General features: G+C 41.9%; 2 protein-coding genes across 3 annotated transcripts; one reads left to right on the plus strand and one right to left on the minus strand.

Moving 5' to 3' along the window:
- The first annotated feature begins 1,005 nt into the window (after window positions 1-1,005).
- On the plus strand, window positions 1,006-32,451 carry LOC139464489 (ribosome biogenesis protein wdr12-like). Its single transcript, XM_071246015.1, has 12 exons — window positions 1,006-1,083; window positions 2,314-2,399; window positions 3,033-3,133; window positions 3,481-3,587; window positions 5,518-5,633; window positions 6,776-6,930; window positions 10,295-10,340; window positions 10,473-10,564; window positions 10,739-10,879; window positions 12,306-12,411; window positions 31,596-31,728; window positions 32,253-32,451. Exons 1-12 carry the CDS (start codon window positions 1,031-1,033, stop codon window positions 32,404-32,406), a joined length of 1,290 nt encoding a protein of 429 aa, XP_071102116.1. The 5' UTR covers window positions 1,006-1,030; the 3' UTR covers window positions 32,407-32,451.
- A 6,274-nt stretch (window positions 32,452-38,725) lies between these two features.
- On the minus strand, window positions 38,726-52,186 carry LOC139464941 (male-specific lethal 1 homolog). 2 transcript variants are annotated; one of them, XR_011653134.1, is made up of 9 exons: window positions 51,635-52,186; window positions 48,137-48,273; window positions 46,390-46,715; window positions 44,932-44,993; window positions 43,144-43,211; window positions 42,293-42,423; window positions 40,638-40,710; window positions 39,079-39,438; window positions 38,726-39,013 (listed from the first exon to the last, which is right to left on the minus strand). XR_011653134.1 is itself a non-coding variant. In XM_071246558.1 (8 exons), exons 1-8 carry the CDS (start codon window positions 52,046-52,048, stop codon window positions 39,354-39,356), a joined length of 1,296 nt encoding a protein of 431 aa, XP_071102659.1. In that variant the 5' UTR covers window positions 52,049-52,186; the 3' UTR covers window positions 38,726-39,353. The 2 variants fall into 2 exon arrangements, 1 of the variants encoding a protein (XP_071102659.1); XM_071246558.1 differs by having other exon boundaries at window positions 38,726-39,438.
- Between the last annotated feature and the right edge of the window lie 7,292 nt (window positions 52,187-59,478).

Genomic DNA, 59,478 nt, shown 5'->3' on the forward strand with positions numbered 1-59,478 from the left:
ATGCCTCTGCCCGGAGAGCGGAAGGTCGGGGGTTCTATCTGTGGTCGCGTCATAGCAGAAGACGTTAAAAGATGGTAATTATTGTTACCCTGCTTGGTGCTCGGCATGAAGGGGCTAATACAAGGACTGGTTGTCTCGCAGTCAGTATACTGTCTCTGAGCGGGGTGTTCATGTTAAAGTGCAGCATGAGCTAGCACCATAAAATCGGCATTAGTCCGGGCCGGTACTAGCAGCCACACACACGCACGCACGCACGCACGCACGCACGCACACGCGCGCCGTTAAAGTCCATTTCGGTTCAGCTCAGCTTTGCCTAATTGCCTGTGTTGTGTGACATGTGTCCACTTCACAGGACAATGTGCCTCTGTATTATCAAATACAACATGAGAAGCTGACTGAAGCTTCATCTTTATTCAATCTTATAAAAGTAAGAGGGAATGTGTGAATAGTCAGAAAAATGCGAACATTATAGTGACTTGCAGTGTTATAAAGGAGTTGATTTTTTTGTCATTAAACACTTTATCACGTGACTGTAGATCCGAGGGTCCGGGTGGTCCTGTACGGGGGTACCCGGGTCCTACTCAGTACCCATCCTACCCGAGTTACGGCTAGACTGACAGTCAACCAAGTCTCAAAGACAAAGTCTTCGCAATCCATTTCGTAGGCCTCGTTTCGAGGCCTCGTCTGCGAGTTTGTATGTTATTATTAGTGACATGGTCCCGTGTTGATAAACACATGACTGGAAATGATTATTTGAACAACAATCCTAGGCACAAGTGTCTTAAAAGAAAGAGGAAAACAGTGATTTATTTTGTTTTAATTCTGTTCAAGTTGCAAATGTATCTAATTGAATATCGAATATAGAGGAATAATTCAAATTCAATGTAATAAAATTTAAAACGAAACTGCAACCAAGGTATTCGAACTTGTAATCTTTGTGATGATGAATGCAGTCCAACCCAATTGCCATATACGCATTTATCTCCCTTTGAAAACGCTCCGTGAATGAAGTTAGGATTTTCATTTCGCCATGGCAGAAAATTGTCCCCACGTGCAAGTGAAATTTTTCACTAAGCAACCAACGTACGTGTTTTATTCGGTTGTTACTGATTGATAATGGTTCTTTAAAACGTTATTTGTTGTATGATTAATTTCTGTCTTGTTCTTTCAAGTATTGAAGAAACTATCTTGAAAAGGATAGCACAGACTCCAACAAAATGTGATCGAAAGTCTTTGCACAAATGTTTGTCGATAGTTTGTTATGAATATTGCATTGTAGATATAGCAGTGTTTTATGAATATCATGTGATCTCATATGGGGAAAATGTCCGTCCGTTATCCCCTCCTATGATTATAGACAACAAAAAGCGTTCTTGTCCTGGTTGGGTGTAAAGAAAGCAAGCCGAAAACAATGTCTCTGAAAACATGGAAATTGGGCCGATAGGCGGGGTAAAAGTTCCGAATAGCTTGCTTTCATAACTTGAAAAATCTGACAATGATAAATCATAATTGTTGCAATCATTTATGTCTAAAACATGATTCATGTTGATCGATATTCTGACCGGTGCAGAAATAGTAATATTTTGACTAGTTCTCAAACAGATAATCATGCTGATCTGCCAATAGCGGCTTGTCCAGATTGGAAGGCCTCCTGTCCAGAATTGTGTGTGCACAGTAAAATTCAGCTGGCGTACTACAATCTGTGGTCATCTTTGTTGAAATTGGGTTTTGACTGGACATTCAAGTTGCTGTACAGACAAATCAGTCAATTATCATTTGTTTGTTTGTTGTTTAATGCCTCAGTCAGCAATATTCCAGCTGTATGACAGCAGTCTGTACATAATCGAGTCTGGACCAGACAATCCAGTGATTAATATCATGAACATTATTCCATGCAATTGGGATCGATGCTTGAATCAACCAAGTCAGTGAGCCTGACCACCCGATCACGTTAGTTGCCTCTTATGACAAGCATAGTCGCCTAGTTGATTATGAACACATTGCATACCTTGGATTAGTGATCAGTTATCAATAATGCTATCAAAACTATTAATGATGAAGATTTAACACTTGCCATAGACTAGCAAGTTTATTACAATATGAATTTGCACTATAATGAGATCAACAATTGTTTTTTACAAGGTATTCAGTCTAAATTGTGTTGTAGATACATTTTTTTCGGTTCTTGTAGTTTCAACTTATCCTCCGATAAATAAAATGCCTTGTTCCACAGTCCAAACATTTCTGTTTGGGCAAAGTGTAATTCGCCATGGTATTTCATCAATATTTGTTCTGTTCATTTTTATTTTTTAGATATTCAGTTCCAGACAGCCCGTTTTCTGTGCCTGCTAATGTTGGTATCACAGAACTGAGTTCTCTAATCAATGGACTCCTAAATGGTTTGTTTTATGTTCATAAGTTCTTCGAAATCAACTGTCAAAAAGATCACTGACACATGAAGTTCTACTAATATCCAAACTGTGTTATGTTTATCAATTGTTATATAACATTAACATGTTAATCTTACAAATTTGACTTTCGAAATTTAGTGTCAAAGTCAATTTCTTGCTATTTGTAGTGTAAAACCTCTCGTCCTTGAAAACTGTTCTAATTAGTAACTTTAGTGTCAAAGTCAATTTCTTGCTATTTGTAGTGTAAAACCTCTCGTCCTTGAAAACTGTTCTAATTAGTAACTTTAGTGTCAAAGTCAATTTCTTGCTATTTGTAGTGTAAAACCTTTCGTCCTTGAAAACTGTTCTAATTAGTAACTTTCAAACACTGAAAGAGACATGTTAGTTCATGGACACTTTAACATTACTTGGCCATGTGTCTGGTCCCTGAGAGTGTCATTTCCAACCACCTGTGTCAGACTTATATTATTTTCCATATGTTTTAAACCAAGGGCAGGTAGCTCTAACCAATGTGCTTAATCAGTGTTAATAAGCAGTCTGTTATGGTTAGAAGTAACTTAGAACTATCAAATTATAAACAATCTTTGTGTTCTCATTGTGAAATATTGTCTTTATTTTCAGAAGAAGATAGTGAGGGTGGAGTGGATTTTGATTTCCTCATTGATGGAGAGTTCCTCCGTGTGACTCTGGATGTATACTTGGAGCAAAAAGGAGTTTCAACAGTAAATAGAAAAAGAGACTCATTATCATACTAATGCTTATCACTGCTTGCCACATATTGATTGGTTAAATGTTATCATGTATAGATTATTTATTTTAACAATTTTTAGAAATATGTTCCATTCTTTGAGAATAACAATAGCATACTGGTATATATAACAATTTAATGCTACTGGCATGTCAAACCCAAGTTAGGAGCCATTGGCTGACTGGTAGATAACAGTCTTACACAATATTCAATATAGAACTAAGAATAGTTGTGAAAATATATCACCTCGTTTATAATTCTACAGTATGAGAGTAGATGATGCCAACCTTCTAGAAATAACCCCCAGTTTCTCTGTTCCAGGAAGATGTGTTGGACATTGAGTATGTGGAGCGTCAAGCGGCGCCTAAACCAGAGAACTCACTTCTCCATGACGACTGGGTCAGTTGTCTCCAGGCCAACACTTGCTAGTAAGACTAATAATACGGCTGTTTATATTGCGCTATATTTCCATGCCATACAGAGGCATGCACAAAGGGCAGCATTATTATTACCCCGGTCAGTGTATCAGTGTGCACTCGTTTTTCATTCTCAGCTTCCTGAAGAGAATACAACCCAAGACGCCTGTGAGGCGCTAGAAGTTACTATCTCATCCTACTTGGTACCCATTCACTGCTGGTTGAACAGAAGCACATTTTGAACAAGGAGACACCACATGTGCTACATGTAGACACTGTTACCTTGCTTCAGTCTCCCGCTTAGAGGGGCGGTCGGGTAGCCTAGTGGTTAAAGCGTTCGCTTGTCACGCCGAAGACTTGGGTTCGGTTCCCGACATGGGTACAATGTGTGAAGCCCATTTCTGGTGTCCCCCGCCGTGATATTGCTAGAATATTGCTGAAAGGGGCGTAAAACCATACTCACTCACTGACTCACTCCTGTTTAGAACAAGCAAGTAACTAGTCAGGTGCCAGTTATATTGCAGTGTTGACAACAGAACCTGTTTCTAATTGCAAGACTGGTACTCATAGAGATGTACTGTATATATTTATATGATAGTTCATCTCTTGACTGTTTGTGCCTTAACAATGTTAAGGACTTGAATCATGTTCTGAAAATAAGTTTGAAACTTGTTCGTTGGGATGGTATGATTTAACATGGAAGGAATTAGTAATGTGATTAATTTAGTGTCTCGGACAAGATAACACAGGTCTTTGAAAGGCATTTAGAAGTGATGCACGTAAGGAAGAGACTTTATGGATGTCAACTTCTTTATTATTAGGAACTTGACGTCCTTATAGATATTATGAGGAACAAGATCCAGGGCAGAATAGGTCGTCATAAACCCATTCTAGCTGTAAAAGGTGACTATGCTTGTCGTAAGAGGCGATTAACGGGATCGGGTGGTCAGGCTCGCTGGCTTGGTTGATGCATGTCAACGATCCCAATTGCATGGATCGATGTTCATGATATCCATCACTGGATTGTCTGGTCCAGACTAGATTATTGACAGACCGCTGTCATATAGCTGGAATATTGCTGAGCTCGGTGTTAAACAACAAATAAACAAAATATTATGAGGAACACAACATTTCGGACTATATGATTACTCCTTCATCAGGTGAATGGTCATAAGTTTACACGTGTTCTTTCTCAGTGTTCTGTTTTTTTTGTGGGTTTTTTTATTCTTTCTTCTTGTATAACCATTGAGACTTAATATATTATTCCAATAATAATTCAGGTAAGCTTCAGAGTATTGTGGCCAGTGTTTGAAATAAAAGAATTGCCAGGCTGCCATCAGGGCCCACAGAAAGCTGCTGGCGCTGACACTCTTCGGAGCCTCACCGCCTCCGTGGTCTTGTGGTAGAGCGTCCGCCCGGAGAGCGAAAGGTCCAGGGTTCGATCCCGGGCCGCGTCATACGTAAAGACATTAAAAGATTGTACTTGTTGTTACCCTGTCTGGCGCTCGGCATTAAGGGGCTAAAACAAGGACTGGTCGGCTCGGAGTCGGTATACTGTGTCTGAGTGGGGTATTCATGTTAAACTGAGGCATGGTATCTCAGTGAGCTAGCACTATAAATCGGCATCAGTCCGGACTAGTACAAGCAGCCACACACACACATACACGTGCATGCACATCGCTATATAAGTGCAATAATCTTGGACGCGACGTTAAACCCAATTTCACCTCACCTCTTCGGAGCCTCATTAAAAAAATCCCTGCAGCTTATTGTGACAATAAATAAATCGACACGTAAATGTACTGCAGGCCAGAAAGACCCATACAAAATGGAAACTAAGGGCCCAACACGAAATCTACCTGCCACGGGCCTACGGGCAGGCGCTTATTTCGAGCACTGATTGTGGCTCTTCAAAGCTTCAGTACCATTTTTCTATTTGCAGCATATTGTCAGGCTGCTATGACAACACAGCCCGATTGTGGTCCTCCAGTGGAGATTCGCTGATGACCATTCCTGGCCATACGGCGCCAGTCAAATGTGTCGCTTGGATGAAAGAAGGTTGGTGCCTCACATTTTTGACAAGCGTCTTTGTTGTTCCAGGTTAGATTAGACCCCAGCAACGTATGCTGGTCATCAGAAGGTCTGGCTGTTGGAGTTTATTATATAGACAGTCAGTAAGACTGGGAGCGCAACTTTATATGCTTAAGAAATCCCAAGAGAATACTGGGTTAGAATGGGTCCACTGTACTTACTTACTGTACATACAAGGTGACAAAATCGTGATTTGTTGATTACCTGTTATCATACCTGAAAGTGCATATCTTTGCTCATAATATCAATCACTGGATTGTGTGGTTTACACTCAATTATTTACAGGCAGCTGTGAAAAAGCTGGAATGGTTCAGTGTTCGACAACAAACAAATACAAACATGACAATCAGATTAGATGTTCCTGGGAAGCTTTGCCACTAGCAGCTTATAGTTTTGGCTGTGTTATCTCCAGTATGTCTTGTTTTGTTTGTTGTTTAATACAACACTCAGCAATATTCCAGCTATATGGCGGCCCCTTGTAAATGATCAAATCTGCACCATCCAATCCAGTGATTGACATCATGAACATCAATCTACGCAATTGGGATACAATGACATGCCTCAACCAAGACCTTCACAAGACTTGTATAATGGATCTCAAACATGTATCTGGTAGTAGGTTTCTACAACAGGGCATATTAAGAACAATCTTTTTAAATTTTGTTTTATCAAGCATCATCTGAATACTATATAATGATACAGTGATCCCTCGCTACAGCGCTACCTTTAGGGTCCAAATAATTGCTGAGCGTTATAAACAATCCGCAGTTTAACTGAGGTGGAGTCGTAGGGGGAAGATGACGAACACATAACACCATCCTAACACCATCTACGATGCATGTTTCAGAGTTTAATAAAAGATTAGAATAGTAGTGTTAAAAAAAGATTTATCGAGTGTTGTGTGCTTTAAAAAAACACATCATATCCTTTCATCGAATTCAGGTGAACAAACAGTTATAATAAACTTGGTCAATTAAAACCGTGCGCTATAACCAAGTTAGCGCTATTTTGAAGGGCGCTATAGCGAGGGAACACTGTATAGGAATAATAAAAATGCTCAAGAGGAAGGAAATCTGCCAACATTTGCAACATAATTTGATTTATTTCAGACGATGACACAAGCAGTTTTGTGACTGGGTCACATGACCAGACGTTGTTGGTTTGGGTGTGGCAGCGGGAGAGGAATGAGGTGGACTGCGTGTGTACGTGTCGTGGTCACGCGGGGAGTGTGGACTGTGTTGCAGTCAATCAAACACAAGACAAAGTGAGATCATCATATACACAGCGTGTTCTCAGTTCATAGAAAGGCGACTATGCTTGTCGTAAAAGGCGACTATGCTTGTCGTAAAAGGCGACTTTGCTTGTCGTAAAGGGTAACTATGCTTGTCGTAAAGGGCGACTAACAGGATTGGGTGGTCAGGCTCGCTGACTTGGTTGATGCATGTCATCGATCCCAATTGCATGGATCAATGCTCATGATATCAATCACTGGATTGTCTGGTCCAGACTCGATTATTTACAGACTGCCGTCATATAGCTGGAATATTGCTGAGTGCGGCATTAAACAACAAACAATCAATCAACAATTCATAGAATTCATGTTTGCCAAACAATGAATTGCTCAACTTAGATGCCTTCTTATGTATTTATGAAGTACAGCTTTGCATTTTAAGTGCTCTAGGCAGGGGATGCTTATAATATTCAAACCAGCCAGGCACAGCCAATGGATCTACAGTCAGGTCTCCTCCTTGTGATCAACTACTTAAACTGTACATGACTCTCAAGCTCTTCACAGCGATAGCCCATTTGCGGAGCTCTCTATGCTATCGCTGCAACCAGTCAAAGCTCCCCACTGTGATAGGTGGCCACAACAGTGCTTGGAGTTGAACTCTGACTGACCGTCATGTTTACACACAAGTAATAACTGCTGTGACACTAGATATTCTTACCCCAGCTTAATTATTTTCTTTGTTTGTCAATTTGAGATTTATTTCATTTCAACTATCATGTAATTGGTATAGTAAAAACACAGGGGGATTTTTCGTTAGTCTGCAATCTCAAACTAATCGGCTTAAACAAACAAAAAGGAAAATTCATTTGGGAAATCTGGACAGTTGTAGACCTTTTAAAAAGTCAAATTTGATGGCATTCCCAAAGACATAAACAAAAATATAAATGTGACTACATTTGGAGTTGAAGGGCAAATTTCAAGAATCTTGTAATGGCCGCCTCCACACTGATAGCAGTGATGTTACCGAGAGTGTAACGGAGGTGTCACGCGCTGGGAAGGAGCTTGCATGACTCTGTGACTCCCAGTAACCATACAGGGATTTATCTAGACCAATCTCATTAAAATCAGATCTTAGTTCTCACTACCGCTAAACAAAGACCTTTTATCCGACCTTTTATCCGACCAATCAGAGTGTCGCTTTCTAGATTATGAAAGTGACAGTCGGAATTTGATTTCTAATCATGCAACCTCGAAAACTTTAACACTGGGTATTCTGCACGATAGTTACGGGCTTAACGACTGAATCCATACAATCGAGACCATCTATTAGCCATTACAGAATGTTCTTTTTTTCAGGTTTCAAATTCTTAATCGAAAATTTGTCAAAATATGTTTCAAAGCGAAATCGGCAATTTGAAATTAGTGCTGTAAAGCACAAGAAAGCTGCCATCTGATTGGCTAATGTCGACTTCCATTGGTCGGTCAAAGTTCGTGCAAGGTCGTTCTGATGTGACCCCTAATGGGATGTCCTCAGATCTTTGTTTAGCGGTAGCGAGAACTAAGATCTGATTTTAATGAGATTGTATCTAGACTTGCTCAGAGGCAGCAATTTGGCCCCAGGTCTGCAGCAAATGTCAATTACAAATCCCAAATTGGAATTTGAAGTTTTCTAATTCCTGTTAATAAAACCACATGTGATGATTGTTATGACGATGTAGAGGTGACTTGTAACTTAATGGTAACTGGAGTCAGAAACGATAAAAAGAAGAGGCACTTTGTCTGATATCCGAGTTAAATCCCGGCCATATGTGTTAGTCAGGTCAGTGTTTCTGTAAATAACAGTGAATGTGTGATCAGTTGATTGGTTCCCACACAATCTGGCTGAAATAATATGTGGAATGATATGACTGCGCTAGTGAAATGGATGTTATAAACGAAATCATAGATTTAATCAAAACATTTATCAAAAAATATTGGACAAAATGGTGTACCTAAAAACAGATTTGTTGACATCTCTGGTACCTGCAGCACTGTTTTCACTTTGGAAAGAAGAGTGAAAACACAGTGAATGCATGTAGTCAGGGGTCCGGAAAATTTAAAATCCAAATCGGACATTTGCATTAAGGCCACGCCCTCTTCAAATAAAGTATTTTTGTACGACTTTTCACACACATTACAAGTTGTTGCGTACAGTGAGTGTTCCCTCGTTATTGCGCGCTTCGGTTAAAGCGCGTGGTAAAGCATAGCTCCAAAAATACATGATGTACTATAGGTATACTTTTGAGCTTAGTCAGGGCACTAATAAGATGAAGATTGTTTGAAGATCGGTCCAGAAGTTGGTCAGTGGGAACGTAATGGAGCTGTGTGATTATTATGGTGAAAACGGTATTCGGGACAATCCCTGTGGAGATTCCAGGGCCCACTTGCACAAAGTGATCTTAGTGTTAAGGTGATCATAACTCCCATACTTTAACATAGGGTGACAATATTCTTAGTGCTAAGATGATCATAACTCCCATACTTTAACATAGGGTTACAATAATCTTAGCGCTAAGATGATCATAACTCCAATACTTTAACATAGGGTGACAATAATCTTAGCGCTAAGATGATCATAACTCCCATACTTTAACATAGGGTTACAATAATCTTAGCGCTAAGATGATCATAACTCCCATACTTTAACATAGGGTGACAATATTCTTAGTGCTAAGATGATCATAACTCCCATACTTTAACATAGGGTTACAATAATCTTAGCGCTAAGATGATCATAACTCCCATACTTTAACATAGGGTGACAATAATCTTAGTGCTAAGATGATCATAACTCCCATACTTTAACATAGGGTGACAATAATCTTAGCGCTAAGATGATCATAACTCCCATACTTTAACATAGGGTTACAATAATCTAAGCGCTAAGATGATCATAACTCCCATACTTTAACATAGGGTTACAATAATCTTAGCGCTAAGATGATCATAACTCCCATACTTTAACATAGGGTGACAATAATCTTAGTGCTAAGATGATCATAACTCCCATACTTTAACATAGGGTTACAATAATCTTAGCGCTAAGATGGCTTGTGCAAGTGGGCCCTGGGAAGTATAGGTCCCCAGTGTCCTATGGTTGTGGGAAGAATCGACTAAAAAGATTCTGGTGGTAAGGCTCTGTTACTTGGCTGGTGGTGTGTCTTTGTCGTCCCGAGAGTGTGGGTCGATGTTCATGCTTTCAAGTCACAGGTTTGTCTGGTCACAGTCATCATGGTGACGGGCGACAACTTAAATACTGCTGACCGCGTCAATTAACACTTACTCAGTCATGGTTAAACCAACACAGCTGACACAAGGTCACGTAGAAGCTGATGAGTCTTTGTCTTCTTTTCTTCAGTTCTGTACCGGATCCTGGGATAAGATGTTGAAACTCTGGTCTGCAGGTCAGTTTGTTTATCACTTTTTTTTAAATGACTTTTAAAAAAAAATAGTTTGTTTCAGAAAATACTTCCCAAAAATATTTTTTTGACTCAGCTTTTTTCTGAAAATAATATTCAGACATTGTTTGTCCCCAGGGTTAGACAGAGACACAGACGTTTCAGACGATGATGGCACAGAGTCCGCCTCAAAGAGGAAGAAAACGGCTGAAACAAAAGTTCATTCACGAGTAAGTTCATGGTGCTAGGTTTCTCTGTGAATGTCTGGCGTAGTTTTCAACAATAATACTCTTTGCATTCATTGGGTTTGACACCCGTGAAGATTTGGGATAGAATAGGTCTTCAGCAACAAGATTTGTTGGACACAACATGTTTTGTACAGCTACAAGTCTCTGTTTTGGCAGGTCCCGATGTTGACATTGTCAGGGCACAGTGAGGGCGTGTCGGCCATCGTGTGGCTCAACTCACAGGAAGTGTGCACTGCATCATGGGACCACACCATCAGGATCTGGGATCTGCAGGAAGCCAAGCAGTCGGCAACATTGGTACGTGTTTGTTGATGTGTTGCGTTAGTGAGTGGTATTTAGTGTTGTAGTCAGCATCATTAGTATGCGTTATTTGATATGTTGAGTGGGTGTTATTTAGTGCTGTTTTCGGCAACAACATTGGAACGCTTTTGTTGACGTGTTGAGTGAGTGAGTGAGTGAGTGAGTGAGTAAGTGAGTGTTTAGTGCTGGATTCAGCAATACTCCAGCTCTTTGGGATCACCGCTTTTGCTCGCACAATCAGCGCTCTGCTTTGCCCAGCAGGTCTCAAAGCTCTCATTCACCCGATTGTCATTCCGGATAGGCTGATGGCTCTCATGTGGAACATGCCCATGTTTCTAGTGATTGTTCAGATTCAGCTGACCGCTCCTCGGGTCGGTCCCACACTGATGATGAGACCGCCTCCATGGTCTAATGGTAGAGCGTCTGTCCGGAGAGCGGAAGGTCCGGGGTTCGATCCCCAGCCGCGTCATACCAAAAGACGTTAAAAGATGGTACTTGTTGTTAACCTGTCTGGCACTCGGCATTATGGGGCTAAAACAAGGACTGGTCGGCTCGGAGTCAGTGCACTGTGTCTGAGTGGGGTATTCATGTTATACTGTGCCATGGTATCTCAGTGAGATAGCACTATAAATCGGCATCAGTTCGGCCTAGTACAAGCAGCCACACACATACATACACGTGCATGCACGTTGCTATATAAGTGCAATAATCTTGGACGTGACGTTAAACCCCATTTCACCTCACCTCACCTCACCTCACCTCACCTCACCTCACCTCACCTCACCTCACCTCACCTCACCTCACCTCACCCACACTGATGACCAGATTACTGTGAATGGGACTCCACTTGTTTTGGTTCTTATGGGGGCGGTCGGGTAGCCTGGTGGTTAAAGAGTTCGCTCGTCACGCCGAAGACCCGGGTTCGATTCCCGACATGGGTACAATGTGTGAAGCCCATTTCTGGTGTCCCCTGCCGTGATATTGCTGGAATATTGCTAAAAGCGGCGTAAAACCATACTCACTCAATATTCATGATAAACTGCAATTTTTTCATTTAGTTCATGTTAAATCAAGTAAATAGACTGGTGAACAATGGCATAAATTCCACGTAAAAGATCAACATTGTTAAATAACATTCAATTGAAAAGAAAGTTAAAGCAAGCATGTTTTTTTATGATTTAAGAATGGGTTTGGTATAAAAGTACACGGATTCAAACTACCTGGGATTAAAAAATATGTCCAGAGATGACCTCTGCCCAAAGAGTGGAAGGTCAGTCCTTGTTAAACTGCATTACTCTGGTCTTGAACAAATACAGACAGACAGACAGACAGACAGACTGCTGTGAGATTGCCAGTTTCTGTTCACAGCATCCAAACAAAGTCATTCATTTTACACTCTAAGTCAACCTCATGTTTGTTTCAGCAAGGATCCAAGGTGTTCTTTGATGTCTCCTACTCCCCACTTAGTCAGACACTGGTAGCAGCATCAGCAGACAGACACGTCAGATTGTATGATCCACGGTCCAAAGGTGGGTAGCATCAGCAGATAGACATGTTTGATTGTATGATCCATGGTCCAAACATAGGTAGCAGCATTAGCTGACAGACATATTTGATTGTATGATCCATGGTCCAAAGGTGGGTAGCAGCATTAGCAGACAGACATGTTTGATTGTATGATCCATGGTCCAAAGGTGGGTAGCAGCATTAGCAGACAGACATGTTTGATTGTATGATCCATGGTCCAAAGGTGGGTAGCAGCATTAGCAGACAGACATGTTTGATTGTATGATCCATGGTCCAAAGGTGGGTAGCAGCATTAGCAGACAGACATGTTTGATTGTATGATCCATGGTCCAAAGGTGGGTAGCAGCATTAGCAGACAGACATGTTTGATTGTATGATCCATGATCCAAAGGTGGGTAGCAGCATTAGCAGACAGACATGTTTGATTGTATGATCCATGATCCAAAGGTGGGTAGCAGCATCAGCAGACAGACATGTTTGATTGTATGATCCATGATCCAAAGGTGGGTAGCAGCATCAGCAGACAGACATGTTTGATTGTATGATCCATGGTCCAAAGGTGCGTAGCAGCATTAGCAGACAGACATGTTTGATTGTATGATCCATGATCCAAAGGTGGGTAGCAGCATCAGCAGACAGACATGTTTGATTGTATGATCCATGGTCCAAAGGTGCGTAGCAGCATTAGCAGACAGACATGTTTGATTGTATGATCTACAGTCCAAAGGTGGGTAGCAGCATCAGCAGACAGACATGTTCGATTGTACGATCCACAGTCCAAAGGTGGGTAGCAGCATCAGCAGACAGACATGTTTGATTGTATGATCTACAGTCCAAAGGTGGGTAGCAGCATTAGCAGACAGACATGTTTGATTGTATGATCCACAGTCCAAAGGTGGGTAGCAGCATTAGCAGACAGACATGTTTGATTGTATGATCCACAGTCCAAAGGTGGGTAGCAGCATCAGCAGACAGACATGTTTGATTGTATGATCCATGGTCCAAAGGTGTGTAGCAGCATTAGCAGACAGACATGTTTGATTGTATGATCCATGGTCCAAAGGTGCGTAGCAGCATCAGCAGACAGACATGTTTGATTGTATGATCTACAGTCCAAAGGTGGGTAGCAGCATTAGCAGACAGACATGTTTGATTGTATGATCCACAGTCCAAAGGTGGGTAGCAGCATCAGCAGACAGACATGTTTGATTGTATGATCTACAGTCCAAAGGTGGGTAGCAGCATTAGCAGACAGACATGTTTGATTGTATGATCTACAGTCCAAAGGTGGGTAGCAGCATTAGCAGACAGACATGTTTGATTGTATGATCTACAGTCCAAAGGTGCGTAGCAGCATCAGCAGACAGACATGTTTGATTGTATGATCCATGGTCCAAAGGTGCGTAGCAGCATCAGCAGACAGACATGTTTGATTGTATGATCTACAGTCCAAAGGTGGGTAGCAGCATCAGCAGACAGACATGTTTGATTGTACGATCCATGGTCCAAAGGTGGGTAGCAGCATTAGCAGACAGACATGTTTGATTGTATGATCTACAGTCCAAAGGTGGGTAGCAGCATCAGCAGACAGACATGTTTGATTGTATAATCCATGGTCCAAAGGTGGGTAGCAGCATTAGCAGACAGACATGTTTGATTGTATGATCCATGATCCAAAGGTGGGTAGCAGCATCAGCAGACAGACATGTTTGATTGTATGATCTACAGTCCAAAGGTGGGTAGCAGCATTAGCAGACAGACATGTTTGATTGTATGATCCATGATCCAAAGGTGGGTAGCAGCATTAGCAGACAGACATGTTTGATTGTACGATCCACGGTCCAAAGGTGGGTAGCAGCATTAGCAGACAGACATGTTTGATTGTATGATCCATGATCCAAAGGTGGGTAGCAGCATTAGCAGACAGACATGTTTGATTGTATGATCTATGATCCAAAGGTGCGTAGCAGCATCAGCAGACAGACATGTTTGATTGTATGATCCATGATCCAAAGGTGGGTAGCAGCATCAGCAGACAGACATGTTTGATTGTATGATCCATGGTCCAAAGGTGCGTAGCAGCATTAGCAGACAGACATGTTTGATTGTATGATCTACAGTCCAAAGGTGGGTAGCAGCATCAGCAGACAGACATGTTCGATTGTACGATCCACAGTCCAAAGGTGGGTAGCAGCATCAGCAGACAGACATGTTTGATTGTATGATCTACAGTCCAAAGGTTGGTAGCAGCATTAGCAGACAGACATGTTTGATTGTATGATCCATGATCCAAAGGTGGGTAGCAGCATTAGCAGACAGACATGTTCGATTGTACGATCTACAGTCCAAAGGTGGGTAGCAGCATTAGCAGACAGACATGTTTGATTGTATGATCCACAGTCCAAAGGTGGGTAGCAGCATCAGCAGACAGACATGTTTGATTGTACGATCCACAGTCCAAAGGTTGGTAGCAGCATCAGCAGACAGACATGTTTGATTGTATGATCCACAGTCCAAAGGTGGGTAGCAGCATCAGCAGACAGACATGTTTGATTGTATGATCCATGATCCAAAGGTGGGTAGCAGCATTAGCAGACAGACATGTTTGATTGTATGATCTATGATCCAAAGGTGCGTAGCAGCATCAGCAGACAGACATGTTTGATTGTATGATCCATGATCCAAAGGTGGGTAGCAGCATCAGCAGACAGACATGTTTGATTGTATGATCCATGGTCCAAAGGTGCGTAGCAGCATTAGCAGACAGACATGTTTGATTGTATGATCTACAGTCCAAAGGTGGGTAGCAGCATCAGCAGACAGACATGTTCGATTGTACGATCCACAGTCCAAAGGTGGGTAGCAGCATCAGCAGACAGACATGTTTGATTGTATGATCTACAGTCCAAAGGTGGGTAGCAGCATTAGCAGACAGACATGTTTGATTGTATGATCCACAGTCCAAAGGTGGGTAGCAGCATTAGCAGACAGACATGTTTGATTGTATGATCCACAGTCCAAAGGTGGGTAGCAGCATCAGCAGACAGACATGTTTGATTGTATGATCCATGGTCCAAAGGTGTGTAGCAGCATTAGCAGACAGACATGTTTGATTGTATGATCCATGGTCCAAAGGTGCATGGCAGCATCAGCAGACAGACATGTTTGATTGTATGATCCATGGTCCAAAGGTGCGTAGCAGCATCAGCAGACAGACATGTTTGATTGTATGATCTACAGTCCAAAGGTGGGTAGCAGCATTAGCAGACAGACATGTTTGATTGTATGATCTACAGTCCAAAGGTGGGTAGCAGCATTAGCAGACAGACATGTTTGATTGTATGATCTACAGTCCAAAGGTGGGTAGCAGCATTAGCAGACAGACATGTTTGATTGTATGATCCACAGTCCAAAGGTTGGTAGCAGCATCAGCAGACAGACATGTTTGATTGTATGATCTACAGTCCAAAGGTGGGTAGCAGCATTAGCAGACAGACAAGTTTGATTGTATGATCCACAGTCCAAAGGTGGGTAGCAGCATTAGCAGACAGACATGTTTGATTGTATGATCCACAGTCCAAAGGTGGGTAGCAGCATTAGCAGACAGACATGTTTGATTGTATGATCCACAGTCCAAAGGTGGGTAGCAGCATTAGCAGACAGACATGTTTGATTGTATGATCTACAGTCCAAAGGTGGGTAGCAGCATCAGCAGACAGACATGTTTGATTGTATGATCCACAGTCCAAAGGTGGGTAGCAGCATCAGCAGACAGACATGTTTGATTGTATGATCCATGGTCCAAAGGTGTGTAGCAGCATTAGCAGACAGACATGTTTGATTGTATGATCTACAGTCCAAAGGTGGGTAGCAGCATCAGCAGACAGACATGTTTGATTGTATAATCCATGGTCCAAAGGTGCGTAGCAGCATCAGCAGACAGACATGTTTGATTGTATGATCTACAGTCCAAAGGTGGGTAGCAGCATTAGCAGACAGACATGTTTGATTGTATGATCTACAGTCCAAAGGTGGGTAGCAGCATTAGCAGACAGACATGTTTGATTGTATGATCTACAGTCCAAAGGTGGGTAGCAGCATTAGCAGACAGACATGTTTGATTGTATGATCCACAGTCCAAAGGTTGGTAGCAGCATCAGCAGACAGACATGTTTGATTGTATGATCTACAGTCCAAAGGTGGGTAGCAGCATTAGCAGACAGACAAGTTTGATTGTATGATCCACAGTCCAAAGGTGGGTAGCAGCATTAGCAGACAGACATGTTTGATTGTATGATCCACAGTCCAAAGGTGGGTAGCAGCATTAGCAGACAGACATGTTTGATTGTATGATCCACAGTCCAAAGGTGGGTAGCAGCATTAGCAGACAGACATGTTTGATTGTATGATCTACAGTCCAAAGGTGGGTAGCAGCATCAGCAGACAGACATGTTTGATTGTATGATCTACAGTCCAAAGGTGGGTAGCAGCATCAGCAGACAGACATGTTTGATTGTACGATCCATGGTCCAAAGGTGGGTAGCAGCATTAGCAGACAGACATGTTTGATTGTATGATCTACAGTCCAAAGGTGGGTAGCAGCATCAGCAGACAGACATGTTTGATTGTATAATCCATGGTCCAAAGGTGGGTAGCAGCATTAGCAGACAGACATGTTTGATTGTATGATCCACAGTCCAAAGGTGGGTAGCAGCATTAGCAGACAGACATGTTCGATTGTAAGATCTACAGTCCAAAGGTGGGTAGCAGCATTAGCAGACAGACATGTTTGATTGTATGATCCACAGTCCAAAGGTTGGTAGCAGCATTAGCAGACAGACATGTTTGATTGTATGATCCATGATCCAAAGGTGGGTAGCAGCATTAGCAGACAGACATGTTCGATTGTACGATCTACAGTCCAAAGGTGGGTAGCAGCATTAGCAGACAGACATGTTTGATTGTATGATCCACAGTCCAAAGGTGGGTAGCAGCATCAGCAGACAGACATGTTTGATTGTACGATCCACAGTCCAAAGGTTGGTAGCAGCATCAGCAGACAGACATGTTTGATTGTATGATCCACAGTCCAAAGGTGGGTAGCAGCATCAGCAGACAGACATGTTTGATTGTATGATCTACAGTCCAAAGGTGGGTAGCAGCATCAGCAGACAGACATGTTTGATTGTATGATCTACAGTCCAAAGGTGGGTAGCAGCATCAGCAGACAGACATGTTTGATTGTATGATCCATGATCCAAAGGTGGGTAGCAGCATTAGCAGACAGACATGTTCGATTGTACGATCTACAGTCCAAAGGTGGGTAGCAGCATTAGCAGACAGACATGTTTGATTGTATGATCCACAGTCCAAAGGTTGGTAGCAGCATCAGCAGACAGACATGTTTGATTGTACGATCCACAGTCCAAAGGTTGGTAGCAGCATCAGCAGACAGACATGTTTGAATGTATGATCCACAGTCCAAAGGTGGGTAGCAGCATCAGCAGACAGACATGTTTGATTGTATGATCTACAGTCCAAAGGTGGGTAGCAGCATCAGCAGACAGACATGTTTGATTGTATGATCTACAGTCCAAAGGTGGGTAGCAGCATTAGCAGACAGACATGTTCGATTGTACGATCCACAGTCCAAAGGTGGGTAGCAGCATTAGCAGACAGACATGTTTGATTGTATGATCCACGGTCCAAAGGTGGGTAGCAGCATCAGCAGACAGACATGTTTGATTGTATGATCCATGGTCCAAAGGTGGGTAGCAGCATTAGCAGACAGACATGTTTGATTGTATGATCTACAGTCCAAAGGTGGGTAGCAGCATCAGCAGACAGACATGTTTGATTGTACGATCCATGGTCCAAAGGTGGGTAGCAGCATTAGCAGACAGACATGTTTGATTGTATGATCTACAGTCCAAAGGTGGGTAGCAGCATTAGCAGACAGACATGTTTGATTGTATGATCCATGATCCAAAGGTGGGTAGCAGCATTAGCAGACAGACATGTTTGATTGTATGATCTACAGTCCAAAGGTAGGTAGCAGCATCAGCAGACAGACATGTTTGATTGTATGATCTACAGTCCAAAGGTGGGTAGCAGCATCAGCAGACAGACATGTTTGATTGTACGATCCATGGTCCAAAGGTGGGTAGCAGCATTAGCAGACAGACATGTTTGATTGTATGATCTACAGTCCAAAGGTGGGTAGCAGCATTAGCAGACAGACATGTTTGATTGTATGATCCATGATCCAAAGGTGGGTAGCAGCATTAGCAGACAGACATGTTTGATTGTATGATCTACAGTCCAAAGGTGCATGGCAGCATCAGCAGACAGACATGTTTGATTGTATGATCCATGGTCCAAAGGTGCGTAGCAGCATCAGCAGACAGACATGTTTGATTGTATGATCTACAGTCCAAAGGTGGGTAGCAGCATTAGCAGACAGACATGTTTGATTGTATGATCTACAGTCCAAAGGTGGGTAGCAGCATTAGCAGACAGACATGTTTGATTGTATGATCTACAGTCCAAAGGTGGGTAGCAGCATTAGCAGACAGACATGTTTGATTGTATGATCCACAGTCCAAAGGTTGGTAGCAGCATCAGCAGACAGACATGTTTGATTGTATGATCTACAGTCCAAAGGTGGGTAGCAGCATTAGCAGACAGACAAGTTTGATTGTATGATCCACAGTCCAAAGGTGGGTAGCAGCATTAGCAGACAGACATGTTTGATTGTATGATCCACAGTCCAAAGGTGGGTAGCAGCATTAGCAGACAGACATGTTTGATTGTATGATCCACAGTCCAAAGGTGGGTAGCAGCATTAGCAGACAGACATGTTTGATTGTATGATCTACAGTCCAAAGGTGGGTAGCAGCATCAGCAGACAGACATGTTTGATTGTATGATCTACAGTCCAAAGGTGGGTAGCAGCATCAGCAGACAGACATGTTTGATTGTACGATCCATGGTCCAAAGGTGGGTAGCAGCATTAGCAGACAGACATGTTTGATTGTATGATCTACAGTCCAAAGGTGGGTAGCAGCATCAGCAGACAGACATGTTTGATTGTATAATCCATGGTCCAAAGGTGGGTAGCAGCATTAGCAGACAGACATGTTTGATTGTATGATCCACAGTCCAAAGGTGGGTAGCAGCATTAGCAGACAGACATGTTCGATTGTAAGATCTACAGTCCAAAGGTGGGTAGCAGCATTAGCAGACAGACATGTTTGATTGTATGATCCACAGTCCAAAGGTTGGTAGCAGCATTAGCAGACAGACATGTTTGATTGTATGATCCATGATCCAAAGGTGGGTAGCAGCATTAGCAGACAGACATGTTCGATTGTACGATCTACAGTCCAAAGGTGGGTAGCAGCATTAGCAGACAGACATGTTTGATTGTATGATCCACAGTCCAAAGGTGGGTAGCAGCATCAGCAGACAGACATGTTTGATTGTACGATCCACAGTCCAAAGGTTGGTAGCAGCATCAGCAGACAGACATGTTTGATTGTATGATCCACAGTCCAAAGGTGGGTAGCAGCATCAGCAGACAGACATGTTTGATTGTATGATCTACAGTCCAAAGGTGGGTAGCAGCATCAGCAGACAGACATGTTTGATTGTATGATCTACAGTCCAAAGGTGGGTAGCAGCATCAGCAGACAGACATGTTTGATTGTATGATCTACAGTCCAAAGGTGGGTAGCAGCATTAGCAGACAGACAAGTTTGATTGTATGATCCACAGTCCAAAGGTGGGTAGCAGCATTAGCAGACAGACATGTTTGATTGTATGATCCACAGTCCAAAGGTGGGTAGCAGCATTAGCAGACAGACATGTTTGATTGTATGATCCACAGTCCAAAGGTGGGTAGCAGCATTAGCAGACAGACATGTTTGATTGTATGATCTACAGTCCAAAGGTGGGTAGCAGCATCAGCAGACAGACATGTTTGATTGTATGATCTACAGTCCAAAGGTGGGTAGCAGCATCAGCAGACAGACATGTTTGATTGTACGATCCATGGTCCAAAGGTGGGTAGCAGCATTAGCAGACAGACATGTTTGATTGTATGATCTACAGTCCAAAGGTGGGTAGCAGCATCAGCAGACAGACATGTTTGATTGTATAATCCATGGTCCAAAGGTGGGTAGCAGCATTAGCAGACAGACATGTTTGATTGTATGATCCACAGTCCAAAGGTGGGTAGCAGCATTAGCAGACAGACATGTTCGATTGTAAGATCTACAGTCCAAAGGTGGGTAGCAGCATTAGCAGACAGACATGTTTGATTGTATGATCCACAGTCCAAAGGTTGGTAGCAGCATTAGCAGACAGACATGTTTGATTGTATGATCCATGATCCAAAGGTGGGTAGCAGCATTAGCAGACAGACATGTTCGATTGTACGATCTACAGTCCAAAGGTGGGTAGCAGCATTAGCAGACAGACATGTTTGATTGTATGATCCACAGTCCAAAGGTGGGTAGCAGCATCAGCAGACAGACATGTTTGATTGTACGATCCACAGTCCAAAGGTTGGTAGCAGCATCAGCAGACAGACATGTTTGATTGTATGATCCACAGTCCAAAGGTGGGTAGCAGCATCAGCAGACAGACATGTTTGATTGTATGATCTACAGTCCAAAGGTGGGTAGCAGCATCAGCAGACAGACATGTTTGATTGTATGATCTACAGTCCAAAGGTGGGTAGCAGCATCAGCAGACAGACATGTTTGATTGTATGATCCATGATCCAAAGGTGGGTAGCAGCATTAGCAGACAGACATGTTCGATTGTACGATCTACAGTCCAAAGGTGGGTAGCAGCATTAGCAGACAGACATGTTTGATTGTATGATCCACAGTCCAAAGGTTGGTAGCAGCATCAGCAGACAGACATGTTTGATTGTACGATCCACAGTCCAAAGGTTGGTAGCAGCATCAGCAGACAGACATGTTTGAATGTATGATCCACAGTCCAAAGGTGGGTAGCAGCATCAGCAGACAGACATGTTTGATTGTATGATCTACAGTCCAAAGGTGGGTAGCAGCATCAGCAGACAGACATGTTTGATTGTATGATCTACAGTCCAAAGGTGGGTAGCAGCATTAGCAGACAGACATGTTCGATTGTACGATCCACAGTCCAAAGGTGGGTAGCAGCATTAGCAGACAGACATGTTTGATTGTATGATCCACGGTCCAAAGGTGGGTAGCAGCATCAGCAGACAGACATGTTTGATTGTATGATCCATGGTCCAAAGGTGGGTAGCAGCATTAGCAGACAGACATGTTTGATTGTATGATCTACAGTCCAAAGGTGGGTAGCAGCATCAGCAGACAGACATGTTTGATTGTACGATCCATGGTCCAAAGGTGGGTAGCAGCATTAGCAGACAGACATGTTTGATTGTATGATCTACAGTCCAAAGGTGGGTAGCAGCATTAGCAGACAGACATGTTTGATTGTATGATCCATGATCCAAAGGTGGGTAGCAGCATTAGCAGACAGACATGTTTGATTGTATGATCTACAGTCCAAAGGTAGGTAGCAGCATCAGCAGACAGACATGTTTGATTGTATGATCTACAGTCCAAAGGTGGGTAGCAGCATCAGCAGACAGACATGTTTGATTGTACGATCCATGGTCCAAAGGTGGGTAGCAGCATTAGCAGACAGACATGTTTGATTGTATGATCTACAGTCCAAAGGTGGGTAGCAGCATTAGCAGACAGACATGTTTGATTGTATGATCCATGATCCAAAGGTGGGTAGCAGCATTAGCAGACAGACATGTTTGATTGTATGATCTACAGTCCAAAGGTGGGTAGCAGCATCAGCAGACAGACATGTTTGATTGTACGATCCATGGTCCAAAGGTGGGTAGCAGCATTGGCAGACAGACATGTTTGATTGTATGATCTACAGACCAAAGGTGGGTAGCAGCATCAGCAGACAGACATGTTTGATTGTATGATCCATGGTCCAAAGGTGGGTAGCAGCATTAGCAGACAGACATGTTTGATTGTATGATCCATGATCCAAAGGTGGGTAGCAGCATTAGCAGACAGACATGTTTAATTGTATGATCCATGATCCAAAGGTGGGTAGCAGCATTAGCAGACAGACATGTTTGATTGTACGATCCACGGTCCAAAGGTGGGTAGCAGCATCAGCAGACAGACATGTTTGATTGTATGATCTACAGTCCAAAGGTGGGTAGCAGCATTAGCAGACAGACATGTTTGATTGTATGATCCATGGTCCAAAGGTGGGTAGCAGCATTAGCAGACAGACATGTTTGATTGTATGATCCATGATCCAAAGGTGGGTAGCAGCATTAGCAGACAGACATGTTTGATTGTATGATCCATGATCCAAAGGTGGGTAGCAGCATTAGCAGACAGACATGTTTGATTGTATGATCCATGATCCAAAGGTGGGTAGCAGCATTAGCAGACAGACATGTTTGATTGTACGATCCACGGTCCAAAGGTGGGTAGCAGCATTAGCAGACAGACATGTTTGATTGTATGATCCACAGTCCAAAGGTGGGTAGCAGCATTAGCAGATAGACATGTTAGATTGTACGATCTACAGTCCAAAGGTGGGTAGCAGCATTAGCAGACAGATATGTTTGATTGTATGATCTACAGTCCAAAGGTAGGTAGCAGCATTAGCAGACAGACATGTTTGATTGTATGATCCATGGTCCAAAGGTGGGTACCAGCATTAGCAGACAGACATGTTTGATTGTATGATCCATGGTCCAAACGTAGGTAGCAGCATTAGCAGACAGACATGTTTGATTGTACGATCCATGGTCCAAAGGTAGGTAGCAGCATTAGCAGACAGACATGTTTGATTGTACGATCCATGGTCCAAACGTAGGTAGCAGCATTAGCAGACAGACATGTTTGATTGTATGATCCATGGTCCAAAGGTAGGTAGCAGCATTAGCAGACAGACATGTTTGATTGTACGATCCATGATCCAAACGTAGATAGCAGCATCAGCAGACAGACATGTTTGATTGTACGATCCATGGTCCAAAGGTGGGTAGCAGCATCAGCAGACAGACATGTTTGATTGTATGATCCATGGTCCAAACGTAGGTAGCAGCATTAGCAGACAGACATGTTTGATTGTATGATCCATGGTCCAAACGTAGGTAGCAGCATTAGCAGACAGACATGTTTGATTGTACGATCCATGGTCCAAAGGTGGGTAGCAGCATCAGCAGACAGACATGTTTGATTGTATGATCTACAGTCCAAAGGTGGGTAGCAGCATTAGCAGACAGACATGTCTGATTGTATGATCCATGGTCCAAAGGTGGGTAGCAGCATTGGCAGACAGACATGTTTGATTGTACGATCCATGGTCCAAAGGTGGGTAGCAGCATTGGCAGACAGACATGTTTGATTGTATGATCCACAGTCCAAAGGTGGGTAGCAGCATCAGCAGACAGACATGTTTGATTGTACGATCCATGGTCCAAAGGTGGGTAGCCGCATTAGCAGACAGACATGTTTGATTGTACGATCTACAGTCCAAAGGTGGGTAGCAGCATTGGCAGACAGACATGTTTGATTGTATGATCCACAGTCCAAAGGTGGGTAGCAGCATCAGCAGACAGACATGTTTGATTGTACGATCCATGGTCCAAAGGTGGGTAGCCGCAATAGCAGACAGACATGTTTGATTGTACGATCTACAGTCCAAAGGTGGGTAGCAGCATTAGCAGACAGACATGTTTGATTGTATGATCCATGGTCCAAAGGTGGGTAGCAGCATTAGCAGACAGACATGTTTGATTGTATGATCCATGATCCAAAGGTGGGTAGCAGCATTAGCAGACAGACATGTTTGATTGTATGATCCATGATCCAAAGGTGGGTAGCAGCATTAGCAGACAGACATGTTTGATTGTATGATCCATGATCCAAAGGTGGGTAGCAGCATTAGCAGACAGACATGTTTGATTGTACGATCCACGGTCCAAAGGTGGGTAGCAGCATTAGCAGACAGACATGTTTGATTGTATGATCCACAGTCCAAAGGTGGGTAGCAGCATTAGCAGATAGACATGTTAGATTGTACGATCTACAGTCCAAAGGTGGGTAGCAGCATCAGCAGACAGACATGTTTGATTGTACGATCCATGGTCCAAACGTAGGTAGCAGCATTAGCAGACAGACATGTTTGATTGTATGATCCATGGTCCAAAGGTAGGTAGCAGCATTAGCAGACAGACATGTTTGATTGTATGATCCATGGTCCAAAGGTGGGTACCAGCATTAGCAGACAGACATGTTTGATTGTATGATCCATGGTCCAAACGTAGGTAGCAGCATTAGCAGACAGACATGTTTGATTGTACGATCCATGGTCCAAAGGTAGGTAGCAGCATTAGCAGACAGACATGTTTGATTGTACGATCCATGGTCCAAACGTAGGTAGCAGCATTAGCAGACAGACATGTTTGATTGTACGATCCATGGTCCAAAGGTAGGTAGCAGCATTAGCAGACAGACATGTTTGATTGTACGATCCATGGTCCAAACGTAGGTAGCAGCATTAGCAGACAGACATGTTTGATTGTATGATCCATGGTCCAAACGTAGGTAGCAGCATTAGCAGACAGACATGTTTGATTGTACGATCCATGATCCAAACGTAGATAGCAGCATCAGCAGACAGACATGTTTGATTGTACGATCCATGGTCCAAAGGTGGGTAGCAGCATCAGCAGACAGACATGTTTGATTGTATGATCCATGGTCCAAACGTAGGTAGCAGCATTAGCAGACAGACATGTTTGATTGTATGATCCATGGTCCAAACGTAGGTAGCAGCATTAGCAGACAGACATGTTTGATTGTACGATCCATGGTCCAAAGGTGGGTAGCAGCATCAGCAGACAGACATGTTTGATTGTATGATCTACAGTCCAAAGGTGGGTAGCAGCATTAGCAGACAGACATGTCTGATTGTATGATCCATGGTCCAAAGGTGGGTAGCAGCATTGGCAGACAGACATGTTTGATTGTACGATCCATGGTCCAAAGGTGGGTAGCAGCATTGGCAGACAGACATGTTTGATTGTATGATCCACAGTCCAAAGGTGGGTAGCAGCATCAGCAGACAGACATGTTTGATTGTACGATCCATGGTCCAAAGGTGGGTAGCCGCATTAGCAGACAGACATGTTTGATTGTACGATCTACAGTCCAAAGGTGGGTAGCAGCATTAGCAGACAGACATGTTTGATTGTATGATCTACAGTCCAAAGGTGGGTAGCAGCATTAGCAGACAGACATGTTTGATTGTATGATCTACAGTCCAAAGGTAGGTAGCAGCATTAGCAGACAGACATGTTTGATTGTACGATCCATGGTCCAAAGGTGGGTAGCAGCATCAGCAGACAGACAAGTTTGATTGTATGATCTACAGTCCAAAGGTGGGTAGCAGCATTAGCAGACAGACATGTTTGATTGTATGATCTACAGTCCAAAGGTGGGTAGCAGCATTAGCAGACAGACATGTTTGATTGTATGATCTACAGTCCAAAGGTGGGTAGCAGCATTAGCAGACAGACATGTTTGATTGTATGATCTACAGTCCAAAGGTAGGTAGCAGCATTAGCAGACAGACATGTTTGATTGTATGATCTACAGTCCAAAGGTGGGTAGCAGCATTAGCAGACAGACATGTTTGATTGTATGATCTACAGTCCAAAGGTAGGTAGCAGCATTAGCAGACAGACATGTTTGATTGTACGATCCACAGTCCAAAGGTGGGTAGCAGCATCAGCAGACAGACATGTTTGATTGTATGATCTACAGTCCAAAGGTAGGTAGCAGCATCAGCAGACAGACATGTTTGATTGTACGATCCATGATCCAAACGTAGATAGCAGCATCAGCAGACAGACATGTTTGATTGTACGATCCATGGTCCAAAGGTGGGTAGCAGCATCAGCAGACAGACATGTTTGATTGTATGATCCATGGTCCAAACGTAGGTAGCAGCATTAGCAGACAGACATGTTTGATTGTATGATCCATGGTCCAAACGTAGGTAGCAGCATTAGCAGACAGACATGTTTGATTGTACGATCCATGGTCCAAAGGTGGGTAGCAGCATCAGCAGACAGACATGTTTGATTGTATGATCTACAGTCCAAAGGTGGGTAGCAGCATTAGCAGACAGACATGTCTGATTGTATGATCCATGGTCCAAAGGTGGGTAGCAGCATTGGCAGACAGACATGTTTGATTGTACGATCCATGGTCCAAAGGTGGGTAGCAGCATTGGCAGACAGACATGTTTGATTGTATGATCCACAGTCCAAAGGTGGGTAGCAGCATCAGCAGACAGACATGTTTGATTGTACGATCCATGGTCCAAAGGTGGGTAGCCGCATTAGCAGACAGACATGTTTGATTGTACGATCTACAGTCCAAAGGTGGGTAGCAGCATTGGCAGACAGACATGTTTGATTGTATGATCCACAGTCCAAAGGTGGGTAGCAGCATCAGCAGACAGACATGTTTGATTGTACGATCCATGGTCCAAAGGTGGGTAGCCGCAATAGCAGACAGACATGTTTGATTGTACGATCTACAGTCCAAAGGTGGGTAGCAGCATTAGCAGACAGACATGTTTGATTGTATGATCCATGGTCCAAAGGTGGGTAGCAGCATTAGCAGACAGACATGTTTGATTGTATGATCCATGATCCAAAGGTGGGTAGCAGCATTAGCAGACAGACATGTTTGATTGTATGATCCATGATCCAAAGGTGGGTAGCAGCATTAGCAGACAGACATGTTTGATTGTATGATCCATGATCCAAAGGTGGGTAGCAGCATTAGCAGACAGACATGTTTGATTGTACGATCCACGGTCCAAAGGTGGGTAGCAGCATTAGCAGACAGACATGTTTGATTGTATGATCCACAGTCCAAAGGTGGGTAGCAGCATTAGCAGATAGACATGTTAGATTGTACGATCTACAGTCCAAAGGTGGGTAGCAGCATCAGCAGACAGACATGTTTGATTGTACGATCCATGGTCCAAACGTAGGTAGCAGCATTAGCAGACAGACATGTTTGATTGTATGATCCATGGTCCAAAGGTAGGTAGCAGCATTAGCAGACAGACATGTTTGATTGTATGATCCATGGTCCAAAGGTGGGTACCAGCATTAGCAGACAGACATGTTTGATTGTATGATCCATGGTCCAAACGTAGGTAGCAGCATTAGCAGACAGACATGTTTGATTGTACGATCCATGGTCCAAAGGTAGGTAGCAGCATTAGCAGACAGACATGTTTGATTGTACGATCCATGGTCCAAACGTAGGTAGCAGCATTAGCAGACAGACATGTTTGATTGTACGATCCATGGTCCAAAGGTAGGTAGCAGCATTAGCAGACAGACATGTTTGATTGTACGATCCATGGTCCAAACGTAGGTAGCAGCATTAGCAGACAGACATGTTTGATTGTATGATCCATGGTCCAAACGTAGGTAGCAGCATTAGCAGACAGACATGTTTGATTGTACGATCCATGATCCAAACGTAGATAGCAGCATCAGCAGACAGACATGTTTGATTGTACGATCCATGGTCCAAAGGTGGGTAGCAGCATCAGCAGACAGACATGTTTGATTGTATGATCCATGGTCCAAACGTAGGTAGCAGCATTAGCAGACAGACATGTTTGATTGTATGATCCATGGTCCAAACGTAGGTAGCAGCATTAGCAGACAGACATGTTTGATTGTACGATCCATGGTCCAAAGGTGGGTAGCAGCATCAGCAGACAGACATGTTTGATTGTATGATCTACAGTCCAAAGGTGGGTAGCAGCATTAGCAGACAGACATGTCTGATTGTATGATCCATGGTCCAAAGGTGGGTAGCAGCATTGGCAGACAGACATGTTTGATTGTACGATCCATGGTCCAAAGGTGGGTAGCAGCATTGGCAGACAGACATGTTTGATTGTATGATCCACAGTCCAAAGGTGGGTAGCAGCATCAGCAGACAGACATGTTTGATTGTACGATCCATGGTCCAAAGGTGGGTAGCCGCATTAGCAGACAGACATGTTTGATTGTACGATCTACAGTCCAAAGGTGGGTAGCAGCATTAGCAGACAGACATGTTTGATTGTATGATCTACAGTCCAAAGGTGGGTAGCAGCATTAGCAGACAGACATGTTTGATTGTATGATCTACAGTCCAAAGGTAGGTAGCAGCATTAGCAGACAGACATGTTTGATTGTACGATCCATGGTCCAAAGGTGGGTAGCAGCATCAGCAGACAGACAAGTTTGATTGTATGATCTACAGTCCAAAGGTGGGTAGCAGCATTAGCAGACAGACATGTTTGATTGTATGATCTACAGTCCAAAGGTGGGTAGCAGCATTAGCAGACAGACATGTTTGATTGTATGATCTACAGTCCAAAGGTGGGTAGCAGCATTAGCAGACAGACATGTTTGATTGTATGATCTACAGTCCAAAGGTAGGTAGCAGCATTAGCAGACAGACATGTTTGATTGTATGATCTACAGTCCAAAGGTGGGTAGCAGCATCAGCAGACAGACATGTTTGATTGTATGATCTACAGTCCAAAGGTGGGTAGCAGCATTAGCAGACAGACATGTTTGATTGTATGATCTACAGTCCAAAGGTAGGTAGCAGCATTAGCAGACAGACATGTTTGATTGTACGATCCACAGTCCAAAGGTGGGTAGCAGCATCAGCAGACAGACATGTTTGATTGTATGATCTACAGTCCAAAGGTAGGTAGCAGCATCAGCAGACAGACATGTTTGATTGTATGATCCACAGTCCAAAGGTGGGTAGCAGCATCAGCAGACAGACATGTTTGATTGTATGATCCATGGTCCAAAGGTGGGTAGCAGCATCAGCAGACAGACAAGTTTGATTGTATGATCTACAGTCCAAAGGTAGGTAGCAGCATCAGCAGACAGACAAGTTTGATTGTATGATCTACAGTCCAAAGGTAGGTAGCAGCATCAGCAGACAGACATGTTTGATTGTATGATCCACAGTCCAAAGGTGGGTAGCAGCATTAGCAGACAGACATGTTTGATTGTATGATCTACAGTCCAAAGGTGGGTAGCAGCATTAGCAGACAGACATGTTTGATTGTATGATCTACAGTCCAAAGGTAGGTAGCAGCATTAGCAGACAGACATGTTTGATTGTACGATCCATGGTCCAAAGGTGGGTAGCAGCATCAGCAGACAGACATGTTTGATTGTATGATCTACAGTCCAAAGGTGGGTAGCAGCATTAGCAGACAGACATGTTTGATTGTATGATCTACAGTCCAAAGGTGGGTAGCAGCATTAGCAGACAGACATGTTTGATTGTATGATCTACAGTCCAAAGGTGGGTAGCAGCATTAGCAGACAGACATGTTTGATTGTATGATCTACAGTCCAAAGGTGGGTAGCAGCATTAGCAGACAGACATGTTTGATTGTATGATCTACAGTCCAAAGGTGGGTAGCAGCATTAGCAGACAGACATGTTTGATTGTATGATCCATGATCCAAAGGTGGGTAGCAGCATCAGCAGACAGACATGTTTGATTGTATGATCTACAGTCCAAAGGTGGGTAGCAGCATTAGCAGACAGACATGTTTGATTGTATGATCCACAGTCCAAAGGTGGGTAGCAGCATCAGCAGACAGACATGTTTGATTGTATGATCTACAGTCCAAAGGTGGGTAGCAGCATCAGCAGACAGACATGTTTGATTGTACGATCCATGGTCCAAAGGTGGGTAGCAGCATTAGCAGACAGACATGTTTGATTGTATGATCCATGGTCCAAAGGTGGGTAGCAGCATTAGCAGACAGACATGTTCGATTGTATGATCCATGGTCCAAAGGTGGGTAGCAGCATCAGCAGACAGACATGTTAGATTGTATGATCTACAGTCCAAAGGTGCGTAGCAGCATTAGCAGACAGACAAGTTTGATTGTATGATCCATGGTCCAAAGGTGGGTAGCAGCATCAGCAGACAGACATGTTTGATTGTATGATCTACAGTCCAAAGGTGCGTAGCAGCATTAGCAGACAGACAAGTTTGATTGTATGATCCATGGTCCAAAGGTGGGTAGCAGCATCAGCAGACAGACATGTTTGATTGTATGATCCATGGTCCAAAGGTGGGTAGCAGCATTAGCAGACAGACAAGTTTGATTGTATGATCTACAGTCCAAAGGTGGGTAGCAGCATTGGCAGACAGACATGTTTGATTGTACGATCCATGGTCCAAAGGTGGGTAGCAGCATTAGCAGACAGACATGTTTGATTGTATGATCCATGGTCCAAAGGTGGGTAGCAGCATTAGCAGACAGACATGTTTGATTGTACGATCCATGGTCCAAAGGTGGGTAGCAGCATCAGCAGACAGACATGTTTGATTGTATGATCTACAGTCCAATGGTGGGTAGCAGCATTAGCAGACAGACATGTTTGAATGTATGATCCACCGTCCAAAGGTGGGTAGCAGCATCAGCAGACAGACATGTTTGATTGTATGATCTACAGTCCAAAGGTAGGTAGCAGCATTAGCAGACAGACATGTTTGATTGTATGACCCATGGTCCAAAGGTAGGTAGCAACATCAGCAGACAGACATGTTTGATTGTATGATCCACGGTCCAAAGGTGGGTAGCAGCATTAGCAGACAAACACAGCAACTGAGTTTCGTCAATTGTTTTTAAAAATAACTTTGTATTCATGAATAAATTGTGTATATATCAACTTGGTCTTGTCGCTATATGGTTGAAATAATGCCGATGCTACGTTAAATTTTAACTCACACACTCACTCGTGTTAACATTGCCTGGTGATCTGCTTCCATGTTTATACTTAAGTGTGTGTGGTTCATCGATAGAACCTCCTGGTTCACCAATCAATGAGCTCCCTCTACCAAACAGGCATTATCGTTGTAGCATGATTATTTGTTTAGCCACTCTGGCCTAGATTTATTAATGCAGGCTGCAACTTTCAAGACATGACAGTTACATCTATGAGTCAACCCCCGTCTGGCTTGTGGGGAGTATAACTTATTCCAGTCACTGTTTGTTGCAGATGGAGCTGTGGTGAAGAGCTCCTTCACGTCTCACAATGGCTGGGTGATAGGCGTGGCCTGGTCGCCAACCAACCAATACGAGTTCATCTCCGGATCACATGACTCGATCATGAAATTATGGGATACACGCAGGTATGATCTTTTTTTACTTTTCATTCAGAAATATTTGTTGTCCAATGATTTGGAGGCGGTGGGGTAGCCTAGTGGTTAAGCATTCACTTGTCACGCTGAAGACCTGGGTTCAATTCCCAACATGGGTACAATGTGTGAAGCCCATTTTCTGGTGTCCCCACGAGATGTTGCTGGAATATTGCTAAAAGCACCGTTAAACCCTACTCACGGACCCACTCCAATGATTGGGTGAGATTGGTGAGTGGTACTTTGCTAAAACAAACGCTCTTACATTTTCTGAACAATTGCATTTGAATACAAAACCTGAGAGAACTTTGACCATACCTGTGCTCGTGAGTTTCACCGACGTGGTAAACGTCTGAAACCTTCATCACTTCAGGCTTTCCTCCCACAATAAGCTGACATGCCATGATATGACTGGAATACTGTTAAAAGTGGCGTTAAACACAACTCATTCACTATTGCTTATAATTATTTGAAAATATTGACTTGAGTTTTATGACAAAGCCCTTGTTGACTTCCAGCCCGAAAGCCCCACTGTACAACATGGAAGGTCATGAGGACAAAATACTGGCTGTTGATTGGTCGCTTCCTGAGTTGATGATGTCAGGAGGGGCAGATAACCACTTGAAGATATTCAAGTATGATTCCAAGTCAGAGTCCATGGACGTCAGCTGATTGAACTCTTTGTACATTATTGTGTCAATAAATATCATGTCTTTACTACCATCTTCTACTCATTTAATTATGTCTCCCCCCTCAAAGGATTTGGGAGACCTACCGGTATTGTTTTTGGCTTGGTTCCCTTTGGAGTGGAGGTCGGATGTACAAAGCCAGTCATGCATTGCAGCCATTGTCACAACAGTTGCATTGTCAGGCTTTTCAGCAACCCCATGTACATAATCCCTGAATACACAAGGACAAATACAGCATTATTAAAACCGGAGGGGTCCAAAATATCAAAATCCTCTCTCAGATAATTTTACTGCCTCCAACAAACATTTGGTTTTCAAAGGGGGGGGGATGTTGTCTCCCCTAACCAAAACAAGGGTTCAAATCCACTTGTCTACACCTACTGGATAAAACACTCTTCCCAGGGCTTTTACGTGTTGGGATTCCTGATCAGAAAAGGTTCCAACCTGTTCCAACTGAATGTAGGTTAATTATGTTGATTATGTCGTGGAACAGTGCGTCTGTCCGTCCCACAGAGGGTCCTACAGTTTCCAGAGAATATCCCTGAAACTCTACACACAAGATGTCGACATGTTGATGATACGCATATCGCAGCCCCGTTTCATTTTGACAGAGTTACTGCCCCCGTTTTACGGAGCTTCATGAAATCTACTCCTCCTCCAGTTTCCAGAGTATATCACAATATCTAACTATAACTATAACTAAAGTTAGTTTCCTTGTATGAGGCTTTTGTGGGTGAGCTACATCCTTATGGCATCAGCATACAGACTGGATTACTCCCAACAAAATGTTCTGCAAAATTTGTTTCAAATGCAGTGCCATCTACTGTTATTTCATAAAATACCAAGAAATATAAACTTGTTAAAAAAATTCATGCGGGGGGATGTTGTGCTCTGAGAGCACTCTTGTTACTCATGTTTTCAGTCACTGGTATACTTGCTCATGAAGGTCTTCAGCAACCTATTCTTGCCTTAAAAGCGATTATAAGAGGCAACTATCAGATGTTCAAGGCTTGCTGACTTGGTTGATGCATGTCATCGTATTCCAATTGCATAATCAGTGCTCATGATGTCAATCACTGGATTGTCTGATCGATAACTTTCAGACCGCTGTCATATAGCTGGGATATTGCCGAGTGCGACGTTCAACAACACTCACTCAGTGTATCATCAGTACTCCAGATGATATCCACAAATGAAAACTATCGACAACTAACAAAACATTAAACTACTTTATTTCACAGCAGCGTAAACATGATTAATGTATGTACAATTAACAGTGGGTTGTGATGTGTACAGAATGAAGTGAGCACAGAATGGGTTGCTGACAAATGTGACACCAAAGACGACTGACTCATGCTAGTGATCAGGCAATAGAAACCAATTGTGTTTCAGGCAACCTGACCGACCCATTGTCCCACTTGCGGCCCAAATGTTTTAATCACAGCTTGAAACAGCCGTCAAACAACATGTTACTTTTGAATGAAATCAGTTCTAAATCTAAAAAACCTGACCTATGTTTGTTGGGTCCACAGTTTCCCTGAAACACAAGTTGTGGGTTTAATTTTTTGCCTACACGGGTTTAGCACAGACTGAATGACTTTAAAAAATGATCCTAAGTAATAAGAAGAGTTGGTAAAATGTATAATATTTACACCAAAAAGTAGTAGCAAATGTGTTGTGTCACCTGCCCTTTTGGGGTGAGAATTCAATGCAAATTTGATTCTTTTGTACCGGTTTCATCAACATGGAAAATCATGTACGTATTCAGAGATGATGCACACTTAAAAAGAAACCATGCAAACATCAACAATTTCAAAAATTCATATCCGTATAGTAAGTTCAACTTAAAAAGGAAAAGAAAAAGATATGATGGAGTAGTCTCCCCTGCTGCTTGGGGAAGGCGGTCAGACACAAACACTTAACGATGTCGGAAAGCGAGCTTAACACAATGAACACCTGTCCCCAGCTCACCATGTAGCTTTCTTACATCCGTCAGGCTCGCACAAGGCACGGACGGTCTTTACTCGACGTTTTTAAAGCAACTTCTAAGCTTCACTAACCAGTGTTTGAGCATCAGTCTAGTCAACTACATGGATCTTAGTGCTAAGACTGTCGTTAGGGTATGTTAAAGGAGAGAAATCACAACAGCTGCAAGATCTGTTTGGGACACAGGCCCTGGAAGGAGCAAGCCTGTTTTTGATGCAAATATCTATGTACAGCTTTATTAGACAGTTCAAATTTCAGATTTAACCTTACCAGTAAGTTTCCGTCATTCAGCAGACATTCTGGGTTAGTAATCCCCATCTTTGTAAATACATATATAATTACGTTGACCTAATAGTGTGAACTCTCTCTCAAGTAACCAAGGTAACTGAATTACTGCTAAATCAAAATATGGCTTCTGAAACTTGAGTTTAGAGAAGAGTAATTGTTGTTGAATTATCATATTTTGGTTCTTAAGAGTTTTTCTCATCGCCTAACTTTCCCTGGTGGAGTCTCTTGTACATGACATGATTCTTCATAATCCATTAAATTATTTAATTCATTGTCATTATTGGACCGAAAGTTGCCAAGAAAATCGTAAGACCAAACCACATGCTGACATCATGACAGCAGTTTCAGTTCTTTGAAGGGAGACAACTCTGGGATTGAGTTATGTCCCTTAGACCCACATTACAAACCTGTACATGGACGTGTTGTACATTTATACAAGATTATTTTATACCACAGATAATAACACCGACAAACACTTTTTGTCTCTAAATTCTTGCCAAACAGCATAAGAAATAATAGTACAAGACCGAGCTAGAACATCTAATAAAACACTATGCTATATGAAACAGGAATATTGAATGTTAGATGGAAATAAAAGCAGAGGGACAAACAGGAATGATGACTATGACGTGACATGATATACGGTGTCGGCGGCTGAGATGATACCCTACACTACATGTAGCAGTACACACAATAGTCAGTGGAGTGGAGTGGAAGGACGCCACTATGTAGAACAAAATACAACCAGGATTATCTTCTTTTGAAGAGATGAAGCATCCTATTATCCCCCTTCTCCCCAGTTAGTACAATCATCACATGGAAGTTAACAGTAGGTCAGGACTATTTCTGTTATTTGAAACAAAAGATTTCTAAATGCTTGGCTCAAAAATCTTGGTTCTCGGTCTCACTGTATGGTGTGGGCTGAACGCTGCTTTAGAATGGTATCTTGTAGAACCACAGCATGTCAACATTTGTGTGGGAAAGTCCAAAGAGACGGAATCCCTCCCCCCTCCGATACCCAAATATAGTATGTTGTAGGCAGTAAATGTATCTGAGAAAGGATTTTGAAATTTCAGACCCTTCCCTTTTAAAAATTGCTCAATCCGCCCTTGAGTGTCTTTTAAAACATGTATATGAACAAAAGTCAATAAGAGTTTTATACAGAGGCTTGCCAAGGAGTCTTATACTAGTTTCAATGGTGAGATTCTATTTATCATCTGAAATCATTCTTCCAACTTTCTCAGTTTTTTTAACAGTAATAACCAGTGTCTTGAGTTTAAAAGGTACACCAGTTTCAGTGACAGAGAGATTAGTGATGGTCTACAAAGCACTGTCATGTAACTTCATTCATCTCACACGAGCAATGTCTCTTTAATGAAACCCACACGGTGCTGACAGACTATGACCCACAACGGCGGCGGATCTTAAGATTCCGACCAACAGTCAGCAGCTCTGGCCAAATCTTCAGATTGTTGAGCCCAAGACAACTAGGCCACTCTTTCTCCCATACACGTAAGTGAACCATGCACTACCCTGACCAGGCGGAATATACACGCTCCGACTGTCATAACTCACACAAACCTACAAGATCGTGCTGAGATTGCTGTGGAACAGACCCCTGATCAAGGTTTTCATCCAAAGAAACATACAGCTCTGTGTACAAGCTTCAGTCAACTGTGCAACGAAGATCACTTTGTGAAATAGGCTGCCGGAGTCCTTCATTCCCCAGTCCTGGATCAGCCCTGAATTGACATTCAGTCAAGTGTCCCTGTGTGGTGTGTACAACACCTCATCCCCACCACAGTACTGTAATCACACTTCCAGTTAGGCAAAGGCAAATCAAAGTGTCATTTCCAAACAAAAACAGTGCAATTAACCGTAACATTTTTATACCCAACTTGAAAAGCAGATCGGAAATATGTCCATCACCTTCATCCAGATTTCAAGATGTTGTCATAGTAACTGATGACAAAATCTGCAGCAGTGGAAACTAACATTTTTAGCCGACTAGTCCTTGAAATGATAACATGTAGCAAGACCCTTAAAAATGGCAAATTTCTACTGGTCCTTATGATACCTTAACTATTGGGCAGTTTGGCAAGGACTATAGGACTAGTGCCAATTTCTAACGCTGAATCTGTTTCTAATAATTGCTCCACACAGCAAGACAAGTGACATTTCGGAATCTGTTGACGTAACTTTGCGTTTCCACTTCAAATACCAGTCATATTGTACTGCTGAGCTGTGTCTTCTACATCTTCCCAAGGCAAGGGAGTTAACTGACCATAGAAGTCCAGTTTCCACCCTTGCCGAACTAGGCTGGTATTATGGAGTTACATTTTGGCTGGACTAATGAGTCTATGCACAGTCTAATCAAAATCGTGCATCGAAATCGAAATCGAAATCTGATTCGTGAACTGTCCTGCAGATTTCGGTCAATTGCAGGATTTGCAAAGCATGTGCACCGCCAACTCGTTGTCAACAGATATTTTCCAAATCTTTTCATGTTTTTAATCAAGGTGCTCACGCATTGCGCAATGTAAGACCCGTTTTATCACAACATAGACTTTGATTATCGATCAGATCGTCTTGACTGGGCGCCACTGTTTTGTTTCAAGCAAATGCAAGTGATACGAGAGGTAGAATCTGATTGGTCTAAAGGAGAGGCTCAGAAGGGACATAACTCGTAATAGCCACTGGTGGCACTGCGATAAGCCCAGGAATTCCAGCCTATTGCGGCTAGGGTGGAAACTGGACTTTTAACTCAGTTAACTCTCTTGCCTCGGGAAGATGTGTCTTCTAATGCTCATGATCTAACCACATGATACAGTAATAACAATGAGAACGCTGGCGATGGTCTGCTCAACTTCCTTCATAAAGGTGCCTGTTCAAGGAATACACGCAACAGACTGTCGTAAATACAAATCTTCTTGGGTAATGTAATCTTGAAACTATGAAAGCTCCATTACAATTTAAAATCAAATGCTGATTTTGCTACTGTTTTAAATGGGAAATGACATTTGGACAAGCCACCATTACATTTCTACAAATCGTAGCTGCCAGAGGTGAAACAATACAGCAAGGATGCGATACGATACATATCACTATATGATAATTATCGTGATATGCGTATTTACCTCAAATCTCATGGAAATGTTTTGACCATAAATATTTCAGAGCAGGTTCAAAACAAAAAGCTAGCAGCAGACTTGTTCACTGCAGCTATTTTTAATTACAACATATTTTGCAATTTTTTACTGACAAAAACCCTGGAGGGTCATTAAACTAGCAATAATTTATTTCAGCACGTGTATCGTTTTGTATCAACACAGACAGAAAAAAATGTGTTAGGTATTGTTTTGGCACATGAAAACTCACGATGCACCGGTGCACCGATGTATCGTTTCACCTCTAGTGGCTGCAAGACACAGGTGACCCCTGGACGCCCGGTCAGTGGACAGTTGGACCGACAGTCCACCTTTATCAAGTGGACACATTAACACAGTACAAAAACAAACCAATAATGTTGCACAGAGAGAGTGACTGTGACATGTGATAAGGTTGTGTGTGACTCAGCTGGATATTTCGTTCATCCTTCTCGTCCCAGGCATTCATCTGTGGCTACGCTAGAGACCACACTCATTCTTCATCCGACGTCAGATACACTAACTGGTACGCCCAGAATAGGTGTGGTAGAAGAGGTGGAACACTTTTATTTGATGGTAAAGATTTACTGACTACTTTGACAAGGAATGAGATGGCAACAAGTGCCCCCTCCTTCTATCTGAACCTGCACAGACAACACCCTCAACACAACCATGGCCCATGGTGACCCTGCCTTGCTTGCAGATGTATTGGTCAGAAAAAGCAAGTTGAGCTTCACAGTCAAGAATCAAGATTCTGAAGATATTGAGATGGACTTATCTGCTGGAGGCTGTCATCCCCATGGTCAGAGCAGGCTTGTCACACAAAACCAGGCTAGTCACACAGAACCAGACTAGTCTGTCACACGAGACCAGGCTAGTCACACTAGACCAGCTCAGCCAGTCACACGAGACCAGGCTAGTCACACAGAACCAGGCTTGTCAGTCACACGAGACCAGCTCAGCCAGTCACACGAGACCAGGCTAGTCACTCAGAACCAGGCTTGTCAGTCACACTAGACCAGCTCAGCCAGTCACACGAGACCAGGCTTGCCACACAGAACCAGGCTTGTCAGTCACACGAGACCAGCTCAGCCAGTCACATGAGACCAGGCTAGTCACACAGAACCAGGCTTGTCAGTCACACAACCAGCTCAGCCAGTCACACGAGACCTGGCTAGTCACACAGAACCAGGCTTGTCAGTCACACGAGACCAGCTCAGCCAGTCCCATGAGACCAGGCTAGTCACACAGAACCAGGCTTGTCAGTCATACGAGACCAGGCTAGTTACACAGAACCAGGCTTGTCAGTCACACGAGACCAGCTGAGCCAGTCACATGATACCAGGCTGGTCACATGAGAACACTTACACAACTAACAAGTCGCACAAGAACAGGCTAGTCCCACAAGACCAGGCCAGTCACATTAGACTGGGTTAGTCCCAAAGACCAGGCTAGTCACATTAGACCGGGCTAGTTACTGAGGTTAGTACAATATAAGGTCCAGCACCTATCATCTCCTCCTGGGACGATACACAGTAGATTTCCTAGATGCCAACGTACACTGCCGGTTGGTCTCCCAGGGAAGTTCAAATTCTCTGAAAAAAAAAGCATTTTGAATTAACTTTTATCCAAATACAAATACCACTTATTACAATTCTCATTCTTCGACCTACTGATGTACACAAATAACATCAGTATCAACATCTTGGCTTGTGAAGTGTTTTGTTTGTTTGTTTGTTTGTTACACCGCACTCAGCAATATTCCAGCTATATGATGGCGGTCTGTAAATAATCAAGTCTGGGCTAGACAATCCAGTGATTGACATCATGAGCATCTATCCACGCAATTGGATACAATGACAAGCATCAACCAAGTCAGTGAGCCTGACAACCTGATTCCGTTAGTCGCCTCTTACGACAAGCATAGTCGCATTTTACAGCAAGCATGGGTTGTTGAAGACCTATTCTACCCCGGATCTTCACGGGTCGGCATGTGAAGTGAAGCATATGCTGTAAGCACCCGACATTACTTGCGACAGTAGTAAACAGGGTGAACACATGCCATGCTCAGAGACGTATATCATTGCTATGAATTATTCATTCTGAACTCAACAGTAAACATGATTCTACAATACTTCCATGTCCCCTTTTTTTTTTCCTTCAGTATAACTCTAGAGTGAGAGTATGGTTTTACGCTGCTTTTGGCAATATTTCAGCAATATTGCAGCAGGAGACACCAGAAATTGTGACCCAGGTCTTCAGTGTGACGAGAACGCTTAACCACTAGGCTACCCCACCCCCCCTATAACACAAGAGGGAGTAGATGTGAGCTAGCAAATGTGGTTGTACACCATACTTAGCTATATGCCAGCTTTATCATGGTGGCCTGTAAATATATAGTGGAGTCCAGACCGGCTATATGATCCATGCCGCCAAGGAATGGTGACTTGTAATCACAAGTCGGGTCCCTTTTGGTCGACTCTTACAACAAGCATAGATAATCACTTCAGCTCCCGAACCCATACAGACAAGGTCCCCCTCAAAGCAGGGTTAGAAATTGGCATTAGTCCTATAGTCCTTGCCAAACTGGCCAATAGTTAAGGTATCATAAGGAATAGTAGAAATTTGCCATTTTTAAGGGTTTTGCTACATGTTATTATAAGGACTAGTTGTTTAAAACTGTTAGTTTCTAACGCTGAAAAGCGATCTTAGCGCTACAACTGTCATAAGTCTATGTTAAAGTATGGGAGTAACACTCATCTTTGTGCTAAGAACGCAGAGAGAATATACTCACAATGGCTTCATATGGGGGATAGGTTGTCCGAACGCTGTTACTGTGAGCTTCTCTCCCACCTCAATATGAGTGACTGGAACAAAATCACATCAATTAACATGGATCAAATTCACTCACTGTGGATAAAATACACCATGTCATTTATTCACAATCTCATTAAAATCAGATCTTAGTTCTCGCTACCGCTAAACAAAGATCTGAGGACATCCCATTACGGGTCACGCCAGAACGACCTTGCACGAACTTTGACCGACCAATGGAATGACCAATCAGAAGTCAGCTTTCTCGTGCTTTATGGCAGTAATTTCAAATTGGCGACTACGCTTCGAAACATATTTTGACAAATTCTCGATTACAAATTTGAAACCTGAACAAAAGAACATTCTGGAATGGCTACATTTGTAGATGGCTAGATGGTCTCGATTGTATGGATTCAGTCGTTAAACCCGTAACTATCGTTCGGAGTAAAAGTTTTCGAGGCTGCATGATCAGTAATTACATTTGGACGGTCACTTTCTTAATCTGGTAAGAGATGCACTGATTGGTCAGATGAAAGGTAGTTCTGACGTGACCCATAATGGGATGTCCTCAGATCTTTGTTTAGCAGTAGCGAGAACTGAGGTCTGATTTTAATGAGATTGATTTACTCACAAAGCCCTTACAGAGTAGCAAGAGTTGGTGAATATGGTTTTACACAGCTTTGAACAATATTCCAGCAATATCACAGCAAGGGACACCAGAAATTGGCTTCAGACATTATACCATGTGTGGGTCTTCAGCATGACGAGTGAATGCTTTAACCACTAGGCTACCTGACCGCCGCTAAAGAAGTAAGAACAATCAGTTTGACAGTAACTGTACCAATCCTGATAGTGTTTGACAATGACAAGGTATGACAATCTGTTACACCCCGTACAAACAAGTAGCAGCAGTTAACTCTAGGACTCATTACACCCTGACCGACACTACAGTAATAGTTACAGGTTTTACAAGTCCACACTCAGGCACAGTGATGACTTAGCATTACATCACTACCAGAAACTAATTCGCTAAATTGGTGTAATGCCAAGTCACCACTGCACCAGACTGTGATCTCCTACTCAGGGTGGCAGCCAGCCAGCATAGTACCTCTGCCACAGGCCAGCGCCATGTGACGATTCGTCACATCTTTCACTGTCCATTCAAGATACTGCATATGCTTTTCATCCGTTTCATGTTTGACAAGTCTACACATTTTCATAAACAAACGTCAAAGAATGGTTACGGTTCATTAAGAAAGTATCCTAATAAGTCAAAATCTGCTTGTTTTTGCGCAGTAATCCTTTGTTTACATTGGATGTGCGGCTCCACTTGCTATCATCGAAGCCCAACAGAGCGTTTTGATGAATAAATGCAACTCGCTGTCGCAGTTGTAGTAGCATATCTATATAATTATGCAAAACAATATGTAAAGCGCCCCCAAATACTTGCATTGGTCCGTTCTATACTGATTTCTGAAAAAGCGTGTTTGTTTACAAACAAGAGAAATGTCCGGTCATGTGATATGCAAATTAGCCTGTGGCAGTGGTGTTATGCTGAGTCACCACTGCGCCGGAGTGTGGACTGTGATATGTTGCATAAAACTTTTGAAAGTAGTTCTGGCAAGCAGGACTTACTATCATCCAGACAAGGGATGAATGACTCCACATGACTCTCGTCATCTTCTTTGGTATTGTGGACAATTCGCTGTTCCTTTTCTTTCAGACGCAGCAGATTCCGCTGTTCACGTAGCTGCTGCAAGTCCCATCTAAAACACAAACGTTGAGAAAGTCAGACAAAAACGTTTGACCGGTGATTGCTGTCAGAGTGACATCCAGACAGAATAACACCTGGGTTCAGACTGTTAAATTGGCCTACCTTTAGAATACATTACCGCAAACTTTTCAAACCCTCACCGGACAGTGGCTTTCAACAGTATTCCACTTACATCACAAAAAGTCAGCAATGTGGGAGGAAAGCACAAACTGAAGCAAGGCTGGTGAAGGTTCTACTACACCAAATCAGAATCAGTTGTTTGACAAGCAGTTTTGCAGACTGAATAATCTGGCAGCTGTGATTGGATGATTTTGTGTTTTTGAAATGTACATCCATCCAGTATTTAAAACTGACCATGTTTTTTCAATATCAATGCTGTCTTTTTCAACATCATGACTTATGCTGCATGTGACCACGGATATTTTCAAGCAACTGACATTTAGTGCGGAACTGGGGATAGTGTGTAAGCTTTCTGTACTCAGAAAAGGAGCTGGCTCAGGTAGTCACTGTTATTGTTCTTATTGCTGCTCTAAGGACAAACTTTACACACACGTACAGATATGTCATAGCTGGTAAACGCTTAGTTATTAATAAAAAAACCACAACATTACTATAGAAGTCAATAGGAAAACATCTGGTTGTGTGTAACTTGAAGCACATGTATCGAGGGACACGACTCTGCACAAACAATCACAACTCCTTGGAAACTCACCTTTTTCTTCTCCGTTCTTCAAGCTCAGGCTTTTGATGTCGTTTTATAAATACCTCGTCTTCTAGGTTCTGAAATCAGATAAATCAACATCATCCCGTGAATTATTACACCACCCATCTCTTATTCCCTGGACTGATTTTTAACAGAGTGAGTGAGTGAGTGAGTTTGGTTTTACGCCACTTTAGCAATATTCCAGCAATATCACGGCGGGGGACACCAGAAATGGGCTTCACACATTGTCCCCAGATTTTTAACAGAAGATTGAACAACTATACTTTGTTGTTTAACACCACACTCAACAATATTCCAGTTATATGACAGTGGTCTGTAAATAATCAAGTCTGGACCTGACAATCCGGTGATTGATATCATGAGAATTGATACCCGCAATGGGGATATGCATCAACCAAGTCAGCGAGCCTGACCACCCGAACTTAATAGCCGCCTCTTACAACAAGCACTGTCGCCTTTTATGGCAAGCATGAAAACTTTCACGGGTTTAACAAGCTATACTTGCTCCGCTTGTAACTTTACTTTCCAAGTGAAACAGCCAGACAGATACCGTATTTTCTTGAGTATAGTGCGCACTTTTTTTCGAAAAAACACAGCTGTGTAGAAGGGGGTGCGCATTATACACGAATTATGAGTTTGGATGTTTTTCTCCCCCATGGAAAGACATTACCGTGAGCACGAAACGCCGGAAATACCATGTCAACAAATCCATACTGAAGTACGCAAAATAATTATATAATTACACTGTCTGTCTATAAAAAGTGTTCTTTGTATTTCTGGACTTATGTTTGTAACTTACTTTATTAATTTTATTCAAAATTCCTTATAATATTGTTTTTATTAAGTTTGGCGAAATCGTGTTTGAAGCGATCGGAAGATCGCAAAACTCACCGTTATTAACAGCAACCACAGTCAGAATACCGCTATTGACGCCTTGAAACGAACTTTAGTTGACAGAGAATGGATACATATATCATAAATGACATACTTTGACTCGTTAAAAGTCATATTTGTTTTTGTTTGACGATTCTATGTCAACATGAAATTCTCGCGCTCACGTGATCCCGTGCGCGTGAGCCTTGACGGTGAGTGGTCAGACATGTTCCATGTAAAAAATAATACCCGGGAATAGCGATCAGCTGCTTCGCTTAGGGTTATTATTATTTTAAATATGTTTAGTAAAGGCTGCATATAATTAAGAAAATAATGGAATATATTATTCCTGATAAATAAAATAGTTTCAGATACAATTGTTGCCGATCCTTGCATTAAAAATCCTATAAAGTTATTTCATTGGGTGTGTCTTGACCGAATCACCGGTCGATTCCAAGAAAACGTGTGTACAGCTGATTGCTGTTTTCGGCTTAGTTTACGAGAAAATACACAAGGTAATCTTAATCCCTAGATATAAAACAATGCCTAGCAGAACAATCAATACTATTTAAACGGTAAATAAACATGTCTGGTGATTTTTTATCTCAAATTTCGAATTTGTACTGACGAAGTTTCTCAGCACCCGTTCGTTTGCCGGACTTCGCTGAAAGGGTACGGTGTAAATTTTTTCTGCGCATAATATTCAAATTTCTTTTTTTCCAAAATATTGAACCCGCTAGAGGGGGGTGCGCATTATACATGGGTGCGCACTATACTCAAGAAAATACGGTATTTCTAACCATCAGATTGTAAAGTAAATATACCAACATCTGTCATGGACCTTGAGTCAGGCAAGAGGATGTCATCCCCATACTCTACAGAAACACAGCTCTTGTCACTTACCTCTGTCCCTTCAAGTTGGTACAAGTTTGTTATTTTGTTGAACCTCCAAGTGGGTGTTTCAACTGAAACAAAACAGAACACCATTATACAATACAACAACATAGCATGAAACGATTTGAGTAAGTCAGTTGGGTTTAACAATGCTTGGAACTTTTTCAATAATATCAGTGTCTGCTTGATGTCGGAGAGAGGCCCAAAGTGCACGTGTGAGGTGTCTACCACTTTGGTCACCATGTAAAACAAGCACAGGATACTGGGATCTCATTGAGAATAGCACTCCAAACAACGCTCTCATTTGATTTCTGTATGTAATAATGTAATGGAGTGAGTGAGTGAGTTGGGTTTAAAGCCGCTTTTGACAGTATTCCAGTATTATAACGGCGTGTCAGCTTAATGTGGGAGGACAGCCCGAAGTGATGCAGGTCTCAGACGTTTACCACTTTGGTGAAACCCACAAGCATGGGTATGGTGCTGACAAACCTAGAAACATAATCGGGGATTCGAACCCACAATCATAGGTTTCTGGCATGCCTAAGGGACGCAACTCTGCACAGCGAATTGCTGCGCCTTAGACGACTGGGCCACCCGTGCCCCCAATATTGTAATGGAGAAATACTGAGAACCTGGAAGTAGCATCACCAAGCCCCGAAATGATTCCTCCGCCTTTAACCATGTTACGGTTGACATATAATTCCTCTTATTTTGCATAATGATCTCTAGTTGTGTCAGTTGCATGTTCAAAATAGCCAGTGAATTCCTGGCTCAAATCAACTGCAACAGCAGTACTGTCTCATCACAATGGTCTAAAACATTCGATTGGGTCAATAAGCCTTACGCAAAGTATTTGGGTTTTACAACCTTATCTGGTTTCTGCCATATCAGCTGTCATTTTGAACAACTATCCAAGCCAAGCATATTACCTCAGGACAGTTTAGCAAATGATGTGGGTTTGATTTTTTTAAAATCCATTTTGTGGACTAAAAGACTTCAATGCCTTCAACATTCAGAATAATGGGACATGCATCCCACTTGGATTTGTGCGAAAAGTCACAAGTTCAGAATGGAAAGACTATAACGACGCCCTCAGCAATATTCCAGCTATATGATGGCGTTTTGTAAATAATTGAATCTGGACCAGACAATACACTGATTGACACCATAAGCATCGATCTAGACAATTGGGATGCTATGACATGCATCAACAAAGTTAGCAAGTCTGACTGCCCGATCCCGTTTCTTCGCCTCTTACGACAAGCATGGATTGCTGACAACCAGTTCTAACCTGGATCTTCACAGACTGAAAGATCATCCATACTCGTATTAGACATGATCACCACTGCAATATGGCCTCTTCACCCACACAAACACAAACCAGATCAAACAACTATGAACTCATCCAATCCATCAACTTGACAACCTTGCCACCTGAAACTAACATAGAATACTTTCTTGTATTACCTAAGGTCTGTGATCGTGCACTCCGACACAAATTTGGATACGAAATATTGTCAATAGTCCGTGACCTCGCTTCACAACATGTCACGTGATATGTGCAGTCTGTCTTTAACAGAGTCTCCTCCCCTTCCATAACAACCTCCTTGTCCGAATCATCATCATCATCATCATCAATGTCAGACTCGGCCACCTCCAGCTGGGACTTGGTCACAGTCTTTGTTACAGTTCTGTGCACAGATCGGTTTCCAAGGTTACGCGGAGATTCCTTATCTAGTGCAGCCCGCTTGCTAGGAAGACCATCTTTCTCTGTTGCTGATTGATGTGCTTTCCTGAAAATATATATTTCCATGATTGTCCAATGTTGTGATTTTTTATATTACCAGTGTCTCTGGCACTAACTCACTATTCATCACGTTTTTGCCAATGAACACATTGTTTATGATTGGTCGGTTTGTTGTTTTACACCGCACTCAGCAATATCCCAGCTATATGACGGTGGTCTGTAAGTAATCAAATCTGGACCAGACATTCTAGTGATTGATATCATGAGAATCAATCCACACAATTGGGATCAATGACATGCTTTAACCAAGTCAGCGAGTCTGACCACCCAATCCTGTTAGTCGCTGCTTACTACAAGCATGGCTGCCTTTTACGGCAAGCATGGGTTGCTGAAGACCTATTCTACCCCGGATCTTTTCGGGTCACATTGTTTATGGAAGTGAGTGAGTGAGTTGGGTTTAACGCCACTTTTAACAGTATTCCAGTTATATCTCGGCGTGTCAGCTTAATGTGGGAGGAAAGCTCAAAGTGATGCAGATCTCGGACATTTATGGAAGTGAGACTGGACACATGGCAATGATAATCAAAAAATAAAGAAGAGTTTTTCTTCCTCTATGATGGAAAATTACCCACTTTGGAATCATAATAAATGTTAAATCTGAGAATTGAACCATTATTCAGCTAATTCCGCGAGTAAAGAGTAAAGAAATATCAGACAGTTAGGGTGAAAGAATACAGACAGGCCACGATACGATACATATCATGATACCTAGGTTATTATATGATATGTATCGCGATACACATATTAAAAACCAAATCACATGGGAACTTCATGACTATAAATATTTCAAAACAGGTTCCAAAGGAGAAGCTAGCTGTAGACACATGTTCGTAGTGGCTATATTTAGTAGTGAACTTGAAAATATTCTGCAAAATTTGACTGACAAAAGCGCTGGGATGGGCGTCATTAAATGAGCATAGGGAATTTATATTAGCAATGTACATCTTGTTTCGATAGGAAGAAAAAATGTACCGTGTATCGAATTGTCACATGCAACCTTGAGATATACTGGTGCACTGAAGTATCGTTTCACCCTTATTGCACATGTGGGGTCCAACACCATGAGGCAACCTGGTCAGTATATATATTAGCCATTGACAAGAAAGCCTTGTATTCAGTGCAGAATGACTAAGTTGTAAATAGACATGGTGAATGAGTGAGTGAATATGGTTTTACGGTACTTATAGCAATATTTCAGGAATATCTTGACGGAGGACTAAAGTTATGACAACCCAGTTATGATGCAATCATGCTTATATTAACTAATGCCAGTCCCACTGATTGACAGCACATGAGCTTCCCAATCCTAGTCATATTTCACATGCAAACAGAATCGCAACACCGGTTCCCACGACAACCACCGTGACACTGTCAACCCCTGTCAGTTTCCTGCAACTGATGACACACCTTTTGACCCCCTTGTCTGGGGGGATCGCCAACGCCGCCTCAATAGCCGCTTCCCGCGCCACGTGAGTATCATGGGATTCCTCCTTCTGTTTGAGTATTGACATCCGACGCTCCATTCGCTCCAAGCGACATTGTAACTGAAAGAAGAATTTTTAAAAAGGTATATAAAACGAGTTGACACCATTTGCAAAAATTAAGTCAGAGAGAAATGTGGTCCTTGTTCTAACCCTTGCATTACAAAAATTAGGTGATCCCTAGATCAGCCAACACCAAGAAACCCTCTTGAATTCAAACACTGATTTGATGCACATGCTAGCTAACACCTAGCTGTAAAACCGATCACTGAACAACAGAACAAAAGTATTTGTCACAAGATAATCCTTACTTCCCAAAAGGTGTGGTGACCTGGAACTTCATACAACATCAGTGTTACCATGGTTACTGTACATAACTTTAAAAATAAAAAATTCAATGCCTCTTCATAATAGCTGTATTTAGTTGCAAACATTGTCCAAAGTTGTCTCAATCAGAATTTCTAGAAAAACACTGATTCTCTAGAATTCCAAACCTGTGATAATTGTGAGGATGGGTGAAACTAGTGCTCTTTTCAAGGCAAAGATCAAACTTTTCAAGGCAATGATCAAACTTTTCAAGGCAATGATCAAACTTTTCAAGGCCAAAGGAAAGACCTAAGTGAGCATTACTTGTTTTCAAACAGATTCATTAGCATCAGGGTTTTACATGACGCACAAATGTATAAAATGGATGCCAAAAAAAATATCTATTGTGTCAAGATATATATACAATAATATACAATAGTATTCTTTGTACCAAATTCTCAACAAAAAATTTACAGTTCATGTAAATTAAGTAATTATGAAATCTTACTGTACAGTACGCTACACCATTTCATTACTTTACAGGACCATTATATTTACTGAAAGGACCCTTGAAATTTAGTAGGTCAAGGTTAAACCCTGATTAGCATGATTGGAATATTTCACCGCCACAATAGCTCTATTTGTATACAGTGGTATACCTAAGTACAGAAGTGAAATATTCCAGGTCTTGCACCAGTGATTCATTATCAGTTATCTATCCAGTTACTGGTTACCCCTCCTGATATTATCACATAACAACATCGAAACATTGACATATATCATTACTTAACAGCAGAGGCCTTTTCACTATGTCCTTTAATTTTAACCCATTTCGAGGTAGATTCAATGTATCAGGCTTTCTGAGCATGTATAAACTTGGTACATTTTCCTTGTCGGACATTGTCTGTACAGACAGAATAATTCCTGCATCCTGCACAAGTACACAATATAATGCATTAGTGAGTGAGTATGGTTTTACGCCACTTTTAGCAATGTTCCAGCAATATCACGACAGGGGACACCAGAAATGGGCTTCACACATTGTACCCGTGGAATCGAACCCGGGTCTTCGGCGTGACAAGCGAACGCTTTAACCACTAGGCTACCCGACCGCCCCTATAATGCATTAACAGTGGTCCCCAGGAACACATGGAATTGTATTTGATTAAATCAAGAAAAGACTTCCATCTGTATTCCCCTCCCAAAAGTTGTACATGGATGCAATGCGACTTAATCCTATTAGTTACATATATTTTTGAGAGGGGGTGCTGGCGGAAGTCTTACTCAGATAAACATAAGGAAACTGTCCCTTGATTATGAACAGAACTTGCCTGTCTCACATTATTATAAAGATGAATTTCATAAAATCAATCCAACAACAAACATGGTGGTGTATGGAAAGTTTCCTTTCAATATCATTCATTGCTGAACGGAAATGTATGCAAAAATCTTTTCAGCCTAGCACAAGTAAATCTCGGCTTTATATAATTTTTACACATACTACATGATCAATCTCTTGAATAGTCCTTCCATCCTTCAAGCAGGCAGTAGCATGTCTGTGCTCACAAAATAAAACTGGCATGTAGGTCATCAGATATGTTGAGGTTACAGATCAGTCTTCACTGTACTCTTGGCCATGGGACACACAATATATTCCACTATTCACACAGAAATCTGGAGGATTACTACATTTTCAAAATTACCATGTACAACCCCGAAAAAAACACCATACTGCTTTCAAGGATAGAACAAAATCTACAGATGGGGGAAATATTGATTTGTTTTGGATAACATTTTTAGGACAACAAAATATTACAAAATGTAGGAATGTGGATTTTAATGATGAATGAAGACCTTATTTGACCAGTATGTGACTGAATAAACACTAGAGACACTCGGGAATGTTTCAACAATTCCGGACGTGCCTCGTCACTCACAACGTTCCGGAGGATTAGTGAAATAGCCATGTTGATTGCTACTCTCGCTTGGATTTTCAATCGCTTACCTTCCTTCCAAGTAAATTTCGCAGTCTTTTTCTCAGCCCTCTCGGCACAATACTGCCAGTAATAAACTGAATCATCTTCAGATCTTTGAGAAATAATTTAACTAATTATTTACAATCTACGAATTACTTGGCTACCCAAGCAAGCTGATATGTACACAAAGAAATGCGGTTGGAGTTGGCTTGGGTCACATGATCAGTCATGTGACTAGAGCACATAGGTCATAGGTCAGTTCGCGCCGTTGTATTTGTTTTGGGCATGTTACAAACGAAAGAAACAACATTCCACCACACATATCTTCTATTTCGCGATTCGACATTCATGTACATACTTCGAACGGAAAAGCTCTCATTTGAATGGCTCTTCTCCTGCACATGAATAGATGGCAGCGAGGTCAAAATTGGCAACAAGTTGTTTTCCCAGGTCACTCGGTCGTATAGGTTAGAGGTTGAAGGTTGAACAGCATGATTGGCTGTTGACCGCGTGGACGAATTCTCCTTCTACCAATACATTTGTCAATGTACTATCACCATAATGTATCACTTTGTGTCTTGACAATAGGAAATCATGATCAGTTTCAATATGTGGCTATTCGCGATGCGAAGAATCAAGCGTTAGCTGCCCTATTTTTCTAACTGGTCTCAAGCGTAGTGATATTCATTGAAATCACAACTTCCGTTTGCGCACTCACATGTCTGTCCGTTGGTGTCGAACTGTCAACAGTCACGACGGGGATACCGACTATATTTTGCAAAATGCAATTAAAAGATGGCCTTATAATACGTCTAAAAGACACCTCCCTTCGTAATAAAGTGGCAAATTAATTGACATCATGCAGTATTAAGAATAGGTTATTTACAGTGTCCAATATATGCGGGACACCCCGATATTACACGCGATCGTGTGCTTGTCAATACATCTAATCAAAACATTCAGGGAAACAAGTCTTGATTCAAAGATTTAAGTCACTTGGTTATTTACCAGACTGATATGTTTACACAAGTTAATAAACGAAGCACTCTGACACATAACGGATAAAATGTAACTTGGAAAAACAAGTCGGCCATTTTGCCTCGCCATTGAGTTCACCACACCTGAGATAAAAGTATCCTTACCGCGTTTTTCTCCGACTTTAGCGTTTTGATCTCTTTGTCTCTTTTTGATATCATATCCTGTTGGTGCTGAATTAATTCAATGTGAAGAAGTAACAGGTCCTTCAACTGTTTATTTTCATTCGGATGCGAGCCGTCCGCATTCAACAATTTCCCGGTCATTCTCGTCAGGGCGTTGTGATCTTCGGTTGACAGCGGCGGGCGACCACAGAGTGTATTTTGGTTGTTGTCTGAATCTTTCTTCACATCGGGATCTTTCTGTCCTTTAGCATACTTTAAACTTTCCTGGATGGCAAGGTTTAGATCGGCTTCATCGAAACCCCCATTCATAGCTTTCGATGATAACCGCCGCTTTTGTAAATAATGCCTGCCTTCTGAACGAAACTTTGAATCCATCGTGTTGACATCCGATTTCATACTATCGTCTGGCAGTTCAAGCGATGCATTGACATTTAGCGATGATGTTTTCAGAAATCACAACTAATGTCGTCCTTTGATGTATCTGAACGATTACTTCAAAGACAGAATTATCAAACCCGTTGGAGTAAATCCTCACCGGTGTCTTGGCGCAAAAGTTCCCGTTGAAAATCATGCCTTGTAAACAAAGTCGCAGTTGGTGTTTACATTCAGTCTACGAGAGGGAGCCCAGGAAAATCTGACACTTGGTCAAAGTATGCGCCGCGTTCAGAATGATAATTATTTACAAGGATCATTACCATTTAGTGCAGTTGTGATTTGTAGTCAACGATCATGTGCATTTTATTTGTTCCAAACCTAGAAGTTATAAACAAATAACATATCATTGTGACGAAAGGGAAATCCCGATTCTTTCACCGTCCACATTTTGTCCAATAGCCATAATTAATTTATCCAACAAGTTCTGCACATAGAGAATTTATATAGCTTCGCTTCCCATGTAAAAGTACATTAAATATTGTCATGTTTATCTTAAATGTTTGTGATGCAACTCAACACCGCGATAAAACAATAGCATGCAGGCTGAACCTACACATATCCACCTCGTAGATGATAGAGTTTGACCTAAATGAACTGTAGGCCAACAACTCGTCTCCCAGCACCTGAAAAATAACTGCTGTTGTTTTTGTTTTTTGTTTTTTTAAGATATAGGTTGCCTAGTGGTTCAAACGTTTGCGCGTCACGCCGAAGGCTGGGTTCGATTCTCCACGATGTGTGAAGCCCATTTCTGTGGTGTTCACCGCCGTGATATTACAGGAATAGTGCTAAAAGCGGCGTAAAACCATATTATAGTCACTCAGTCACTCACTTACTCTGAGTGATTTCCTCCTCCTCTTCATGACCCTTGACCGGAACAATATTATAAACAGAAACACCTTTCACATGTTTTAGTCTTTACTAAATTACCTCCCTTCTTTCATAACGTCCTTTATCTAATGACGTCATACGAAAACACATGACGTAAAGAATAAGCTCTTGTGACGTCATTCACGCACTACAGTAGGGGGCGATGCACTCCGAAACTTTCATGAAACTAAAATAAAATCATTGTCCATAAATGACAGTTAAACATGTGTAGAGAATAACCAGTGCTGTGCATTATTATTGGTGTCCCAGAGAATATACATGTCTGATTAATCCGTGACAATTTGAGACAAAACTATAAATATCGATGACTGATCTGAATATTACTTCTAGATCTTATATATTATTTATTTTACTACATATTTTATTTTATTTGAATGACTTTGTGAACACGTTACATTCAAGCAGTACTTCCAAGGTTTACTACTTGCATGTTTAGCAATAATTGTTTTGCTTGATGGCATTGTTGATCAGCCCCTGGCCAATACCATATGTAGATTATTCCACGTACTGCAAGGCAGATTTGTTTATCAGGTCATAACACCGTACGCCCGCGTTTCTTTTGAGTTTGTGGGCGGAGTCAGACAGGGAAGCGAAACGTAAGAAGGAAGCAGATATTATGCGAACATGCAGACATGTTGGTTGTAGATGGCTGTAAGTAAACAACGCCCCGAGTGCATGACAGTGTCAGTTTATACTGTTATACGCCGGATTTGTGGTAGAGGCACCTGACATTTTTTATTTGTTTTCACTCCAATTTTTTTGTAAGAACATCAAGCATTCCCAGTGAACAAGTTTTTTTATTTATTTTTGTATGGTATTTTCTGGAACAATCAATTTTTACAATTTTTTATTCAACATTTGGTGCAGTTATTTCAAACTTGATCAGTTTAGTCACACATCCTCAGATCCGTTAACAGATGTTGGCTTGGCATACTTGTTGAGAGAATATTTATAGATTTGTTCTGCCAATAACTGAGAAATGAGGTATATGCTCAACAATATACATTTAATATATATATAATTTCATAGCGTTACATCATGACAGTCTGGAGTAAGGACACTCTTCCAGCGGTGAGTGGTGACATCCTGGTCGACGATCTATACCATTGGTGTATGGTGACACATAGCAGAATGGGGATATACAACTGATAAATCATAATACAATGAAGATATAACACGTACACTGGTAAATCATAGTAGAATGGATATATAACACACAGTAAATCATAGTAGAATCAGGATATACCACTGGTAAATCATATTAGAATAAGGATATAACGCTGATAAATCATAGTAGAAGCGGTATATAACACACTGGTAAATCATAGTAGAATCAGGATATAACGCTGATAAATCATAATAATATAAAGATATAACACTGGTAAACCAGTAGAATCGGGATATAGCACACTGGTAAATCAAAGTACATGTAGAATGGAGATATACAACTGATAAATCATAATAGAATGGAGTTATAACACAATAGTAAATCATAATACAATAGAGATATAACAAACACACTTGTAAATCAAAGTACAATCGGGATATAACACTGGTAAATTATTGTAGAATCGGGATATAACATGTAAATCATAGTACAATCGGGACATAACACAGGTAAATCATAGTAGAATCAGGATATATCACAGTCGAAATCATAATAGAATGGATAAATAAAAGTGATAAATCATGAAAGATTGGTGATATAAGACACTGGTAAATCAAAGTAGAATCGGGATATAACACCATGGTAAATCAGTAGAATGGAGATATAAAACTGATAAATCATAGTAGAATCGGGATATAACACAGGTAAATGATAATAGAAAAAAACGTATAACATACATGTAAATCATAAAAGAATGGAGATAAAACACACAGATAAAGCAGAACAGAGAGCACTGATAAATCGAGGATGATGAATACACTGTTTGTTATAGATGATTCCGAGCCGAAACATATTACATTTTCGTTCGATGTTAATGTCTGTTCTGTAACCATATAGTGTGTTCATGTGACGAATATTACTACTGAAATAGATCTGTTTGGACCTCATTATATCCTTGTCACTTGATGTAACAGCTGTATCCGTCACACATTAATTTGTCGCGGGACTCCATTACACAACCCTGATTTTGTTCCTGTGTTTGGCACCGCCCTGAAGACAATGAGTTATTGTTCAAAATCAACATGCTCCGCGACCTCCAAACAACTAACTCTATGTGTATGTGTCTGTGTGTCTGTGCGTAATTTCAAACTCCAGACTCCAGACCAGGAGTTGCATCATGCGACAGAAGTCCTGTCACTCCAAGACGAGTCTCTCTAGGTCCTGCGTATGGGGGGCGGTCGGGTAGCCCAGTGGTTAAAGCGTTCGCTTGTCACGCCGAAGACCCGGGTTCGACTCCCGACGTGGGTACATTGTGTGAAGCCCATTTCTGGTGCCCCCCGCCGTGATATTGCTGGAATATTGCTGGAATATTGCTAAAAGCGGCGTAAAACCATTCTCACTCACTCACTCCTGCGCATGTTGAGCGTCATTCCGCTATATCCAAAACGCCTTGCCACGTGGTCATGTATTGTTCCTTGATGTATGACACCAACAGCTTGCTTCCGGGTTGTGGCGTTAATCTTGGCATGCTATTGTCTAAACGTTTAAGTGTGAATAAACAGTACACCGTTCATTTTATACCCAGAAATTTGTAGGCTGGCATGATTTCACTTTAAACTCAAGTTCCATTGACCTGGGTACTGTGGCACGTTCATTACTCAGAGACCCGTGAAGATCCGGGGTAGAATAGGTCTTCAGCAACCCATCCTTGCCGTAAAAGGTGACTATGCTTGTCGTAAGAGGCGACTAACGGGATTGGGTGGTCAGGCTCGCTGACTTGGTTGATGCATGTCATTGTGTCCCTATTGCGTAGATCGATGCTCATGATGTCAATCACTGGATTGTCTGGTCCAGATTCGATTATTTACTCATGATTATTAAACATGACTCAGCAAATTGTTTTTGTTGTGTTTGGGCGAATATTATCAGCTATCTTATAACACTATTCGGAGTTTGGACCCAGCGTGTCCAAAGTTCTGCTTGATTACATTTCTTCGTCAGTTTACGTCAAACGTTATCCTATTTATGTCCATCATCCACAGTCTTAGTCCATTCCAGTTGTGAGAACAAGTGAGTGAGTGAGTGAGTTGGGTTTAACGCCGCTTTTAACAGTATTCCAGTTATATCGCGGCGTGTCAGCTTAATGTGGGAGGAAAGCCCGAAGTGATGCAGGTCTCAGACGTTTACCACTTCGGTGAAACCCACGAGCACGGGTATGGTGCTGACAAACCTAGAAACATATTCGGGGCGAACCGGGATTCGAACCCACAATCACAGGTTTCTGGCGTGCCTAAGGGACGCAACTCTGCACAGCGAATCGCGGCGCCCTATACGACAGGACCACCCGTGCCCCCTGTGAGAACATGTCAAGTTGACCAGTTGTCAATCTGAAGAAAACTGCACGTTGGACTTTTGCTACACGTGTTGTAAAAAACGTTGTTTTTTATAATTTATTTATGGTTTACTAGTATTATAGTGCTATATTTATTTGTTCTGTTTTAAGATCACCTATAGCAGTGAACAGTGAGATAATTTTAAGATTCTTTAAATTCCGTATGTTGAATTTGAAATGTGACCTTAAAAAAATCAGCTCTCTTTCATGAAAAAAATATATCTCAGCCTCTAATAAATGAAGAAAAAAGAAACATGACTCTGACACACAAACACACCCTCTCCTCCTGAATATCAAATGGTTCGCCCCTTAGGGTAAAGACCATTTTGTATTTGGGGGCGGTAGATATTGGATATTGGGACAGTGATAATCATCTCTACGCATGCTCGGCGGGAATGTTGGGTAAAGCCAGTGCGTCTGTAGCAACTGTTTAGTTCTAAGCTGCTTCCCGCCACGATAAGCCGGGCCGGGTCACCGTGATGTGGTCACTTCTATATAAGACCATACAACGCAGGTAGCTAAAAACAAACACGCAGGGTTTGAATTTCGCCAGTAAATATACGGGGCTTCTCGGGATCAGTTATAAGCGACTAAATCATTTCCATAATCCTAAGACATCTGCTAAACGTTTGTTTGTTGTTTAACGCCGCAAACAGCAATATTCCAGCTATATGTCGGCTCTGCTTTAGTTTAGTACGATGCCGACTAAATTCTGAGCATGTTTTTGTGAATCACTATCAAACAGTGATAACACCAGGTGCTCGCGAAAGGATGGGCGTGTCCTGCCCACCGGTGGCACCCGTCACAAACACATGCAAAGGGAAGTCAATTGTCCATCTGAAAAATAACAACCCAGGAACATATAGCACAAGTCAAAATATTGAATTGCACCGGACATCATTTTGGTCACTGGCAAAAGTGTCTTCCACATCCCTACCATAAAACATTTTAGAAGCCTTGGTGAGCTTTGCACGTTGTAACTCTGATAATACATTTTTTAGCACGGGCCGTGAGCTTTGCCGTGAGCTGTTTGAGCTAAACACGTTTTAGAACAACTTGATCAATGTTTTCTACCCTCTGATAGACGAGGGGGCACGGGTGGCCCAGTCGTCTTAGTCGATTGTGGGTTCGAATCCCGGTTCACCCCGATTATGTTTCTAGGTTTGTCAGCACCATACCCGTGCTCGTGGGTTTCACCGAAGTGGTCGGAAACCTGCATCACTTCGGGCTTTTCTCCCACATCAAGCTGACACGCCGCGATATAACTGGAATACTGTTAAAAGCGGCGGTAAACCCAACTCACTCACTCACTCTGATAGACGACATTATGCAAGACCCGTGAAGATCCGGGGTAGAATAGGTCTTCAGACACCCATGCTTGCCCTAAAAGGTGACTATGCTTGTCTTAAGAGGCGACTAACGGGATCGGGTGGTCAAGCTCGCTTATTTGGTTGATGCACGTCATCGTTACCCAATTGCATGGATCGATGCTCATGTTGTCAATCACTGGATTGTCTGGTCCAGACTCGAATATTTACAGACCGCCGTCATATTGCTGAGTGCGGCGTTAAAAAAACAACAACACAATATTATGCAACCTCACTCCTCACCAATCAGGACCCACTGCTTTTGTGCAACACATATATCAGCTTGTTATAATATAACTATAACCCTTCCATATCATAGTGTAATTGTAGACTTGTAGCTGTTACATAGCAGCAAATACTCTCTGAATTTCTCTTGCATATCAATCTCCTAGAGAGGTGTCGTATCGGAGTAATGAGTATGAGATATTTTGCAAAAACGTATTGACTTTGTTGTCATTACTTATCACTCCTTAAAATTCAGAATTTGCAGTCATTCAGCTTTAAGGTAAAATTAGGGGATATTTGAATTGGGGACCAAGGGATGGCATTTTTAAAATAATAATTCAAACTTTGTACACTATCTATATACTTTGGTCAACCAATAGGCTTTTTCGAGATAACTTTTAATAGGTCCCGCAAACATATAGTTCAAGCAAGCTTGTTTAAACGTATATAATCAGCAAAGTATGGCAGACTGGGCATAAAAAAATAACCATTCGTTTCTGATACCAAAACATCTAAATAATCATTTATATCAATATTTGGGCTTAGTACTTCAAAACATTACTGCTGAGTGTAGCGTTAAACAAGCAAACGTTTTAGAAAATACAGACCGCAGCCCACAAGCAAATGAAGATAAACCCCCTGAATATTGATCATATGAACCTGCTGCTACAAGCATGATTCTCCAACAGAATTTACGCTATCGCCCCAGCAACTGGCGATTGTTGGCAACACTAGTCATGAATTAAACACTTTTTCAGATGTCCCAAATATGGTGTTGTGGAGGAGGTTGACTAAGTAATTTCGATTGAGGAAATGTAACACTGTTATTCTAAATGATCTGTCTCCTGTAATTATAATGATAAGGAAATAAACTCATGTGTATTAAATAAATGGCAAGTGGCCTTAAACCAAATATAATATGAGCCAATTCAATGCGACACGACCGTGCGGACCAAAAGACGATGGGGGTTATATTTCATGGGCAAGAAAGTTATGGGACACCGCCTGATTCTTTTGTGGTTTTCATTCACCAAAGAGTCAATGTGTCAAACGTGCGCCTGCATTGCCCCAACATGCAGTTATGTTGGACAAAGAGACAAACTTCGAGCTTGCCATTCATTGCATTTTGATCCATACGCCAATTTAGCTCAATTAGACACATTTACCCGGCAAAATAAGCTAGGGCAACAATCTTGCGACATTTATACGTTTCTGCAATGATTGGGAGGGAAGGAGTTATCTCCCATGGTATGAAAAAGTTTACTTCAACAGGAAAGAAATATCGATTAAATGGGATATGAAACAGGCAAAAGATCGGATAAATGGGAAATGATTTGATGTCTTCTCACGACGGCTATCAATATGTGATGGCTATAGATATATTCTGAATATGGTGAAGTATTGGAATTAA

Source organism: Haliotis cracherodii, unplaced genomic scaffold (assembly GCF_022045235.1).
Source record: "Haliotis cracherodii isolate W230 unplaced genomic scaffold, xgHalCrac1.p SCAF_17, whole genome shotgun sequence".
Lineage (NCBI taxonomy): Eukaryota > Metazoa > Mollusca > Gastropoda > Lepetellida > Haliotidae > Haliotis > Haliotis cracherodii.

Bases quoted from the DNA above. Each gene is read 5' to 3' on its own strand.
- LOC139464489 (XM_071246015.1), top strand. From the start codon at position 1,031: ATGGCAGAAAATTGTCCCCACGTGCAAGTGAAATTTTTCACTAAGCAA. The intron at 5,634-6,775 runs GTTGGTGCCTCA...GATTTATTTCAG, and splicing joins TGTCGCTTGGATGAAAGAAG to ACGATGACACAAGCAGTTTT. The intron at 10,341-10,472 runs GTCAGTTTGTTT...GTTTGTCCCCAG, and splicing joins GTTGAAACTCTGGTCTGCAG to GGTTAGACAGAGACACAGAC.
- LOC139464941 (XM_071246558.1), bottom strand. From the start codon at position 52,048: ATGAAATCGGATGTCAACACGATGGATTCAAAGTTTCGTTCAGAAGGC. The intron at 44,994-46,389 runs GTAATACAAGAA...GTTTTGTTTCAG, and splicing joins TGCACGATCACAGACCTTAG to TTGAAACACCCACTTGGAGG. The intron at 43,212-44,931 runs GTAAGTGACAAG...ATCTGATTTCAG, and splicing joins ACCAACTTGAAGGGACAGAG to AACCTAGAAGACGAGGTATT.